General features: G+C 40.9%; 4 protein-coding genes across 4 annotated transcripts; 2 read left to right on the top strand and 2 right to left on the bottom strand.

Moving 5' to 3' along the window:
- The first annotated feature begins 3,743 nt into the window (after positions 1 to 3,743).
- ppm1na (protein phosphatase, Mg2+/Mn2+ dependent, 1Na (putative)) lies at positions 3,744 to 7,976 on the top strand. Its single transcript, XM_070829242.1, has 6 exons — positions 3,744 to 4,149; positions 4,459 to 5,030; positions 7,102 to 7,219; positions 7,312 to 7,426; positions 7,517 to 7,580; positions 7,870 to 7,976. The coding sequence occupies exons 1-6, from the start codon at positions 3,744 to 3,746 to the stop codon at positions 7,900 to 7,902; spliced, it is 1,308 nt and encodes a 435-aa protein (XP_070685343.1). The 3' UTR covers positions 7,903 to 7,976.
- Positions 7,977 to 10,816: 2,840 nt separating this feature from the next.
- On the top strand, positions 10,817 to 14,790 carry LOC139200512 (amino acid transporter heavy chain SLC3A2). Its single transcript, XM_070829826.1, has 10 exons — positions 10,817 to 10,907; positions 11,024 to 11,408; positions 12,655 to 12,819; positions 12,904 to 12,998; positions 13,092 to 13,169; positions 13,254 to 13,309; positions 13,394 to 13,574; positions 14,009 to 14,116; positions 14,195 to 14,257; positions 14,404 to 14,790. The coding sequence occupies exons 1-10, from the start codon at positions 10,863 to 10,865 to the stop codon at positions 14,788 to 14,790; spliced, it is 1,563 nt and encodes a 520-aa protein (XP_070685927.1). The 5' UTR covers positions 10,817 to 10,862.
- A 3,967-nt stretch (positions 14,791 to 18,757) lies between these two features.
- On the bottom strand, positions 18,758 to 39,401 carry ptgir (prostaglandin I2 receptor). The gene is made up of 2 exons (XM_070829667.1): positions 38,368 to 39,401; positions 18,758 to 19,146 (listed from the first exon to the last, which is right to left on the bottom strand). Exons 1-2 carry the CDS (start codon positions 39,211 to 39,213, stop codon positions 18,859 to 18,861), a joined length of 1,134 nt encoding a protein of 377 aa, XP_070685768.1. The 5' UTR covers positions 39,214 to 39,401; the 3' UTR covers positions 18,758 to 18,858.
- Positions 39,402 to 49,759: 10,358 nt separating this feature from the next.
- calm3a (calmodulin 3a (phosphorylase kinase, delta)) lies at positions 49,760 to 56,512 on the bottom strand. Its single transcript, XM_070828811.1, has 6 exons — positions 56,341 to 56,512; positions 52,786 to 52,816; positions 52,362 to 52,505; positions 51,957 to 52,063; positions 51,478 to 51,613; positions 49,760 to 51,237 (listed from the first exon to the last, which is right to left on the bottom strand). Exons 1-6 carry the CDS (start codon positions 56,341 to 56,343, stop codon positions 51,209 to 51,211), a joined length of 450 nt encoding a protein of 149 aa, XP_070684912.1. The 5' UTR covers positions 56,344 to 56,512; the 3' UTR covers positions 49,760 to 51,208.
- Between the last annotated feature and the right edge of the window lie 3,650 nt (positions 56,513 to 60,162).

Genomic DNA, 60,162 nt, shown 5'->3' with positions numbered 1-60,162 from the left:
AGTAATGTATGCTACGGCATAGGGAGGCGAGCACGAGTGCGTCCCTGTGTCAGTGCGAGCCTGCTGTCGTCTCCCATCCATTCATGGCTAATCTGTCTCTCTTCCCTTTGTCATGTGATTTCATCTCAGGATCCTATAGGGGCAGGCTGTAAGAGAAGGAGTAAGAAGTCATTAATAATAAATAACATGAGCATATACACAGCACACACCCAGAAGGATGCATTTGAGGATGTGCAGGACAGGCTGAAGCAGGGATGTATTGGGACGATTGGGACACATTCAGCCCTGGACGTTTGTCCACAGCAGCCCACACAACGGCCCACGATCAGCTATTTTTTCTGAAAGATTCCACTCTTCATATCAACACACAAAATCCAACCTACACCTCCCTTTTGTTGCAACACAACAGATTCTACACACATTTACGCAAAATGATGACAATCCTTGGTTTAATAAATTAAATTCACTATTGGTTGACTGATTTTTGAAAAGCATAGCCTACTGAATATTTAATGAAAATAGAGGACTGGCAGAGTGGCAGAGCTATTGAGATATTATTTGACTATATTTAACTGTACCTTGCTTTTACCCAGTTTTATTATTGTTTCATTAATTAATTTTTTACATTGCCCTCCATTAGGTGCAATTCCTTTATGGTGTATGAAAGAGTGCTTTGTGAATAAAATGTATGCTTGTTTATTATAATTTAAAAATTAGTATTATCATTAGGAGCAGTACCATACCCATACATTTGTGCCGTCTACAAAGCTACAGGATGTGATTGTTGGGGTGTATTGCCTACATATGTCTCTAGAGGGAGCTCACACATTTTTAAAGCCTCCTGAACAGCACTGAACACCTGCCAACCAAGAACTGTAATATGATGGAGAAAGAATCCAGCTATGATATCAAAGTTCAGCTTATTACACATCTGTATGAATAACGTTATTCTTACTGCATCAGCTGCTTGTCACTGCTTTTAATCTCTTACTCAGGGTCATTATTTAGTCTAAATGTGTGTATAATCTACAGGCTCGGATTTCTTGGGAGGCTCTTGATACAAAGGGGTGAATTTTCCAGAAAACAATAGGCGACTGTGGGTCGGTATGTGGCCTGGTCTGGAAAAAAAGTCCACGGCTGAATTTTTGTCCCGGTACATCCCTGTCATGTGCATGCTCAGTCTTAACTAGAGAAATTAAGGTAAACAAACACACTTCACCTGAAATGCTGCCAGCAGTGAGATCGGCTGATAACAAGGTTTAGTCCAACTTAGAGCTGGATAAGAATAGAGTATTGCACATATAGTTCTTAACAGTATTAAAAATCAAGCGTTATTACATGTAAACCAGGCCATGAGCTCTAAATACGCAGGAGTTAATTGGATTAAGACTCATAGCTATCATGGAGGACAACACGCTCAGGGCTTGAGTAGGTGTGAGAAAATACAACAACATTATAGAGACTGCCATTTAAGTCAGGGAGATGCACTGCAATTTTTTATTCTTTCTTTCTTTCACCTATCCTGTATCAGCTTGTCTAACTTCAATTTTAATTCATTCTTTTAAAACCGTATTTCTGTGTGTTTTCAATATTGCTTTGGTGTTTCTTGATTTTGAGACAAAAACAAATGATTAGGTCACGCTGGAAAGAAGCGACTAAATCTAAAATAAGTTGGTGTTATTTGACCCTGAAGAAAGAGTTCAGGGTGGCAGAAAACCTGAGAGAAAGATGGAAACGAAACTGGACTATGATGAGCTCTCTTCAAAGTCCATATCACATGAGATGAAACAGTGATGAAATCTGGTTGTTTGAGTGGCAAAAAGAGATGCTCAGCAAATTGAAACGCATGAAATAAAATCTCACCGACGCTTTAAAAACAGTAGGAATACTATCCATCAAAATGTGAAGTTATAAATGACGGTAGGAAGCCATTTTTAATGTTCAATAGTGACATTTGCTGATTTGTTGCGTTATGATGAGCAAACTATTGTAAATATGAATTAATTTTATACTTTTTACAAAACAGTTAGAGCAAAGCTCTAAGAGAAGCCCAAGATAGAGAAATGAAAGCCTGATGAGGCCTCTCAGAACAGAAATTTGTTGTGTGGTTAACTATTTCTCAGTTTGTTAGGCACCTTCTGTATATGACACACCTATAGGAGGCAAGGTGATTCTCCTGATCTAGAGCATAAAACTTCTATTGCTTTATTACTTGTCACTTTATTGTAAAATCAGTGCTTTGGTCCATGTCAGGATTCAATAGGAGTGATGGCGTCATCTTTCAAATAACCTGCTCTGGAGCAGGTTAGCCGTGCAGCACGGGTTACCAAGGTGATACCAAGCTTTATGTTAGAAGAAAACCTTCAGCCCAAAGACACATAAACATATAAACTAAGATATACAGTATCTGCTGCCTAACCCACTTTGTGATACAGGGCCCAGGTGTCATGAAAAGGTAATTTCATTCTTTTTAGAGCCATTTAAGGACTACTTTTCCATGTTAGCCATATTATGCTCATTTATAAGTAATAACACACACATTATTTTTCCTCATACAGACATGGCTGCTGCAGCAGTTTTCAGCCTCTGTCTGAGTGCTCCGTTTTTGAACAGAGTGGTCTCACCTTCAACATCTTAGTTTTGCCAGGAGCTGCAGTTAGGGAGGAAAAAGCGAGGTGGATTCAGGGGGTTTTCAGCATGTCGGCCTGCTGAGAGACTGGAGGAGGTCACATGATCAACTGATTCCCTCATGACATCATAAGGGCAGCCAAAACTAAACAGAGTGTTTTCACAGACACTTCCTGAAAGATGGAGCAGAAGAAAAAGGGAGAGGATGGTCAATTCTCATAGTGCTGCGGTTTGTAGGCACACATATTTATATTGGAAAAAACATTAAAAGTGCATTTTCATATTATGGGACCTTTAAAAGGTGTGCTTTAAAGTTTATTCCTGACCTTGGGAACACCGGTCAAACTGGGCAAACTCCTTTTGCTCATGATATGATGTGACATGATTGAAAAGCTCCAGAACAGCTATCAAACTGACCTTGACACACAGTTGTTTTGTCAACTTGTCAAGAGGCAACGTTGAAACTCAATTCTTAATCAATATTGTAACACAATATACCCCCATTAAGACAAATTGGCAAAATGCTGAATGATAAATCACACAAAATTAATTATTTTGCTGAAAAATGTCTTGTTATCAGATGTAAAAACCACAGACAGATATGCAAGACTGATTAAGGGATTCCTCCGTGTACTCATAATCCATGTGCGTCTGTAGATACAGGTCATCTAGGTTGCGCCTCGAGGTGATTATCCAGCAGTGTTACACAGACAGAGGGAGGGACAAGGAAAGCCGCTGGTAGGTGGGGCAGTGCAGAGGGATAAATCAACAGAAATAGAATCGCAGGGCTGATACCGGACGGGTAAAGGGACGGAGGGAGACGCAGAAACAGAGACAGAACGAGGAAAACACTTTACGGTCTTATTGTCGCATGAAAAGGACAGAAGACGGATACAAAAATGGCCCTGATCATTTTTAGCCGAAAACCAACTCAGCTTTTCATTTAACAGGATAATTCTTATTCAAAGTAACTTTTTGTTTACCTGCTGGGGGTGCCCCACTCAACTGTTGCACTGGACCTGCTGCGGAAAACAAAGGGCCGGAGGAGGGGCACCAAGAGGAGACGGGCTGCTGCCAAGTCGAGCAGGAGGCTTGAGAACAGGCTCCGTGGGGCGATGAGGACGGCCAGACGTGCCAGCAATGTGGAGGTACCATCCTTCCTCCGCCAGCTGGTCAAGGAGACGGAGAAGATGGTCACCTTCTTCTTCAAAGGGGGGGCCAGGGAAACAGGGCCTGGGGGGGAGGACAATACAGACGAGGACGACTCTCTGTCAAGCCCATACCTGGACCGTCCCATTTTGGAGAAGCATGTGTCAGAGGGGGGTGCTCAGTCAGGGATAAACTACGCTTTGGCGAGCATGCAGGGCTGGAGGTCTCAGATGGAGGATGCCCACACCTGCATGCCTCAGCTGGAAGGAGAGCTGTCGGAGTGGGCATACTTTGCTGTTTTTGATGGACATGCAGGCACCACAGTGGCACAGTACTGCTCCAGAAACCTGCTGAGTCACATCCTGGCAACAGGTAGAGAACAAGTAGTAACTAATATGTCTCTAATTAGTCAATATGGTTGAAAAACTAAATGAAAAATACAGTACCTTGGAAATCAAATTGCCACAGTGTTTACACAGTACTGAAAGCTGATAGAATCACATACGATATAATGTGTGCCACATGTCAATGTTTTTTTTGCAGTATTGAGCAAAGTAATGAAGAAGAATCAGAGCAGAGCAGAGCAGAAACGGAGCAAATTCTGGGGGTCAAAATATACAGAGCTATACAGCAAGGTGTGAATCTATCTGAAAATAAAATGTTTCCTCCTCATTCCCACAGGTGGGGTTAAAGCAAACGAGGACCCCGAGCAGGTGAAGGAGGGGATCCGTGAGGGCTTCCTGGACATTGATCGCCACATGCACAAACTGGCTCGCCAGGACATCTGGGACCACAGTGGCTCCACTGCAGCATGTGTCATGATGTCACCACGCTACATTTACTTTATCAACTGCGGAGACTCCCGCACCCTGCTCTGCCACAACGGCCAGGTGGTCTTCTACACAGAGGACCACAAGCCCTCCAACCCGAGAGAAAAGGAGCGCATCCAGAACGCCGGAGGCTCTGTGACCCTGCAGAGAATCAACGGCTCGCTGGCCGTGTCCAGAGCGCTGGGGGACTTTGACTTCAAGGAGGTGGACTGGAGGCCACAGACAGAGCAGCTAGTGTCCCCGGAGCCAGAAGTGTATGAGCTGGAGAGGACGCCCGAAGACGAGTTCCTCATTCTAGCCTGTGACGGCGTGTGGGACGCCATTGGTAATGAAGAACTGTGTGAATTTGTGCGCAGCCGTATGCAGGTGTGTGACGACCTGAGAGAGATTTGCACCCAAGTCATTGACCTCTGTCTGTACAAGGTGAGAAGTCAGCATCATTAATTTTGTCTTTTTCATTTGTTGTTATTTCTATTTTGTCTTTTAGTTTTGTTTTCAACTCAGTTAAGTGTCAGTTTCAAAAGTGGGTTTGCTTGTTTCAGGTTAGTTTTTAGTGTTTGAAAATGTTTAGTATTAGTTTAGGTTATATTTTTATACAGGCAATCTTTATGAAGTCCAGAATTGGTATTACAATAGCAACACAACACTTTGTGAAGGCAGTTGAGTCCCAGTCATGTAGATGTCCCAGTCTAAAAAAACATTGGCACCAATGCCTCCTCATGCTAGTGTAGACAAGGCATTTCCTGTATATTTCTATCTTATTCTACTTTTTTTTGGTAAAGCACACAGTATCATTTCAGTTATCTTTCATTTTTTTCTAAAGTCTAGTTTATATTTTCATATTAATTAACTAAATGTCAATGCTCCCAATGAGCGACCAAACAGACCTTGTAGTGACATCAAATACTGTTGTCAAGGTCAAGAATTCCCTCGCAGACTCTTTCAGCCAACATGGACAAGAAGTCGCTGAGGTGCAAACATCTACAAACTGGGCAAACTCCAGCAGCAGAGGAAGATCCTACTATACAATGAAAAGCTCCAGAACAGCTACTGTTGGACTTTGTGGCGGGATTGTTGAAGCATAAACATGTCCTTTTATCAAATCCTCATCCAGACTTCTAAAATATTAATAAGAAAGAGTTTTGCCCTAATAAAATGGATCAAAATTAAATTAAAACCAGGAATTATATGATCAGTTTTTGGAAATTTGGTCAGAGCCACAAAACCACTGAGGTGCCCAAACCAAGACACTGGTGCTGACTACAGTTTAGGTCTCAAACTTCCATATGAATGAATTAATCTGCTCTAGGAACTTAAATACAGCAGGCGCAAACAGAGCTGGATTTATGAACAGGAAGCTTTATGTTAGGAGGGCGTTGTGTGCAGGTGTATACTGTGAGCAGGGTCTCTGTGAGGAGGAATTACGCTGATGTTATGTAAGAAGATTTCTCCTGCAGGTCTCCTTAATGCTTGTTAGTAACTGCCCATCTGAACACTGACGAGCCCTTAGCCCGCCCTATAAATAGCTGTATTAAGGCACCCTGGGACACGGGATAGGAGGGAAGAAATACTACACATGGCTCGGATTATGACTGACTGTGAGTTTGTCGACGGGAGCTCTGTGCTACGCACCGGCTCAGAGGCTTTATCCTGGCTGGGATGGGCAGCTGCTTATTTCACCTAAAAAGGCTTACTGTGCCTGTTGAACGACAGCATGTTCCAGCACACACTGAGCTCACTCATTGTAAAATGCTGCTTACAGTACATGCTAAGTCAGTAAAATTTACATCTCTGATGTCATAAGCAACAGGGTGACGGTGGTAAACCTGCAATGACACATTTCTCGAAAGCCCCAAGCTTAAGTAGTGTGTTCGTAAATCAGGAATATTGAAATCTTCTGTAAGTGCTTTACTGTGACATCTTAGGGGATCTTGTCCAAACCAAAATATATCTCCATCCAACCTGACACAGACCTCAGACCCCTGCTGTTTGTTTCAACAGGTCTATTTCAAGTGATTTCAAGTGGTGTAAGAAGCATTGAGATCCTTGAATTAAGCAACAGTACCAGTATTATAGATAGATAAAATTTACTTGAAGTATTAAAAGTATGAGTATTCATTAAGGCCTGTGAGTTATATTGTCGTGTATAATACATCATTAGGTATTACTGACTTACCAAATACTGAAAGCAGCATTTCAATGCAATACTTGGTTGAGGTAATCTAAACTACATATACTTTTATTAGACTGTGTAACACTGCATAATGTGTCATTTATAGCCTCATTATATATATATTTTTTTAAATCTAGTATGTAATCAGTAAAAATAGCTGTCAAATAAATGTATTTCCCACTAAAATGTAGTCAAATTATGAAATAGCGTTAAACAGAAATATGTGATTACAGTAAAAGAACCTCAAACACTGTAAACTCACTCATTTGCCTGCAGTCTTGGTGTTTTTCTGACAACTCTGTGCTCTGTCCCCCCCTGCAGGGCAGTTTGGATAACATCAGCATCATCATTATCTGCTTCCCCGGTGCCCCCCAGGTGTCACAGGAGGCACTGCAGCGGGAAACAGAGCTGGAGCAACAGATCGACATGAAAGTGGAAGGTGATTCCTCTGCTGCTTCCTCTAAAACACCCACAACAATGCGCTCTACACTTTAGACGACTGTTTGTTCCCTATTCCATATTTCTCCACAGAAATCATCCAGATGATGAGGTCCAGGGATGAGGACCCTGACCTTGTGTATGTGATCAAATTCCTGGCTGCAGAGGATATACCGGGACTTCCACCAGGGGGAGGCATCACCAGCAAGTGAGACTTGGCTATTAACTAAATCTCAAAAAACAAGAGCATTTCTACACAGGATCCATTTCACATTTACCACTGGTTCTCTCTTTGCAGGCGAGACTGTATCATATCTGCATATCAGAAACACATCATGAACCACAGATCTCAGGAGCCAATGGTAAGACACATGAGTCACATGACGTTAGATTTGGAGGTCACTACATAACGACATTAACGCCAATGAAAAGATCATTTATCTCAATAAAATGCCTAATTTTCAAACGAGGCATTTAAAGACAAAGTTAGCAAAACCTCAATTAGTTATTCAAGAATGTTGCCTTAAATAAACTAAACCAAAAGTCACAACCTTTGATTTTAAAGATGACTTGCTGAGGAAGCACCTGCTTGTTATGGCTACAATGTTAGATATTCCATGTTAGCAACATTATTGTCTTGTGATGTTTCAGGACATCGAAGGATCGGAGGAGGACTCAAACTAAAGCTGGAAACAGAATCATCACCGGCTTCACCGCTTCCATGAAAACCGGCTTAAACGAGGAACTTTACATTTTAAGCTAATGACGATTCTTTATGTAATTTATTCTCTTTAAGCACTTGTTTATAGGTCAATTAAAGTGAAATTCAAAACACCCACTGTGTTGTTTTTGGAAAGATTGACATCATATTTTCTAAAATTATTTGTTACTGAGTATTGAATAACATTTAACCATACAGTGCCTGGGGAGACACTGATAAATACATTATGCTGGAAGCGTCTGTGTATGGCAGCTCATTTCACACTACTGTGTCACTAATACTGATACTGTATACAAACTGCACATCACACATCACGTCATGTAGAAAAAACCAAAATAGAGTCGCACTCATCAAAAAACACAGACTGGATTCACGTATGTGCTCCGCACGTGGGCTGCACGCATATGATGGACTGCAACATCTCTCAGTAAATAATTAGTTTGCACAGTGCTGTCATGTAGCAAAGGTGACATAGCAAGAACATAAACGTATGCGACAGGAGAAGAAAGCCAGAGGGAGAGATGCAAAAGGGTAAAGAACGCAGGAGGGAGCCTGAGAGAGAGAGAGAGAGGGGTGGGGGGTGGAGGGCCATACTAGGGAAAGAGGATGAGATGTTCCCAGGAATTAGCACACAAACCTCATTAAACGTAGACCCCTGTGATACTTTAGAGTGGATATGCGATGTCCTGTGTCATTGTGTGATTTTAGGGTTGTTTCCTCACAGGAAACAGATACGCACACCCAGACTACGCTCACTGACTGTATAGTTAGCTCCATCACAAATTATATTTGTTGAGATTTATAGTAGTTTGGGGCTCCAACTATTTGATAATGTGTTGATTCTCGATATGTACAACAATGTTTAGTTATTAGACCACATAAACGAAAAAACTAATTCTCAAATCTTAAGAATGAGAATTCTAAATTCTCATTTAGGAACTTTTTAATAATAATTGAGTGTCTGAGGAAGAATGATTATCAGTCACAATAGCTGTCACTTCATTTTCTATCAGTCATTTCAACTATTACTTAAAAACTGCAGTGGGGTTTGGCCTGAAATGTAAAGAGATTAAAGTTTAAATCTCTCATTGTGTGGCAACGGAGCACACAGACTATAGAGGAAACAAATACTAATTCTCTTAAATCATGGCGTTATTCCTCACTTAGCCCATCTGCAGAATCAATACCAAAAATAAAAACAACAATAGATTAAGTCAGAGTCAAAACTACCACACGAGGGACTCTCTCTGGCAGTCATGGGTTCTCCAGAATGTGTTGTGAGGGTGTGGTGAGGCTCGGCACCTCTGTATTAATTGACTGAGCAGAGCTTTTATTGGACAGAGCGTCCTTCTCACCTCCTCACTCCTGACCAGCCAGATCACACAAATATTCAACCGAGAACGGCACCGCTCAGCTGGGAACACTTGTGGACAAAGATAAAGCGGAAGAAGAGGTGGAAAAGAAGAGAAAGGCCTGAGGGGAAGACAAGGACAGACAGACAGACAGACAGACAGACAGAGTGAGTAATGGCTGTGACTGTGTTTGGCTGGTTTTCAGAAAAGCAACATGGGGAAAAGTGGTTAGTATTGCCTTACAGCAGGATGGTGTCGGGTTTGAACCTGAACTAACCCACGTGAACATGTCGATGTCTGGAGTTTTTCCTGGGAGCTCTGGTTTCCTCCCACAGTCCAAAGACACACTGGTGAACTAAGCAGCTGTTTACAGCCTATCGGCCACCAGAGGGCCCCTAAACCAGCAGCAGCTGACAGACAAAGAATGCATCTGCTAAATGTCAGTATTTTATATAAAGACTACATTTATTCATTAAAACAAGAGGCCCCACGACTCTTACAAATCTCTTTTAAAACACACTTTAGCAGAATTGCTTCCTCTTGCATAACTTTTCCTCCATTTCTACTATTTCTACCTGTTTTTACTGTGTTTTAGTAATTCATACCTCACTTGTCACCATTACTTATTTATTTATAGTTATTTCTCTTGTTTTTTCATTTTTTCAAGCTATTATTGCTATCATTGCTATTAGTATTACAGTATTATCATTTGACCAGGACAACACCTTGCTGGCATTAAAAGCCTCCTTTTTACGGGAACGTCCTGGTCACGACAGCTGCTGCAGCCTGTATTACACAAAGGTTAGAAACACAGACACAAAATAGTTCAAGTATGAAGAGAGTAGGTGAGGATTAACCAAGCAGATGTGATCCACCTGCAGTCAATGTGCTAATACAAGATATATGAAAGTAGATACCCAATAAGAATATAAACATCCAGAACGATGACGGCTATCTAACACCACTAATTATCCATAAGCTTTTGCAGTGAGATTGGAGATAAGGTTTTGAGCCACCAGTGACATATTATGAAATTCTGTATTTGTTTATTTACAGTATATAAGAAAAATTAAACCCCATTCTGTTTTAGTCAATTTGTTGTCTTTACATAATTTCCTTTATTTGTATGTGTGTGTATCTGCTCTGGGACACAAAAATGCTCTCTTTCAAAGTGCCTGTGTGTGAAATGTTTTGTAATCCTTTGTAAACTAAGCAACTGAGGGAAGAAAGCAGCAGTCCTCTGATTCAAACTAATGCAAGATAACACTCAGATAAAACACTTGCACAAAATCGAGTAGATGGAAACGTCTGTTTCCCTGTGTGAGAGTAAATCTAATTTGGAAACTAACAGCCCACTGTGAGGCCATCAAGTAATTCTCTGTGGTCAATTTGTGGGGGTGAAGAGGCCAACCGGATTGGCCAATCAGATCAATTAAATCAGCTGTGCAAAGCAGGTAGAATTAGTGTGGAAATGGGTGCGTGGGGTCATGGCGGAGCTGAGCGCTGAGAGTGTGGACACTTCTGTGTAGGAACATTAAATCCTGCAGCACCAGTGGTCCCTTGCGGTCCACATGGAACAAACGGATAGAGAGGCCGATGTGGAGGCAGTGAACACGGTATGGAGACGGAGCAAACTTAAACTTAAGAACAGCAACAACTGTCCAACTCCCACATCTAGAGTGTCTACGTGCTTTTAAAGCCCTTAATCTAACCACATGTCGCCTCCCTGCAGCCGGGCAGGATGCCTCTGAACGCCGGAGACACCGGGTACGGCAGCGTGTCAGGCCCCGGGCTGGCGGCCACTGTGGGCAACTCGGAGACGGCCCCGCTGCTCATCCCAGAGCCCGAGCCGGAGCCGGTCCGCCAGTGGCAGCCCATGTCCAAGCAGGAGCTGGAGCTCACCGCGGGGGGTCCGGGCTGGAGGAAGGTGCGCTGTTACCTGGTGGTGCTGTTCTGGCTGGCCTGGGTGGCCATGCTTGCCACCTCCGTCGCCATCATTGTGATGAGCCCGCGGCCGGTTGTGACGCCGCTCAAGTGGTGGCAGAAGTCGGTGTTTTACCGCCTGCAGCCCGACCTGCTCATGGAGGAGCAGAGCAAGAGGTCAGGGGGCATCGATGGTGAGCAAACACTGGAATCATTAAAAACAAAATAGATTAGATTTTAGGAGAAGTACTTTTGCTCCACCTCCCCTAAAACACAACGTGCACTGTCCCAGGTAAAGTTTTTTTTTTTTTTTTTTTTTTTTTTTAATTTATTTTTCTTAGATGAAGAGCACGTTCACTCAGACTCTCCACCTCCTGGTGGTATTTTGGAGGCATGACAATGTCTCCAGGTGACCAGTATAAATTTATAGTAGTGTAAGTGTTCATCTTCATTAGATTTTTTTTTTTTATTGCAAATGAAGAGTTTATGGTGCTGCTAGTAACATAAAATTGATGCCATAAGAAATGTTTCTGGTGACATTTATGAGCCCTGATGTCTTGTATGGAGCTGGCCCCCTGTCTTCATTTCTTCCTATGGTCTGTGAAATGTACTCGGTGGATAGTCCCAGATTTGCTTTACAGCAATTCGATTAGCGCACTAATTCAAGAATCTATAAATAGAAAAATTAAATTAAGGTTTTAACTTAAAAGAAAAGCTTCTGACACCAATGCCCTCCCTCAACACAGGCCTTCAAGATCATGTGATGCATCAGAACCCATTTTAAACCCTTTATGTTATTTTACTGTAGCTTTATTGGTGCATTTTCCTGAACAAGCTTACCAAATATGCATAAACTGGTTGACATACAGTGAGCTTGGAGATGTGTTGGAGCCCAGGGAAGTTGCCAGCTGCCTGATTAGTCATGCAGACTTGCTCAGAGGTTGTTCGTTGGTGGGGGGTTCATTTTCTTCCTGCCAGAACCAGGTGGCTGATATTAATCAGTTATGTTCAGTCATTCAGTCTGTCTGCAGTAAAAATTGACCTTTTGACAAACCTAAATCAGGCTTTTTAATCACTTTGAACTCCTGTATTATTTTATGCCTCATCACACTTCCTGCATGCAGGCCACAGATTAATGTTGTGGGCTACCACATGATTGCAACAGAAATGACTAGAGAGAACTGGACTTGCCTTAAAATATCAAACTTATGTTGATCCTATGCAGGAAATTTGAGCAACAAAGAACAAAGGTGACCTTAAAAACTAGAATACTACATATTACGAGCATCTGTTGCATACAACATGAAGATTGAACCTAAAAGTACTAAATACTGTATACACAAACAGTGTATTTCAGAAGTGCATTTCAAAAAATTGGGTGATGAAGTTGGCTGATGTTAAATGTTACTAACTTAATCTAATGTTTTGATCTCTCAAAAGCTCTGTGTGAGCAGCTTCCCTATTTCAGGTCTCTGGGTATAGGAGCCCTAATCCTGCAGGGTCTGTTTGCTAAGGACGCGTCTCCGTTAAACATCACTGTGACAGGTGAAAGGAGTGGGTCTGTGCCTCAGATCCAGCATCTGCTCGCAGAGAGCAACAAAGCAGGTGAGTAAAGGACTTGTCAGTTTTTTTGTTGTTTTTTTTCCCTGCATTATTTGATGCTTAACAAGCTTTTTATTGGTCTTGCAGGTCTCAAAGTGGTGTTGGACATCTGTGAACTGGATCTGCTGGGACCTCAGAATGTAGCAGGACACACGGACAAGTCATCAAACTTCTCAGCGACAGTACGTATAAAACCCACTCTCTGGTCGTGCTACTAAACACGCTAAGTTCTTGGTGATGCTGAATATCTTAAAGCATGACTTCTTTCTCCACAGCATGCACTCCGGTTCTGGTTGGAGCAGGGTGCGGCAGGCTTTATGATCTGCGACACAGACGCAGCATACTCAGAAAAGGTAAAATGATGCTCGGAAATGTTTTTGGGGATCCTATCGAGCAGTTTCCTCAAACTCTCTGCTAATAAAATGTTTTCTCTTCAGATTCTGCTGGAGTGGAGAGGTGTCTTAGAGCAATTCAGCAGTCAGGAGGAGGAAAGGTATCCTTATACACACAGATGTGTGTTCATTATAAAATGAACCCCTGAGGGTCATTAAAGTGCCCCGTCTGTGTGTGTCTCCAGGATAGTGGTGGTGAAACAGACGAGAGATGTTCTGCATCCCCCAAACAATGTTACGCTGGTGGATGTGGTCATGAGGTCAATTCTGCCATCTGCACATCACCTCCTGTCTGCCACGGAAGTCGCCAATGCTATAGAGACACACCTGCAAGCAAGAGAAGAGGATATGTGGCCCAGTTGGACAGTAAGGCACATGCATATACCAAATACAGTGGACAAATGACATTTTAAAACCCCATGGACAGCCTAATTATATTTATACATTGTACATTTTTAAATATTTCACATTAAAGCTTCATTTGGGGAGCATAAAAAGCATTAAATGGAACCAAGACTTTTTTACATCATTCCTGAGTTTTGCACCCTATTTCCTCATGGGAAGCCTGCTCAAGTTGAGTATATTGAATGTACAGCCATTTACAGTATAAAATCCAAGATCAATATACTGACAATACTACATGCCAAAAGTTATGAGTTTACAATGTCACATTGGGGAGAACTGAGCAGCAAATATCAGGGTTTTTTTTTCTTTTTTTGACTCATGCCAGCTTTAACTGAAAGCTTTAGCCCTTTGGGTGAAGGGGGCTGTTATTTTACAGCTGCAATGTGTTTCTGCAGGTCGGAGGTAAAGCTTCTCAAGACTTGAAGAAATTACTCCTGGTACTGATAATGACACTACCCGGATCTCCTACTGTCCAGTATGACGAAGCGGTCAACCAAACACAGGTGAAGTCCTGCTTCGTCTACACTGGTTCTACATTTTAAAAGTTGATGTTGCCTAATAAAATCTTTTTTACATTACAGAACGTGTCTCTGAAAGTTGGCTCATCGCATGTAGAGACAAAGGACTCATCAGGCAGTCATACAGTGAGTGATAAAGCCAGTCTTGCCTCCAGAAAGAGCTTAGCGAGTCCTTCCATACAAGTCATAAAGCTGAGGTTAAAGAAACAAAGCATTAGTCGGGTATGTTATATTTATCGGTCTGACTCTTCTCTCCATCATCCTTCCCTCAGGACAAGGAGAAGACGAAGCGTTCAGCTGTAGCTCTCTTCACCTCCCTCAGTCACTCCAGAGCCAGAGAAGAAGCTCTTCTGTACGGCAGCTTCACTTTCCTCCCCTTCAATTCCTCCACCAACTCCTCCTCAAACTCCACTCTCTCATCTCCCCCGATCCTGGCCTTCTTGCGTTCGTGGGGTTGTGTCCACTTCCTCATTCTGCTCAACGTTGGACCTGAGCACCATGCCCTGGATCCTGCCTGGGCACCGAGCCTTCCTGTTGCTGGCGTGTTTGTGACCAGCACAGGCATGGACCGTCTGGGGACGACGACTCTGGACGCACTTGAACTGCGGCCCCACGAAGCCATCGTCATCAAACTGTTTGAAGCAGGAAGCTACTCGTAGAGCTTCTGTAACCAGCTGTGTGGAGATCGAGCTGCTGGGGTTTGAGTTTTCCTCTCCCAGAATGATGAATGTCTGACAATTGTGGGTTTGTTTTTGTTTTTTTTTGTTTTTTTTATGTTCTGACTGGTGTACGCTCAGGTCACCAAAAATAAAATAATGATTCTGTGTTGCATCATTTGTCAGCACAGTGTCCACTTTAACCTTCTGGAGTCTATTCATCAGTAAATACACTGAGCACGTTCCATTTACAGTAACACAACATAAGTTGTACATCATGAAGAGACAATTGAAAGTGCGTTTATAGAAACATGAATTAATCATTTCAATGACTTACAGGGCAACGAGCTTTCATTGAAGAATGCACTGTATATGGTTTTATTTCTTAGCTTTCTGCAGTGTGATGTATAAATCAGGAATCTAACAACTTATATATAATATTGCTTTATCACTAAAGCTTTCACAGGCACCTTGGGGGTTTTCTTGTATATTTAATTGCTGTTACATTTATCTTTGATAAAATGATAAGTTGGACTTTTAGCTACATTTTTTTGCTGTGGGGGAAAGACATCTTAAAAGGTGCTTAACAGACCGAAATGAATGTATAGCAAGCATTCTTCATGATGTAAAAGCAAAAGATTTTTTATATCTAAAATTATTTGAAATGTTATGGGTAATTTCCAAGAAGTAATTCTTGTGGTGGGTGGTAAAACATGTGGCCCGTGTTACAAACAAAGTGAAGCAGTGCTGCAATTAGTCATTTTTCCGATCTGCTGATAAAACGAACCACATGGTGACCCACATCCTAATTACTCATGTATGTAAATTCTGAGAAACCTCACAAGTGACTTCTTATTGAGCAATTCAAGTCTGGCGAGCAAATGAAGATTTGCAATTGCATTGATTTACTGCATGTTAACTTAATCCATTAAACTATCACTGATGAGTAAAGTTTGAGGTGAAACTGTGACTTCGACATGCACATCCAGTTTTGGAAGCGTGCACTAGTTAACCACAGAGTGGTGCTGCAGTACCAGTCACTGCTCTGCTGCTCTTCCAATGAGAACTTTTATGTGACTTTGAGTTCAACATTTAACTAAATCACAAATCTCTAAAGATGGTAAACCAATATTAATACATAAAAATGAGACTGTTTACATAATAAGCTGTTATCATTCTGCTCTTGAGTCGGTATTGTTTATGTTACATGTCATTTTTATTTGCACGAGCCCTCTTCATTTTCCCACATGAACCTGCACTTTCAAACATAAATATTTATCTGTCAGTATTAACACTTTCTCTTGAATCATTTGTGACTGTGAGAGAACACATCACATTTTAGAAGTTTACTCTCTTTCAACTTTACCATAAATAAAAATAGAGTTGAACAGGAATCGCAAAGTTGCTACTGTATATCCAGAACTTCTATTGCACTTTTTCCATGTTTATTTTAATCTGAAACTTGATATATCTTATACAATGGACCACTGCATGTCAAATAAATGACCCCCTGTAGTCAAGGCTGATGCTAGAGTGCTAACAAGAGAAAAACAAATGGTTATCAGAACTTGAACACAGTCATCCTTTTTTATTTTGTCTCTGTTTCACCAACTGTAAATGTGCTCAGGTCTCATGACAGTCAAAAGCTATACATGGTCTAAGATAGAAAGCAGACTTCATTTTTAATGTGTAGAACAAAAAAATCTGCATTAAAAATGTGCAAAACATCCCTGAGTTTCTCTTAAGGAAGAGACATAAGATGCGAGACAGTTTTTTTTTGTTTCATTAACACTTTACTTCACATGAACAAAATATGTACCATATACTGAAGACATTCCTTTAAAAATGTATTCTTTCATTCATTTCAATGGATGTACATCTCAAACACGTACCCCTCGAAGACCAAATGTGTTAGTGGAAATGTGTCTGAATAACCTTGGGTCATGCATGACTGAGCATTGAAAGACTATAAAGCGACAAAGTGAATGTGCAACACAGCCAAAAAAAACAAAAAATCGGGGGGGCTCAAATCACCATGTCCTTTAACCCCTGCATAAACCACCCCAACACAACTGCGAGGATACACATTAGTATATCACAGTGTAAAAGGCATAAATACACTACACTTGAATGCAGTTACAGCATTACATTTACAACAACAGACTAATTCTCACAGTGCATTTTTTCAAAAGGTGAGAGGCTCTTAAATGAACATTCACAGATAATCATCATTGGCAGCTTAGAAATCAGTGAGAATGAGACACTGCAGCTTTGACAGAACATCTAACGTTCATGCAATACAATGACATTACAGTGTGGACAGGAAACTTTGAATTTACCACATAAGCCACAGACTTGAGTTTCTAATCTATGTTTGTGTTTCATACGTTTTACTAGCAGTCTGTGCTGCAGGTGGAACAGTGCTTTCTGTCAGGGAACACATCTGGATTATTAGGTCCATTTCATCAAAGACCACTATGAGTCAGACAAGTACCTTCTGATAGGAGCAAGACCATATTCATAGGCAAAGTGTAACACAGCTGGCACCTCCACATGCACCAGATGTAATTCACATACAAATCTCTTAGCCAAGCTAGCGTCTTGCTCTTGAAGTGACAATGCCTGTCCACCACTTTGGTCCTCATGTGTTTGAACAGACACCTGCAGATGAATGCAGAATCTGTAGGTGGGGACAAAACTTTGGTAGCGGAAGTGCTGTAGTTTCTGTTTGTGGTCTGAGTGATATTAACCAATCACGTTTGAGCAACAGTCTGTGTGTAGAACAAAAGAAGGGGAATTCCTTGGTCAAAATATAATCTCAGAACCCATCTACTATCATCTAACGATGATTTAGCTTGTTATTAGCCTTTTAAAAATTTATCTGCATTCATATGCAGATTTCTGTATATAGAGATTAGCTAAAATGCTGTCTGGTCGTTTTTATGTGTTATGTGTTCCCCAGTTATCTGCTGGCTACACTGGAAGCACTGAAAAACTGGTCCTTGCCCTCAGAGGCTGAATTGATGATAGCCAATGGGCTCCGAAATTGCTTTGGTCCAGATTGAAATATCTTGACAACTATTGAATGGATGGCCATCAACTCTTGTACAAACGTTCATGGTCCCAAGAGGATGAAGCCTACTGGCTCTTGGTGATCCCCTGACTTTTCAAATGCCACCATCATGTTCTTGGTTTCGAGTAAAATGTCTTGGGAACTATTGGACGGATTTCCGTATTTGGCACAGTTATCCATGGAGTCCAGAGAATGAATTGTAATAACTTTGGGGACCTCTTAACTTTTCATTTAACACTACCACAGGGTAAACATTGTACCTGCTGAACATCAGCATTAGCATTGTCATTTTGAGCAGGTTAGCATGCTGACATTATCATTTAGCTCAAAGTAATGCCGTGGCAAAGTAAAAGCCATAAAAAAAGCACTAGCATGGCAGTAGACTTGTTAGGACTGCTAATGGTTTATATTTAGGTTTATACTGCGCCTTGAACAACTTCCCTGTCACAGATGATGGATAACTTGTAATTCTGGACCGTGGAAATGCATTAACATCTAATTGACCCCAGCGATGGAAGGGAATCCTCCTCATGTTGAGCATGGCCTGTATCTCACGTCATACATAATGTCTTAAGTAAAATGCTGCGAGAGAAAGGACAGTATACATTCATGCATATTGTTTACCCATATACAGTAGCTGTACCCAAGTGCATATATTCTGTTTTTACATTATAATATTCATAGGCATGATATGGTTTGATCTGTTCCTTAGTGCTAACTTACAGTGCTGTTTGTTTTGTGGCACAACCTTGAAACATTTTCCATCACTTAATAGTAGTTTTTAAGACCTAGTGCAACAATAGTTTCCAAAGTTATTCAAAAGTTAGTCCACATAGAGGAGATTTCCATTGTGACAGATGCTTCTTTGTCAGAGTTTTTGTGCCGTCAAATGGTTGGTGCAGGAATCCTTAATGTAAATGCTTCACTGCACAAATTCGATCCAGCGTTTTATCAGACATGACAGTCACACTGCACAGTGCAGGGTTTTTTCTGTTGGGTCACAGAGGTAAATTGGGGTACATGTTGGTCTGTGGAACTGTCACGTCTGGGTGGTTTCGCTGTATGTGATTGTCAAGGGGCAAAGACAGAGCACAGTGTGCCGTCGTCTTCACGGCTCCTTTACTGAAGCTGCAGCTCAGCAGAGAGCAAAGGTGGCGAAACACAGATTTGCGGCAAATGATGAACACCCAGGGGTCCACGATGGGGTTGAGGGCGTAGAAGCGGAAGGCTGTCAGGTTCTCTGAGTCGCTGCAAAATGGGTGAATGGCGTTGATAAAGCCTGCAATCTGAAGGAAGACAGAGTTGAAGTTAGACACAGTCTTTACTATGAGTTTTTTCTTCACCAGCCCAGTCCTGCTGCAGCAGCATTTTGCAGCATTTCAACCTTTTCTTCTCCAGAGCAGGTTTGAGAAACACAAATGACTCCTTTTCTGCAGCTTTGTCAGAACATCTTTGCTCTCTCCTCTGCCCGCACAACTCTGGAGTTCCTGAAACATTTTCTCTGCTGGATGGTGTCTTATTGAACTTGATTCAAGCCTCAGTAACAGCAGAACATGATGAAGTTGTTGGTACTTTGGTGTTAAAACCAGATGAGAACATGTGACCATGTGTTTAGTCTCACTGTCAGTTAAGACTATGATTCATCTTATAATGCTGGGCTTTACTGGCATTACAAGATATCAGCTATACAAATAACACACGCTCTGTCTGAGCAAGCCTTTAATTTTCAGTAATAGTGTCATGAATACAGATGCAGACAATACCACAAGACAAAACTGCAATTTGTATTGACCTTGAAGGTATGATGAGCTGCGGACAGGCAGCCTAGACAGCAGCTGGCTACTTGTTCATTTTGGACTGAGAGAGAAGCAGCAGCTGGTCCAGGAAGCTTCTTTGTCACCTCGCTCCTCTTCTCTGTCAACAATTCTCCATTTCCTCCATGAAATATCCAACAAACAGTGGCCTAATTAATGACTTGTGCTGATTGAGTGCTTTTGCGCATTGGTGTAAATGTTTCCCTGTTGCTAGGGCCCAGGCTGAAAACTAATAAGCTTGGAACAGAGTGAGTGAGGGCGCGAGGGAGCAAGTCCAGAGCCAGGCCAAACCAGACTACCAGAGGGACCAGACACAGGGCTGACTATATCCTCTCTATGCTCATTAACTGGCTAAACTCACACGGATGTGGTCACTCACATATTGATCTACAGATACACCCACACAAAACAGAGAGAGGGAGAGGAAGAGGATGTCTGCAAGCAAATCCAAAAAAACGCAGATTATCTTGTGATGCGTCTAAGATGTTGAGGTTAATGGTATAATAACTTCAAAACCCTGGAAGAGTGTCATCACTTTGTGTCATGTGTCAGAGGGGGTTGCAGTCCAGAGTGGAACAAAACAACGCCCAAATGTTCTTGACTTTTTAGGAAGTAATCATGCTATTTGAGGTTCTGTAAAATTTCTTGAATTGCTCAACAGATATTGTCAGAACTACTATTCACTAAATCACTAATTTCACAGGCTTAGTACATGAAGTATTTATGTGTAAATGTTCAAGTTATGTCATTAATATGTCCACAATTAGGTTGCACCATCTACTCATAAATCCATGACTAAGTTTGTTTGTTCAGCTCTCCATGACTTTTTAGTAAATATGAACTAGTTTTAATGTAAGGATTTACCAAATTCAGTTGGAACTTATCAAATGTCTTAGTCTTAGTAAAGCCTTAAGTAATAAGTTAAAAATAATCCAGTAAAAAACAACAAGGAAGTCACCTGTTTTAATACAGTGATGCATGAATCTCTGCTTAAGTTATAACTACGCTAATTTTGAATTTAAAAAGGGTTGATACACTTGGCTAGAGGTGTATTTTTTAGTTGTTGCCTAGGGAAACACAATACAAGAGGCAGAGGATCGAATAAATATTTTAAAAGCCTCCAAAACAATAGTTAAGGATGACCTCTTTCAACCATTTTCTCTTATGACAAGATTCACCATTAACACCATTAACAGTCCTGGCTTATGAACAAGAAACAGGCCTTATTCTGGCAACAAGTTGTTATTTGCATTAATACTTACAGTACAAATTAATCTTAAGCCTACTGATGTAAAACAAAAACAATGACAAACGTCTCTTGTGCTCAACACTCAGTTATTGTACACTTTATTCATCACACAGTGTTGCCAGAAACGTTTCAAACAAACGCACATCCTCATGCGCTCTGACCTTCTCTACATCCTTGTTGTCTCGCTACACATTACCACCATCACACTTGCTGCTGTTGCGGCATGCCACCCTGCCTCTTATGGTCCTCTCAGCAGACCTCCAGCCCCTCAGGGAGGGACACTAATCACAAGCTGTCTGCAGGCTGTGGGGCCAAAACTGATGAGATGTCAGGCTCTCCTTAAACAGGAGCACATTAATGTATCAGTCTGTGGATGGAGAGCAGGCCAGAAACGGTAAACAGCAGGCCAGCATCAGGGTAATTGTTTAGGAGAACAGAGAATCATGCTGATGCAAGGAACATACCGTGAGCATGATCATAGAAATATAAATCCAGCAAAAGCACATACGTCCACACGTTTACTGTATAAACAAATTCGTAGGCATCTGCGCATACACTGCATGCTGTAAACCCATACACATTTCATCTATGACCACAGTCATCTGCAACCTGGACTCACATCTACGTCAAAGAAAACTGGAATGCTTATCCTCCTCACACATCTAAAATACTTCACGAGTAGTAAATAAATCACAAAACGTCTTCGAGAATCAAACGGTAATCATTTAGGGCTGCAATCAAAAATTATTTTTAAATTTGGTTTAATTTGCAGATAATCTTTTTGATTAATCAATCAAAAATTTAAGGAAATAGTTAAAGATACACACAATGTGGAATTCAACGTGGTAAGATAAACAGTTTGCTACCAAATAAGACAACCAAGAAAAACAACATAACTTCATCACTGAGAAGCTGCTGCTGCGAAATACTTTGGTATTTTTGACTGAAAGGATTAATTGACTATTAAAATAGTTGCAGATTATTTTGGTATAGATCTGCTGATCGATTAATCAACTCCTTATTTCAGGTCTAAATTAGTCTGCTTAGTACTTCTAGATGTCCTCATGATGATGATGAGACTCTTCACGTACTTGGACCCAGTTGGTATTAATGGGTACATCCTGGCAGAGACACATAAAATGCTATTTGGGGCTGATGATTGCTGTGTCTTTCAGGAAACAGACCCCGTAATGGATGTCTACACTCTATGACCCATTATTTTCCATCTTGTTGGTCCTGGAGGACCCTACAGGATCCAACTCTTTCTTCCTGATCCTATTTCACAGCGGGATCATTACACAGGCATAAGAAGAGGCAGTGCACAGATCACAGGCCTTTCAGAGAGAAGTGTTTACTGCACTGAGCAAAGAGGGAGAGAGAAAGGAAATGCTGCAGTGCTGTACAAGTCTTTAATGGAGTAGTTAGTATTTAGAGTAGTACGTTTAACTGTTGTCCTTCCATGAGTAAGATGAGAGGATCAATATCAATCTCACATGTGTTTGTTAAACTGATTGTTTTGTCCACTTGGGCACACTGGAAACAAGCTGTAAACACAAAACTGACATATTGTCATCTGTTAAGTTAATATGGAAAACTAGTTGCTTATTTAAATATCCAGCAGACATAGACACCATGAACATTTATTGGAAGTTCTGTTTGTGTCCATTGGATGGACGTCAGTCGCTCTTATTTCAGGTCTCTGCCAACTCTGGAGGCAAATGTCAGGCTCTTAACTAAAAGAGCTAAATGTTCCACTATGTTCTCAAGCTAGTCGCTAACTTTATGTATCTAACTTTATCTGTCTGACTCTGTGGTTTAGTGCTGGACAGGTAGTGTGAGGTAGATGAGAGCAGTGAGAAAGTTTTTTGAACTTTTTCTAATCACCAAGCGGGAGAAAGAATCTTTCATTCACCATGCAAGGCATGCATGAAGAGGAAGCATAGGGGGGCATACAAGCAACTGCTTCAAGATTAAAGTACTAATCACTGTATGTAGCTTTTTAAAAAACTTTATAGATCCCCAGGAGTCAATTCAAGCAAACAGGGGAACAACCTCCGGGTCACAGCTGTGTCGCTCAAAAATCAACAGCCAATAGGAACGCGCCCTTGAAAGAGCCCGCCCACACGTGTCAAAACTCAAACAAAGAATCTGGCAGCGCAAACGAAGAAGCCAGAAGCGTAACCAAAAGAGAGAGAGGGCGAGAGCAAAACTACATCCTTGAACAAAATAAAAGACAGAGTTATTTGTTTTCAAGAGACATTTTTTATTTTGAAGGTTATAATTTTTTGCTTGAGTTAATTTTTTTCTCTCTCAAATCCATTTAGTTTGATTGACTTTTAATAAGTTTTGCTTGAAACTTTTGAAACAAATCTGATTCCATAATAAGTTTGCCTAGCAATGAGTTCACGGGAAGAGCGCGTGCAGGTAGACAGGTACAAAGGTAGACAGGCAGATCACCTCTTTAACTTCAGGCTGAATGAAATGATTGGACGGGGCTATATCAGGCCTGTGACAGCCACGGACATCAAACTGGTTCTTGTGTCAAACCATGATTCATGATTCCTTATTAATATTTTGGAAATGCTTCTAAAATAAGTTACTTACCCTGCAATAATGCATGAATTTACATTGCTTTTTTTTTTATGTACCCCAAAAACCAAATCTACAAAGGTTGCGTACATTCACAGCACCTAGCTGGTGGAAATAGTTCAAGCATGTGACTGTTAAACCACAAAATGTGTATATATCAGTGTTCTCATCTCATTCTTGGAAAAAAAAGGGAATGAGCAGATTTTCCAGAATATTAGACTATTTCTTTAAAAAGAGCATCAGATTTTCTTCATTTCCTCTGTGTTCTCATGTCTCAGTCGGTGCACTGTACCTCTGCACTATCTTCAAAGTCAAACTTTTTATCTTTCATTTCTTGTAACTCAGCCAGCACAGTGAAACTTCAATATAAAAACAAAAACATAACACATCCTTTACATCTGTGTAGCATTTTGTTCCTGCTTGACACTATGATAAGAAGCTGTCCAATAAAGTGCATTGATTGAGGATTCACAAGAACATTGGAGTTAATTGGATTTCCGCCCACTGCTTTCACTTCACATAAATGACTACAGTATTCAATATAAGCCGTTTTTCATGTCTGACCTTTTCTCCCCCAAGTTCCTTCAACCAGTGCAGCATGAGGCTCCAAGTCAAACAATCAAATATATATGTTTGTCCCCAGGCTGCCAGACCACACTGACCTACGCACTAAATTTAGTTCTCTGAGGACCTGATGATGAGCTGGTGGTGAGTCATACAGTGCAAACATTAATGTAAAGGTTAGCGTGTTTACACACTGAAGGGAATTTCCTTGCTCCACAGTCTGCAGTTAGGAAGTTAGTGAGGAGGTGGTTTGTGTTGTTTCAGATACAGAAAGACGGTACACAGAAGAAGAATGAGTGGGTGTGTGGCAAGAGGGTTTACATACAATTGATGCATGTAATCAGTTTGTTCATCTCTCCTTAGTTTAGCTTTGTTCAGTGACTTTTCCAAGGCAAATAACACATCTCTAGCTTCCTCAACATATGCAAATGTACCAGTATTAAGCTTACAATGTAGGATTTTCAGTTTCAGGAGCAAGAAAACATTGAACGTTAATATGTGGCAGCAACGTGGCAGCTGAGTCATGCTGTTTGTCTTCAGACAAGTTTCATCAGGGGAATTACGCTGTCTGTTTGTCCATTACCTCTTTGCAGTGAGTTACCTGGAGCCATTCGAAATTCTAACAGCAGCGCGTAAAATGGACCGGATCCAACTGGAGAAGTGACAACAGTGCTAAACAACAACACATTTTAGATACACATGAATGTTGCATGTACATCTCTTTCTCAGTTTGTGAAATTGCCTTAAGCAGCATTTATGTCTACAGAAGCTATATTCATCGCCCTTTTTTCTCTCATGAGTAATTCTAACTGAAGAATGTGTGGAAAACTAAACTTGTCACCGTGAGCTCTCAATGCCAAAGAGGAAGTGGAAGCAACTGTGAAAGGCTGAAAACCCAATTTACAAACTGGGCAAAGTGAAATATGAAGTGGGCTGATATGTGTCAACATATGAGAATGGGTTGACATTAACCATGTTGCACAACCTTGTATCTGTTGCAACAGACGGAGACTCGACAGGAGTTCATCACAGTTTCCTCTTCAACTGAAATTAAACTGTAAGAGCCCTTCGCCTATTGTGCAGCTACTTGATGTTGCTGATGTCTGGTGGTGAACTGCTGATGATGCTGTGTGCACATTTTGAGATTAGTGGCAGATTATCTTTTGAAGAGAGGAGAGTTATGTTCTTTGTCAAGTTCTGAGAAAAACAAACATATTAAATTTGTTTGATTATTGTTGACTTGTACTTTTGTGTAATTTCACTATTGGAGCCAATTCAGATCAGTTTTCTTAATTCTAACTTGTTTGCGACACATCTCCTGTCACAGAGAGCCACCTGGACGGCAGCCACGTCATACTTTTCCAATTCCCGGCCGTGTACAGCAACTTTGCCAACAGTCGAGCACAACTGAGTGTTATGAATTGAGTCTTTTATTTTCACTGGCATTGAATAACATCCACTTGAAAATAATTTTGCTGTTTTAAAAACCGGGCTTTTATAGGTGTCTCCCATCATTCATCAACAACTTAATCACTGAGAATTTGACATATGATAAGATTAGTAGCTGGGAAAGCAATATAAGGGTTCAGACAACCAGACGGGCAAAACATTTCCTAGTTAAATATATTCCTCCAAATGACTGGAAGTGAAAACGATGGTGAATGGACCCAAAGTGTTAATTACAACTGTCCACTGCATCGAAAAACGGTCCATAATTGTGAAACTTGAACCATCATGTAGCTCTGCAAAATCTAATACACATTTATTTCAAACATTTTGTTTTCAGATCCAGAAAAAATGTTTGTATAAACTTTGTAGATTAACTGGGGATTCAGCCATATTAGATTACTTGTCTAAACCTCTGACTGCCTGTACACTGAGACATCACATTCTCCCAGTTTCTCTGATGAGTTGAGGGTTCTTCTGTTGGCCAGCATACCATACAGTAATGATGACCACAACTTTGTAAAATATGAGCCAAGGTTGTTGAATGCTTTTCCTGTAATTCGGCTTTCAGCCGTGATTCAGGGTACAGAAATCCCAATTCTTTGTTTTGAGTACTTCAACATGCTTAAAAAGTGCAATTTCTGGGGTTAAAAATAAAAATAAATGTTATATAATTGTCTCAAAAGTCATCTATTATTGTTAGAGGTTAAGGCTGGCACTTTTACTGTGGCTTTAGCCACTGTTTATGTGCTGCTATTCAGTGTTATTGCTCTGGGTATTGGCTCGCTTCCTTTATGACAATGCTAATAAAGTCTGTTGACATTACACCTGTCACTTTCATATTGCAAGATGTGCATCACCCTGTGCTACCTCTGTGTGTGATTTTTGTCACTTTTAGCAAACGATAAAGTCTTTAAACGTGATTGGCTGAGGACATTTTGATTTAGATAGATAGCTGTTTACATACAACAATGACATGAGAAGATAAGACAAATGTGGCATCGGGTGCTTCGTCAGCAAATCTCACTGCCAAACAGGGCATCAGTGTGCAGAAAGTTACAGATGCCAGCTTTTATCTGATAATACCAGCGTTTAGTTTTGTGATACTTCTCATAGTCTGAAATTGTGACTTTCTTCAGATCGAAACTTAATCTTATAATATAACCAGATAAAAAAGAAGTCCCTGACTGAATTAAGCACCTGTGTTGGCTGCTTTCTATTTTTCATGTTTCTGAACATTTTCTTAAGCATTTAAGTAAAAACTACAAAGCAAACTGTTCCAGGACACAGCAATCACTACATTAGACACCGAACAGATTTACCTGTCCTGAGACACACCTCCGGCCTGCAGTTTTAGGACTTCCCCAGACTGACTCTGACAACAAACACTGGCTGACTTTGGTGTGTGCTTTTGTAATGCCACTTAAACGTTACTCTATGGGTTAAATTTTCAACAAACAAAAATCCTTTCATTTTGTGTCCCTGTGGGGGTTTGCATGATTCAGACTGTGTTCAACAAATCAATTTCCTCTTTACGCTGCTAATGTGAATAAAGGTCCACAACAATGGATTTCCATCGTGACAAGTGTGACTTCTGACTTTCTGATATGCACGTACATATGCGGCTGTGCCTCCATGTTTATTTTGATCTTAACTTATCCTGGGAAAACTGGCTTGCTCCTTTTTTCTAAACAATCTCTGTGGCGAGACATCCAGCATTCCTCACTATCAGCATCCAAACCGTGGGTTTTTCTACTGGACTGCTGGGACCATAAATCTGCTGGGTGGGCATCAGCTGGGGATGAGCATTAAAGGGGCATCTGAGGCAAACTCTCAAACAGTAGATAATAACAAGGATGGCATGGATTGTGGCATTGATCAGTGGACAGAGGCTTCCTACATAGAAAGGTTTGTAAGACTGTAAAGCCATCTGAGGCCAATTTGTGACTTTGTGACTATGAATAAAAATATAGTTTTAGTTTTTTGTGGATTTTTTATAATATTTAGCTCATCCAAAGTCAGATTATAAGACAATATAACATTAGCAGGCTCTGAAATATAACAAGATATCTGCTAACATATATAAAACAAAAGAAAAAACACAAGTGGTAACACTATACATAGTTTTGTACACTTTTGAATAACATACATTCATATATAGCTTACAGGCATGAGTGGTATTGATCCTCTCCTCTCACACACGTCAAACTGCCAACAGTAGCCAACTCAGCGTCAGTCCGTTCCAATTTTAATCGTACTAAACGAAAACAGAAAACAATTTGAACTCTTTTCTGTGTTTTACTTCAACCAAAGGCATACTGTCCAGTTTCAACATTGAGGGCTATAAATTATGTATAAGTTTTCTTCATTTTCGAGAACTATTGTTCATCCTCATGAATATAGGTTTTCACATTATCAAAAAATGCAGCGCCAAGCCCGGGGTGCACACATCTTTTCATCAGTATCAGTGGGTTTGTTTATCCCAAACGAACATCTTTTCTACTCAGCTGGCTTTCTTCCATATCAAGCACGTGATTCCATAATTGAGCTGCACTGTCAAACATTGAAAATTGACTTAAAGTAACTGATCTATGATATTAATTTAAATAAATATGAAGGATTTTCAGGACAGTGAGGGAGTTTCTGGAAGCAGAGAGTGGGTAGAACTTATTCCCATCACATGTTTTCACGTTCTGTGCTCCAGTAAATATCAGCTTGGGTTCATTGGGCTCTAAAACCCCGAACCACAGAAACTGCACTGGCTGCCTGGTTCCAATTATCTCGTTTAATTTGTTTAGTCCCTGTTGTCTGCATACTCAGATGCTCTTTGAAAGCAGGACGCACCAGAAAATAAGTTTGGAAAGATCACAAAGAGGAATCCATGACGGCTGTTCCCAAAATTACAAAAATAATGAATCTCAAATTGATTTGGAGTGTTTTCTGTTGTTTTTACACACAGGAATAATCAGTTATTGAGATAGAAAGCTGAGTGATTCATGCTGTTTTGTCACACGAACATTCGCTGGGATCAGTTTTAGATTATTTACTAATTATGATAGAAAAGGGAACACCCTGCCAGGCCTCAGCCCTGGTCATCTCATATGTTTTTTAAGGCAAATGCTATGAATCATAACCATAAGTCTAATGCCAGATGAGGTCAACCTCATGGAACACCAAAGGGAATATTTATGACTGGACTGAAAAAACTTCATAACATTTATATTTCCTTTACTCAGTGATTCCCGTTACACTAAAAGATTGAATTATGACGTGTGAAATCACGTGGGTGAATTCTTATTTTGCTACTTCTTAAGTCTTGTGGTGACAGACCTGAGATTAACTGTCATGTCTCAGTGTGTACTATATAATATCAGGTTTTTATTGAACTATGTATCAGCTGTTCACCACATTCTGCTTCACTTCTGGTTTGTTTGATATGAGGGTGTTATGAGGTATTTCACTGCTGTGTCTCGGCCAAGTTTTATTAGGTCATTTATCTATGTTGGCAAAATTGAGTATGATACATGATTCCTATTGTTGTCTGTCTACCTACGCTTCCCAGAAAATTGAATTATTAAGTTAACACCAGGGATGGGTTTGGAGAGCCATTATTTTGGATTATCTCCTCACGGTTTTTTTTAGCAAAGAGCAAAGAAAACATAGCAGGCCTCTCCTTTTTCATTCCAGACTACAGGTAAGATCAACTGTACCTTATTATGGTTAATTATGTAAAATAGTTCACATCACAGACGTCTTTTTTTTTCCATTGTGAGTGAAAAGTCAGCATTGTTATACTTTAATGAATATATATGCATAAACAAAAAGTTATACGATTGCAATTAGTTTTCAAAACATGCCCTTTTCTCTTGCTGGAGTCTATAACTACTCAAAGTATCTACAACACCACTGTGGACTGTGTGTTTTTGTAGTTTAACAGGGACCAAAGAAATTATGTAGCTACACATCCATAATCAATATTTCTATAATAACAATGCATGAAATGACAGTGATGTGGAAGGTGCTCAAAGTGATGAACCTACAGAGAATTATCACTGGAGTCTGGAGATCCTCTCTGAGCTTCAAAGAGAGTTTCAGCTCATTGTTCAGCTGTCTAGGCCACAACTTCACTGCTTTTGTTCACTCTCATCGCTCTCATAGCATCACTTTTGCACTATTTTCAGAGAAAGCTCTGTTATGTTTCAGCCTTCCCAGCTGACAAAAGATTATTAGACATATTTCAGTTTTAGTCATTTTAGTTGTGTGTTGAAAGGCAAGGCTGATCAGGTTTGATGAATCAATTTAAAAGAATTCAGATTTGATGGTGGATTTGAATTTGAATGCTAAAAAATGCTTTTAAACTCCATCCCTTGTTTTGAAAAGCATGAAAGGAGCTCAAAATATATCATAAAGAAATTATACTAGGCCTATAACTGTTTTAAAAATGTACTTATGATAAAAATGTTTCATTAATACAATGGTAAAAAGAGAAGGGTGTGGAGCACGTTTCACGCGATGCTGTGGGAACAATGAAGGTGCTAATGGATAGATGAATAACTGAGCACACACGCCAAGAAACCAATCAGACAAATATGAAGAAAATTAAATAATGTGAGCATACAGTGAATGGCTGTGTGAGAAAGATTTGCTGATATTTTCTGTATGTCTTGGCAACAACTGTGAATACTTTCAACTGACATCTCTGATAAAACCTATTTAGACACACACACACACGCAGAGCTCTGCCCTCCAATGCATCAAAGGGAACTCTTCTTGCTGTTTTTGAGTCTTTCAAAGACAACCAGCACAAAAATCAGCAGGACAACACACGTACCAGAGGGGAAAGAATGAGGATCCAAAAATCCACTCACTCAGTCTTGATTCTTGGACCTATAGGGCTGCCACTAATGATTAGACTTCTGATGGATTAATCAATTCATTGATAACTTATTTAATCTAATCTTGAAATTATGTAAAAAAAAAAAAAAAACAGAGAAAAAACAGTAAATCCTCCTCTGAAATGAGATAAACCATTGGCATTGATTGTTGTTGAATATCTGTCAATCAAATAATTGATTAATTTGGACCAAACGTTCATGTTCCAGAAAGTGGTTCGCAAAGAGAAGAAGGTAATGGGAGATCCTCAGTGCTTATGTGCCCTTTATTTTATGTTGTACCCAGTAAGTCAGGTGATTTTGCCATGATGCCAATGCTCAGAGTGACGGTACATGCCAAGAGTGAAACTGCCTGAGGTTCACATACAGCTGAAGACAATGTACCGCACATCAACCTACCTACATGTCTTTCCAAAGACACGTACTCCTCAACCACAGCTGCAAAAGACCCAGTTTACTGTTCAGTCATAACATGAGTAACTAAACAAACAAGTCTGGAGGCAGGTATTGATTGGAGAAGAAGGATTTACTCTGGGCTGACGGCTCTTCATCTCATGATGGCACAAGCTAGGCCCACAGCTAATACCATTTGCCAAAATCAATAAGACTTTATCATTTGGTCAATGTAATAAACTGATGATGTGCGCAAATATTTCATGCTCTTATAGCAACTAAGTAACTTAATTAGCCGTTACTCTGCGATTAATGACATGTGTCCAAAGACACTGGCTAAAATGTAGGGTAAGAATGACGCTGTGTTTAATCAAAGGTGTGCACATCTTGTACAGATGCATGTTCAGTAAATATGTGGCCCTGTCCTGAGAGCCCCTAATGTTTCTACACCTTTTTCTACAGTACACAGCAAAGTCTCATCAGGGTTAATTAACTGTAACTGCGTCCCACCTGATACTGCAACACAGTGAAAGAGAATTCAAATTGCAAGACAAATTTTGACTCACCTTCACACACACATGCCATCTCCTGTGACCCCTATTGAATACTGAAACCAATTAAACCCACTGTTAAAAGCCCATTAATGACACAACCATCACTGGTGAAAAAATTTGAATCTACTGATATAAACTAAAAATATCTCTTTCAGGGCAAAACTTAGTTAAGCAGAATTTCTGCCCACTTCTGAAACCTCACAAAAACGCAACATAATCTGTTGCAAACTGCACGTTTGTTGCCAACACTGCTGTGCTTTAGATCAGATATGCTGTCAAAGAGTGAATGCATGTTGAAGAAATATTTGAGCAGATTTTGGCATGGTAGGGGTGGGGGGTATTAGGTTTTCAATTGTTTCTAATGTATTTGTCAGTGAAACAAACCACTTACAAAATCGACAATGTAAATTATTCATAAACACACAATGGATCTCTCATAAGTGAAAGAATATTAGATTATGAATAATAGCTATCAAGCTACTATCAATTATTTTCAGCTCTTAAGGATCTGTAATGTAAAGGGTTACTGAAATTTCAGCAGAGTAAAACAAATGTATCTGATTATATTTTCTCTCTGTGTATCCCCCAGTTTTACCACCAAATGAATGTTTTCAATGTGTAGCTGCAGAGAAAACATGTGGCAAGCAGTCTGACAGGAAGTAGACAGAGATGGTTTAAGGGACAGAGAATAAGAATGCATTATGTCTGAGTACATGAAAACCCAAACAGGGCATTGTTCATTGTCACTGTGTTCAACTTAACATGGATCTGATTTCAATTACACCAAGACTTCGCCACAGGGTTAACAGTGAACCTGTGACACATTATGACTAATCCTGAAAAGGGCTACATTCAGTTCAGAGTTACAAAATAAAAGGCGATGGAGGGGTCAAGGAGGTGAGTGATTATGATCGATACTTTTATATTAACCATAAATCACATGGCTAATTGCGTGTGAAACAGGTCATTTGTAGTGTAGCTTCCTCCGGCTCTAAGAAGCATTGTTTTGGTTTTCCAGCCTTCAGCTTTACTGTTTTTAGTTCAATCTCACCATTCCCATTTTGTTTGCAGCAGCAGGCTGCTGTTTACAACACAAAAGCTCCAAAAAATCCTCCTTATGCTACCTGCCCAGCTCCTCTCAGCTGAAAGTCAAACATAGCAACTAGCTGGTCAACATACCGGAGCATTTAGCAGCTAAAGCGTCAAATATTTCCCTAAAGAGTCAAAAGAGATCTGAAGTAGAGATAAAAGAGAAACAATATTAAACTTACGTTCATCAGGTGGCCAAACACAACTTCTGCTGGATATGTAAAAAAAAAAAAAAAAGCAACCGTTGGCTAACAAGTTCAATCTATCTTTCTTTTCTTTTTTTTTCTGTCCTCGTGGCAAAAAAATCAGTTAATACAAGTTTAAGTAAAATAAAATTAATTTGACATCTATTGAGCTACAAAATACATGCAAACTATGCTGCTAGGATCAGTTAAGCACATAACTGTGCCATTGACTCATAAATATTTTTTCATTTGGATAACTAAAAGCACATTATGGAAAAATAACCTCTGCTGCTCTGTTTTCTATCTCTGACCTGCTCTCCACATCTGTCTCTAATTCTTTCTTGTCATTCAGTGCCTCAGCCATTAAAAACCTTTGTGTGTGCTGGACTCTGCCTCCTAACTGAAGCCTAAGGCCATGCTCTTCATCACCCACACACTGCAACGACACCTTCATTCAATATTAACACCTCATTAACTTGATGATCGTCATTGCCATCATGACAATTGCTCTGCGGACTGCCGAGCATCATCTGTCATTATAGAATCGAAGCTCACAATGAGGTTTATCTCCCAGTAGCACCCGCAGCACTTCGAGCACAACAGTTTAGGAGATGAAGCCAGCTCTTATCTTGACTCTGTCACAGCATGTGTGTCTTTACATGTCGAATAACTCCCACGCTTCCATCGCAAAGACCATCATGTGCACGTTTTACTGCAAAGGTAGGCTCATCCGATAGCACTTCTGGGACGCATTACAGAGAATTCAGCTTTGAGTCATCTTTGATTCGTCTGGATTTGGGGACTTCCCCTATTCTATCGATTAACTAAATCTGAATCCAGATGGATGATGGGAGTGTCTGTGAATCACTATCATCCTGTAATTCTGCATATTTTCAATGGCATTCGAGTCTGGGCTTTGACTGAGCCTGTCGAGGGACTTGAGAGCTCCTGGCTGTTATGGAACTATTCTAATGTTGGTTTAGTTGTGTGCTTGAGGTTAAAGTCCTGCGGGGAAAATAACCTGCCATGTTTGTCTTAATGTTTTAGTCGTTTCAATGCCCCATATCACCTTGAATTAGTCCTCATATGGCTCCTTTAACTGGTTCATCAATCACTCTTTTTTAAGTTTCGGAGTTCCTGAGCAGGTGAACAGTTTGCAGTTTTACAGTTTTACGTGGCTTTTTAAAACTTCACTCCATGTGCATTTGTTTCAGACTGCTTTCCCTCTGCCCAGTCTGTCAGACAGCCCAGATTTATGAGGTATGAGTCTCCTGGAGGCATGATGCCCTGTGCCTGTAAATGTGTCAGGGCTGCTGTTTATCTTCTTCCTGACAATCATCCTTCTTGCCCGGTTTGCTCAGAGAAGCTATTGGAACTGGTTTGGTATTTCCATTTTTCTTTTTCCAAATCACAGAACGTACCGTGCTCTTGTGAAACCCCAAGACTTTTTTTCTTTGCATTTCAGCCTTTATTTGGTAGCCACATTGGAGAGACAGAAGCCCTCTGAGCAAGAGGAACACCATGAAATAAAGTTCACAGTCAAAGCCATTTATGCAGTTAACTGAGTGGCAACCATGAAACAGTCAAATTTACTTTTAATTGAAATTTAACATCTAAACTTAAAATAAAACTGTAAAATCCTGGAGTGTGCAACTCTTTTTGATTGTGTTGTACCCTCATTCTTTTTAAGTGCCCTGCAGAGTTTCACCATTATTAGCTCTATACGAGGACACCCATGCATGCGCACATGCAGAGGGTTACTCAATGCATGCTGTGCCAATGTTTTCAGGCTACTCGACTGATCCACAGCTGGGCACAATTTGTGCCAAGAAATGCCAACAAGGGCAAAGGAGAAGAAGACAAACAAACAATGTAGGTTTCAAATCACTACTATACATCTGCTCCTCAAATGTTTCATGAGGACGCATTCAACACGTTTGCTGGACTTCAAGGATATCTTTGTAAACAAACTTTGTTTACTGTTAATGCGTCATTCAATTTCCAGTCTTTAATCTATCATTTTGCTCTTACTTTACTTAAATGATCACAGGATGTAGCATTTTCTGAACACGGATCTAAATCATCTCATTATGGCTGCTATTTTGATACTTGGGGTATACTTTAGTTTGTGGGTTTTTGTTGCACCTCATGCACACTGGTTAATATTAGTCTGCTGACTAAGTCTCACTAATGGAAACCTTCTTCAGTGATTCAAATCTGTCTCAAAGTGCTGCTCCGGATTTCCGTTGCTACAGTCACCAAAACAAAACATTTCCTTAAGTTACTAAAGGCTTCACATAACACCTTTTCTCACTTTGAATTATTGATTAATATGACAATGGGTGAACTGTAGAGCTAAAAGCTTGTGATGTGAGTGCAGCACTTTATTGATCCAGCTATTGACTATCAACATATGTGCCCCAGGCAGCTTCTGTGGTTCCCATGGGAACATCACAGAGGGGGGATGTTGCCGATCATCACAAATGGGCTATTAGTCTGTACCTGACCCTCGGAGAAAAAAAACTTGATCATTTATAAATTGAAGATGACAGGACAAAGAGGAGCGAAGAAAGACGTAATGTAGCGTAGTGTTTGGGAGGGAAACTCCCTGTCAAGGCACATAAAATAGTGACCCTAAATACTCATGTGACGACAATGTACGCAGCACATTGATCGATGGGGCAGTCCTCCACACAGGGCTGCAACTAAGGGCCAGCTTTACTGTTCACCCATCAATTACTGTGGTGCTTCTTCTAATTGTTTTAGTCAATGAAATGTCAGAAACCAGACATGTAACCTTACATAATATCCGCTAACAGTGTTTGATTATATTGGGAGTGGAGCCTTTCACAGCTAGAGATGGATTTTCATAGCTGTATTTTAAAATGTTTACCAAGCAGTCACCATATATTCCATATGGCTCTAACTTTCCAAGGATGCGTCAATAATCCTTCCTTGAACAAACCAAGGCAAACCCCATGTTTCACACTACATTAAACAAGTCAAATGTCCAATCACAGAACAGCCGCAGTGATAACATTCATCGCTTTAAGTTCTACTGGTTGATCCTTATCTTTTACAATGGTCTGCAGTTTGCACACTATGTTCTGCAGATTTAAATCAGCAGGAGGTGGTATATCCGGGCAGGGCTGTAAAGTGACAAGCCTGGGAAGCTGGTGTGATTTAGGTGACAGTGAACAGGACAAACAATCTGCTCTGAAAAATTAGGTCACACTGCACAAAAAAAAAAAAAAAAAAATGTAGAGAGTTTCCCACGCATCTGATCATCTTTAACACTTCCCTGAGCACACCGCTACACGACCACAGCGTGTGAACTTTTGCCTGCTGGAAAATGATTAACTGTGCTGGACACACCTCAGAAATGCACAGAACAAATACTTCCTCATCTGTTTCCATCCAAAAGCCACTTACCAAATACAAGATCTCGCAGTTTACATTAGTCATGCCTGTGAGGCAAAGAACTTTCTGATTCGACAATTCAATCAACAACAAATCTCTCCTGCCAAACTTTAAAAAAAGGGGGAAGCATTCATTTTCCAGCAACTTCTCTCCATCTCACCCACATCTACAAACGAGCCATCCCTCTTTATGTGGGCAAACTGCACAGAGTCCATTCTTCACAGCTTGAAAGCTTTACTCTCGAAGGTATATTACGTTACATCAAAGTGCTTTGAGTAAATTAAGACTAGCTGGGAACACATGCTGGAGCGGGAACACATGCTTTGTGTTGGCACATCATTATGTATATGCAAGAATAATGACTTGTATACTTGTGAAGGAGGGAGTTTGTACTGCGTCAGTACTATAATATAATAATAATCCTTTAATGGTCAATTTTTGTACAGCATACTTTACAAACTGAAATTAGATCTCTGTATTTAACCCATCATATGTACACACACATGCCCCACACTCATATGAACAGAGGGCAGCCATACAAGGCGCCCGGGGAGCGATCTTAGGGGGGGTTAAGGGCCTTGCTCAAGGGCCAAAGTGGCGCCGGCGACGCTGATGTGATGGCGGTGCTACACCTGTCGGCCTCTTGGTCACCACACCAAGTCTTCTTTCCTTTGGGGGTTCTCTCAGTCTATGCCGGTCTAGGGGTACAAACCAGCGACCTCCCGGTCACGAACTCGTCTCTCAAACCACTCGGCCACCACTCCCCCCAACATAGAATGCCGGCATTGCAATAAACAGAATCAGACTTTTTTTTGCCAACATCTGTGGTGCTTCAGGCAAACAAAGTGGTGTTAATCATGAAGCCAATCTGTCTGGAAACATGTTGAGTCTGCTGAGGTGTACTAACACACCTACCTGTCAACCACAAGGATGTACAAAGCACCAGAGCAAACAAGCAGAAACACACGCACGTGTCTGCTGATTGTTGGCAGAGATGACCGAATTATGAATGTTGATAAGTAAATCTAAAATTAGCAAAGTTTTATTTTGGATGAGTAAATCTAAATTGATATACACTGTGCCATTTCACTGCCTACTTTACCATTGGGGGATTTGATGAACCTCTAAGTTTTCTAATTTTCTTTTTAAACTGAAAAATAAATCACCTACAAAACTGCACAGCTAGAAAACAAATACACTTTCCAAGTTGAAAAGTTGGGGTTTCAGTTTCCTGAAGTGTTACTCAGAAATGGGTGACAAGCTGACATCATGGCTGTTCATTCCCCAGGGCCCTGTCAGCCACAACTCTGAGCAAATACCTCATCACCATTGGGCCAACTGTTACCGCAAACCATCCAGATGCAGATGATGAGTTGTTTGTGAAGAGCGGGAACATGAACAAACACTTTTTACTGCTTCTTGTAAAATACTTCATTACCCAACCACCATGGTTAAAAAGGCTAACATGAATACATAACAGAAGGGATGCCTTTAAAATATGATTTACATTAATCAACTGGTTTTTATTTCCCAAACTTGACTGTCCTCTGAACCTCTGACTGTCATACAAGGACACAGATGTGAGCCTGGTTAAGCTCAGACTCCTGCCATAGGAGCTTTGCCCTCTAGGAAAGGCGGGGCTGGACCAGTCCACCAAGGCTGTCAGGTTTGGCACACTCCTCTCACACAGGGACAGATATGGAGCTAAGAAGACAAATGTGCTCACAAACACACACACACACACACTCACGGCAGCAGCATGCCTTGTGTGGCTAAGGCCGCACTCTTAAGGCAGACACACCTTTGATTAGTTGAGGCAGCAGAGCACAAAGCACAACTGTCTGTTACACTCCAACAGGGCAGGCAAACACATACCACAGCAACAAAAACATCAACGGTCACCATGCCAGCTGAGCTTTCTATACAGTGAGGAAAGGAATTAATCTATGAGTGCAGACATCTAGGAGGTTGGGAAACTCTCACTAATGCTAAAATTATCCTACTGCGTGCTGGAAACTACCCTGTAGACATACACCCAGTCAGAGACACATGTCAATGACAACAATCACTTTTAAAAATCCCCTTTCCTGTTCCCCTTTCACCATAAACTTTCTTTTCACTGAGGAGGTTTCCCTTGTGTTTCGACACCTGGACGGGTGACACATCAGGCTGTCAGTTGTGAGAAATGTAATGAATGCATATGATTCAGAGGTGAAATCTGGAGAAACTGGGGAGGATGAACCACGAGATGTGTTGTAAATGTCACACAGAGGGAGAGAAAAAAATGGTGTTAAGGTTAAATGTGAACTCACGGTGAGCGGTAGGGAGCAGACCACGAAGATGACAGTGATGAGCGCCAGCAGCACCAGGTGGTCCATCTCCTCCTCCCCCTGTCCGAACCAGGCCAGGCTCAGCTTCCTCCTCCTCCCGGACGACCCGACCGAGCCGCGCCGCACCACCTGGCTCCGGTGCATCTGGCACAGGCTGACGATCACGGACCCGTTGCACACAAACACCGCGAAGATCAGCAGTGCCATGAGGGAGGAGTAGGTCAGAGAGAAGGCCAGCACCAAGCCGGCCCGCTCATCTCCTGTCGCATCCATGTCGATGAAGCACCAAGTCCCGGGACAGTACTGTCTGAATTTGCCGTAGCCGGTGTACGGCAGGAGGCAGAAGGCTAAAGAAAAAAGATAAATAAAGAAAAGAGTGTATTTGGCAAAGCTGCGGCGGATGTGTACCGAGTAAAAGTACGGGTGGCTGATGGCCAGACAGCGCTCCACGGCCATTGCGCACAGGATGAGAGTGGGCGCCAGGCCGAAGAAACTCATGGCAAAGCCAAAGAGTTTGCACAGGCCCTCGCCGCCCAGGCTTATCAGGGTCATGTTGCGGGCGTAGCAGATGAACACAGGTGGGCTGAGGAGGCAGGTGCCCAGCAGGTCTGTGAGGGCCAGGCCGGTGACCAGGATGCAGAAGACCGAGGACCTGGAGCGATGCTCGTTCTGGTGCACTCCGAGGATGAAGAGAGCCAGCAGGTTTCCCACCACAGCAGCCAGAAACATGATGATGCTCGTGACGGGCTTCCCTACCACATTCACGGTGAGTGCGTAATTGCAGGTGGTGTTGTGACATGATTCGTTTGAAATCATACTTTTGTCCATGTTTAACTTACTGGGAAGAAATGTGCCAGCTCAGTGCGTGAATAACAAAGAATTCCCAGACAACAGTAGGAAATCCTGAAGTCTTGACAGCAGTAATCGGCCACAGAGAAGACGGGGATGTGTGACAGGATCCATCGTCCTGCGATGACTTAAAACCCGGTTTGTAGACTTTCCCTTCTCTGCCTGTGTCTCTCTCTTGCAGACAGTTTTGAAATCTCTCTGTGGGAGAAAAACACGTTTAAAAAGCTGCTTCTTATTGAGAGCTCCAATGCTGAGAAACAGAAAACTCTTTTGTTTAGTTTTAATGAATTCTCACTCACCTTTCTTTGTCTCTGCCGAACACATGAGCGACCCACACTGTGTCAAAGTTACTTCTCCTTCTCCGTACTTCTTCTGTCTGTTCTTCTTTTTCCACTGATGCACTCCTGGTTTGTAAAAAAAAAAAAAAACAATATTTCCTGAGCCAATTGTCGGACAGTGTTTGAAACTACCGCGGAGAGTAAGACTGTCTGAGCTCCGTGTCTCCCCCGTTTACTCTCTCCCTCCGACTCTCAGCACCTCCCAGTCTCTTTCGGATCTATCTATGGTCCCACCCACTGTTCCTGTGAGAGGACAGACGACGACAGGCAATATGTACATTTAAAGGCTAAATAAGAGTTAAAAATCTGAAAGAACTTCTCTTGTTTTTTTTATGCTTATCAATCAGAATTAATTATTTGCCATTTTCAAGACGCTGTTTATGTTTGTGTCCAGAAATAGAAGCAGATGGAGCTGAATTATGAGCAGGCAGGCTACTGACAGAAAGAGTTTGGTCAGTACTGACTTGTTCCCCAAGTGAGCTCAGAAAAAAATGTAATCCAATTACTCTATTGTGTAAGCATTTAGTTTGGCAGTGTCTCCTCCTGGTTTTTTGAAAAGGTGTTTTGAATAGCCTTAATCTCGGCCAGTTTACATTTCATGCAGCCTTTAGTGCAACTCCAGTGGTTTGGCTCAACATAAATGCCATGAAAGCAAGTTTTCCCCTTTTTTTTAAAAATGTATTTATTTTTTTACTGTCATTGCCCTGCTGGTTCCTTCTTCATGTCTGGGTCCTTCACTTTCTGTTAGGCTCCATTTTTGCAGCTTTTGGGGAAATGCCTGAATGGAGTGACAGAAAAATCCTTCAACATTTGTGTGTGCTTTTTGATTCGATCCCCACAGCTAGGAATGCTCTTGAATATGCTGTCAAATATTTTAACAGCCTGAAGAGTGTCTGAGAAAAGTGGAGGCAGAGAAAACAGAATTAATATAACATGTGTGCAACAGCATATTGGGGAAATCCTTTAGCAGGTGAAGAGCAGCCCACTGATACAACAATAAAAACTGTCATTTACAAGTAAAACCTACATTTAATGACACAGGCCTACTGATTGAAATACTTTTGGTGCTTCTTTTGAGGTCTGACATGCTGTATGTTTACCTGAGGTTTAGCAATTTAAGAAGCCCCAGGATAAGTCTGTAGTTTTCATGTTAACTAAGTCTTTTCTATTTGTCAACTGGTTGACTAATTAAGAGTTCCTCATAATTTGAGAGCTTGATACATTCAAGATTCAAGGGTTTGTCAGAAGCATCTTTGTTCCCCTCGATATGAAAGTATTAGGTGTCGTTAAGTGGAAATACTCAACCAAGCTAATTGACTTTGTCACTGTCCATCACTGCAGAGGCAGGACGGCGCCGCGCTTCGCTGTGTCATTTTCCAAATTAAACTGTCTGATCTCATGGGAGTGTGACCTCATTAATTTATCGACGTGTAATGTCCAAAGCACCACTGACTGATGCCATTAAAGCTTGTTTAAGTGGATCCGATCGAGGAGGAGAAATGCTACAGCTGAAGCCTGCAGTTGCTCGTCGGTTTGTCTTGATGTTGACTGTATGTGATTCACACGTTGGTCAGTGTGACAAACCCCACCTGGAGGCCTCGTCTGTGGTCTGTGTGGGCGCTAGCAGACTGTGCCCGATCTCCCTCGCACTCCCTGTAATGTATCACAGCCTTTATCATTTCTATCGGTGTATGCAGTCTAATGTGCCACATGACTCCCCACACTCGTCTCCCAACAGCTTAAACGAACTGCTGTGATGATATGTTGGTTGATGGACAGAAGATGGCGCAAACACACACAATGAACCCATTACAATTTCCTGCCAACACAGGATGTAATAATAGTGCCATTAAAACCACCTCAACCCAAAAAACAGCTGTGAATGCAAATTGCTGAATAGTAATTACATTTTCATTGCCCAGTGTTCACTCTCAACCATTCCACTTGGTTCCTGTTACTATTTCTGTAAATGACATAATGTTAACAGCGCAGCGCCAATGTTCAGTTCAGGATGTAGTTATGGAGATCAAGTTTCTCCTCGTTTCACACTCTGTAAATGAAAGGGTTGATGCACAGTTACACAGCTGGTGGTGGGTGGCAGTTTGCTGGCACCACCAGCAATGTGATATTGTCAAACAAAAGCATACAGATATTTGCTTTTAATCCTCTTCTTGGTTTCACTTCTTTCCTCCCTGACAAACAAACAAAGCAATTAGTTCTACAAGTCACCTGAAGACATGGTTGGCAGGCGGGGTGTTTACACTGGCGCCGCTGATAAAAGAAACCAGGCTGGAACCTTTGAATAAACAGCAGACATAGACGCTAGGAATAAACGCAAACATACTTCCACACTTTCCACAAAAGAGCAAAATAGTTTGTGAGCATAGCAACTAAGACACAGAGATCACAACAATTGATACATTTACAAGTTTGCAAGTTCTTGTTATGATACATAAGCAGTTAACAGTTAGTGCAGCAACACATCCATTTACAACAGGAGCTGCTGATGTTTGACTGCACGTGTTTATTGTTGATTAAAGAGCAGATGGGTGTGGTCACTCAGGTTTATACAGACCAAACATGCATGGGTGGATCGATGGGTGGATGCTGAGTCAGTGGATGGATGGATTGATGGATGTTGAGTCAGTGGATGGATGGATGGATGGATGGATGTTGAGTCAGTGGATGGATGGATGGATGTTGAGTCAGTGGATGGATGGATGGATGGATGGATGTTGAGTCAGTGGATGGATGCATGGATGGATGTTGAGTCAGTGGATGGATGGACGGATGGATGTTGAGTCAGTGGATGGATGGACGGATGAATGTTAAGTCAGTGGATGGATGGACAGATGGATGTTGAGTCAGTGGATGGATGGATGGACAGATGGATGTTGAGTCAGTGGATGGATGGACAGATGGATGTTGAGTCAGTGGATGGATGGATGGATGGATGTTGAGTCAGTGGATGGATGGATGGATGGATGTTGAGTCAGTGGATGGATGGACGGATGAATGTTAAGTCAGTGGATGGATGGACAGATGGATGTTGAGTCAGTGGATGGATGGACAGATGGATGTTGAGTCAGTGGATGGATGGATGGATAGATGGATGTTGAGTCAGTGGATGGATGGATGGATGGATGTTGAGTCAGTGGATGGATGGACGGATGAATGTTAAGTCAGTGGATGGATGGACAGATGGATGTTGAGTCAGTGGATGGATGGACAGATGGATGTTGAGTCAGTGGATGGATGGATGGATGGATGGATGTTGAGTCAGTGGATGGATGGACAGATGGATGTTGAGTCAGTGGATGGATGGATGGATGGATGTTGAGTCAGTGGATGGATGGACGGATGAATGTTAAGTCAGTGGATGGATGGACAGATGGATGTTGAGTCAGTGGATGGATGGACAGATGGATGTTGAGTCAGTGGATGGATGGATGGATAGATGGATGTTGAGTCAGTGGATGGATGGACAGATGGATGTTGAGTCAGTGGATGGATGGATGGATGGATGTTGAGTCAGTGGATGGATGGATGTTGAGTCAGTGGATGGATGGATGTTGAGTCAGTGGATGGATGGATGGATGGACAGATGGATGTTGAGTCAGTGGATGGATGGACAGATGGATGTTGAGTCAGTGGATGGATGGATGGATGGACAGATGGATGTTGAGTCAGTAGATGGATGGACAGATGGATGTTGAGTCAGTGGATGGATGGACAGATGGATGTTGAGTCAGTGGATGGATGGACAGATGGATGTTGAGTCAGTGGGTGGATGGATGGATGGACAGATGGATGGTGAGTCAGTGGATGGATGGATGGATGGACAGATGGATGTTGAGTCAGTGGATGGTCCACTGTGGAAACAAAACAAAAAATAAATTCTGAACAATTCAAATAGAGTGCATAAGTATGGCCAGTAACATGATACACAGACTAGTGTGTATATGCATGTGTGTGTTTTGAGCGGAGCTATCTCACCATAAAATGGATATGCTTGGTCTGCTAAGCATCATTTCCTCCTCAAATTGAATCCCAAAGAAAACCCGACCTCTATTGCTTTTACATGAAGGAGGTGTCGCATGTCAACCTCTGGCTTGGTTTCCTTCAGTAAAAGCACTGTGCAGCGTTTTCTTGCTGATGTGAACATGAACAATGAATGATAAAATTTTCAGGAAAAGATACCAGTATCGGTAAAAGCTTGCGCATTTATCATAACCCATAATTCAGCAGAGGATAGTGGGATCGTCACTTGTGTCTGTCTTCACCAGAATTACGAAACACACAGAGCCCAGGGGATGTCAGCTGCTTGCGTCTGACTATTTCAACCCTAACTGAGAGCAGAATGTTACTTGTTACAGAGACCTGAATATGGTCAACAAGACTCCCACAGTCTTCTGATGTAATAACGGAGAAGGTCACATTTGACGTATATTGTGTGTGACGTGTTTGAGTGTGGTATCATATATCACACTCTTGCTTTTACAGCTCCAACTCCATGGAAAAACTCAATGCGGAGAAAGATAACAGCTAAAAGAGAACAAAAAATGTTTTTTCTGGCTTTTAAACGGTCCGATTGACGTTTTTGTTTGGTTCGTCATCACAGTGTGTTTTTATTGACAAGTATCAAGTCTTGTAAGTCATGGAAATTTTAATCACCAAATCATTCAGTGTTGCAACACGTGTTTTCAGCTGTGCATGTAAAGTCGTCTGGGAATTTTTTCCTTCTTTGTATTTCCGTCTACATTCAGGAAAACAGCGACCAAAACAGGCTTCAAGATCCATAATGGTAACCAGTGCTCAGTGAGCCAGAGCTGACACTGATGTGAACACTGAGGCCACACACACGTGTTTATGTTTACCTGTAGAGTATCAACTTAAGAAGCCCCAGAATAAATCTGTAGTTTTCATGTTAACTTAATCTTTTTACATTTATTTGTAATGTGCAGTTTGATCACTCTAACTGGTTGACCTCTCCATCTTACCTGCTTACTACAGTACTAATCAAGAGTTCCCCATAATTTGAGAGCTTGATACATTCAAGATTCAAGAAGCAACAGAACCAGGAACAAAAGTCTATAGATTTCCATCTATAGAAACTAAATACATAAAATTGAAAAAAAAGTACATAAAAAAGCTAAAGCAGGAGAAGACAAACAGAACAGAGGTAAAATGAGGTGTGCACAGCTCCACTGTGACCTGCTTATTTGTTTTTTATATGCAAACTTTTAGCACATCTACAGTTTGGCATAACAAAATATTGCACACTCTAAAAAATACAAGACTGTAAATTATTAAACTTTTTTCAGTGCACACATTGGCATAGGTATGTCTTTACAGATTGTGTTTTCCCAAGTTATTTGTCCTACAGTTCACAAGCTGATTCTTTAAGTGCTGAAGGCTGAATTCTGTTGTTTGATTGAGACAAAATAGAGACTCATTTACACTAAAATGACATGAATAGAATAACTGTTTAGTTCACCTATAACTTATTGTTTTTAATTTTGTGATATTTAAAGAAATGCATTACTAAAGACTGATCTATTTCCTCCAAAATGGTAACATATAGATTGCTGAAAACCAAGTAATACAGTTGTGGTACAGTGGAAATTTACACAGAAATAGACAGAGCGTTCCTAATCCTGGAGACAGTTCACAGGCTCCTGTAATACAGAAATAATGTGCCAGGCCTGCATTGACTCACCTTGTTTGATGTAATTCAAACCATAGTGGAATATCAAGATGTTTTTTCCGCTAAAAGAGGTGTTTTGTTTTTCAGGAGCTTTGCTTGCTGTGGTCTGTGTCTAAACAGGCCTCGGCTGGCGTGATCGTCTCAAACTACAATTCCAGCATACCCAGCCAACAACACGCTGAAATGTAAAAGCTCTCACTTCTGAGCACACGCCCAGATACAACATGCATTTTAGGGAAGTTTAAATACAAGCCTGTTAATTAAAATCACACTTAACACAGAAATAAAGCAAACCCAGACCCAGGGGTTTAAGATTCATACTTTCAAGATGTAATTTTGCAGGTGTAAGGCCACAGTATGCTTCAAACAAAAACCTTTCCCAACACTGGAGTTTGGGGGGTTGCTCATTAGTCACACTCTGCCACTTCATGTCACGTCTAGCCAGGTGGACGAAGGCGTTTTCTCTTCATCATTCCTCACACAACCACTTCCAGTTCAGTTCCTCTGAAGCATATTGTGGCCATTATTAATACGCTACTCAATGCGAATGAGCACTGAGAAGTAAAAAATGAAATACCAAAGACTATACCCAAAAAAACTCCAGACTATAAGCAGATGCCACAAAGAGACAACACTCTACCAAAGTGAAAGTGTAGTTTCCCTTTTCCAGTTGTGTCTAAAGTAAGAAGGCCTTTTTTTTTCTTTGAGCGTCCCACATCAATTTATTGTATTGATTCAAGCTCGTAGTTTTCCAGGGATGACTCAACCATAATCTCATTTTGAATACCATTATCTCTTTCTAAATGGCGGCTTCATTATTTTGGTAACCCGGGGCGATTTTCATTTTAAAGACCGATAGGAGAATATTATGTTTATTAGATTGTTTTAGTGAACCACAGTCATAATATGGCACAATCAGATCATGATAGCACAACACAGTGACTGACAAGAGACTGTTTAGTCATTATATAAACATGTACAATGATATCACAAAACATAATATTTTATGGCGAAATATTACACATTTTCCCTGTCAAGCTGTTACTTGAGTACGATGATTACTTGAACATTTGTTATCCACTACTCTGTGGTGCGTGATGTCTTTTAGTACTTTGAAAATGGCAACGGCTGCATGGGCTCACACATTTTTAGCTGGAAGTTCTTACTCTCAATGAAACCGGAAGCTAGAAATAGAAAACAAAAATGGATGTCAAATTTATAATAAGAAAAGTTCCACTGCTTTTGAGCTTTTTAAGATAAACACACAAGTTTAATTTTGGACTGTAAACTTGTTAACCTACTGTAATATGTCATGATTTCATCAGCACATAGGCTAGAATAACAAAAATAAGTGTTTGAAGAGCTCATGGTCTTTAAAAGTATTCTGTTCTCAAAATATCATTATTTCTTGAACATGATTTGTCCTTAATCAATCATGATTAGGCATCAGCGTGATTAAGTACAATTTAACACATAAAGGTGGCTTCAAAAGAAAAGCAGACAAATGCAGCTTATTTTAAAGAGGCATCCTTGAAAATCCACCAAAGATTTGGGGGATTGTCCCATAATCCATTACTTTAAACGGTCTGCTTCATCAACTAGAATGAGGAAATATCACATGACCTCATTGCAGGTATCAAATATTTGTTGTTAGTTGGAACAGAAATCGGTAAATCTGGTTTCAGTGCAGTGGTAAATGTGGGAAATGAATGCAGCCTTGTGAGTCTTTATTGAGACATTTCCAGAAAACACTAAAAGAAGGCGCGTCCTGGTGGGAACCACATATACCACATAACCCCAGCATCCTGGGATTCATTCCAGCCAGCGACGTGCTGCATGTCATACAAAAAAATGAAAAAGAAAAAGTATAGACATGTTCTCACAATGAATGTGTTGGTTTTTACAACGGACACACACATCAAATCATCAAATGTGAGTGTACTGTATCTGTAAGGCAAAGTGCTGGGCACATAAGAAACACAGTACAACCAGAAAATAGTTCAAAGTTGTGACAATGAGATAATATATCAGCTAATCAGCTCCCTCTTTCCTGTCAATCAATAGTCACTTGACAGAGTGGGAAAAACCTATTTCTGCTGCACAGAATAGCTTATTTTTCAAATGTCTTTCGTATCTTTGCATCATCAGGCCTCTCGAGGTATTCAAATAAAATAATGTGAGGAAAAAAATCACTCACGGTCATAGACGCACGTAACCTGTGACAGCATTTTAAAAGTAGAGAGAAAGGATCAAGTATAGCTGTAATGTCCATTCAGACACACTGAACTGGTGAATCAAAGCCTACCCACACCTTAAAAACCTCTTCATTTGTCTCAGTAGAAGCTGGCACTTAATCCACTGAAGCAGCAGCAGCTAGCTTGATGAGCAGAGGCAATGCCGTGCATCTTTTAACCTCAGTTTACCTCTGTTTGGGTGTCCTCACATGTGCAAATCAGCCTGACCTTCCTGTTTTCACAGTCTGAATAATCACAGCCAGAGAGCATATGGAAAACGATGGTAGTTGGTGGACAAGACGGAGGAGAACACAGTCTGCAGAGAGAAGCAAATTTGTTTACAATGTTGGTTTGGTTACATGCAAAGTGAGAGGGGGTGGCAAGAAGATGGGGAGGTGATATTGGGTCATAGTGAGTGTTTAAATAATATATACATAACTGAATGCACGGCCCCCTCCCCCAGTCATAATAAGAATGTAAAAGCATACTTAGTGTTCCTCAAACAAAGGGTGATTGGGTTACACTGCAAAGAGTACGCAATTATGGGTAGTGGGTGTGGTGCACCCAAGCAAACACAATTCATACACACAAACACACACACACACCCCTATTCATGGACACATCTGACTTCTACATTTGAAGAACTGGCTGGATCAAAACATGCAGCATTTAATCATCTTTCACTGAGAACTGGTTATTAAACCGCCCCTTCAGCTGTTTTCAGTTACTTTTAGTCTTGTTGCCTCCCTGTTTCAGCCACACTGTATGTTCTGCACCTGTCCTGAATTAGATTTGAGTTAGGAGATGTGGAAACAACACCACCTAGTGTCCAAATTGTGGTCAAGTCCTTTGAGCACCGCACAGCAGGGGAAGAAATATTCAGGTCCTTTACTCAAGTAAAAGTAACGATGCCACTCTGAGGAGATCATTGTCATTGATGCAATTTGACACACTAAGTGTTGCATTAATTGGTTGCGATAGAGCTAATTTTACCAGCTTTATATACTGTGAGGTAGTTGAATATTGCACTATGTTTTAAAAAATCATGCAGTCTTTATGTCCAATTGTAACTTGAAAATGTCAAAAACATGTAGTGCATTTCATGGTAACTTTCCCTTTGATTTTAGATTTTGAATTTACAAGTAGCACAAAAATAAAATACTCAAAGTACAGACACCTCATTTTTTCCTATTTGTTTTGTTTGTATTAAGTACAATACTTAAATAAATGTCCTTATTTGCTTTCCACATCTTTAGATAATGCTGTGGGCTCTCTCTCAAATCAGTCCGATGGCCACATAACTGCACCTCAGTGTTAAACTGGACACTCCTTGCATGTACGATAAAAATTCTCACTGCTCTCTGATGGAACTATATAATCGTGCAGAGCAGTGGGAGCGCCACCACGAGTTTCTCCAGCCTGCCATTACACAACCTGAGAGGGATAATCACACCTGCCTGTGGCTGTGATGCTGCAGTTCTTATTGTCCTGCTGAGTGTGCTCCTGTTTCCTAATTCATTTACCTGCTTAACCACGCGATTAGCATGTGGACACCACATCCAATCAAATCTACCTGCCCCAGATAAAAACCTCAACCCATTGGCTCCTGATGTTGCCTGTCAGCGAGAAGACGAGGGCTCCTTGCTTGCATTTAGAGTGTGCGGGTGAGAGGTCGTGACCCTTGCTGACCTGGATTAGCACAGGCTCCTGTAGCAATCTCATGAGCCACTAAATATAGCCTGTGCCTGGGATAGTTTCTCCAGTGAAGGGCGAGGGTGACCTGCCCTGACCCAATCTGGGACTGTCTGGGATTAGTGCTCCTTTCTGGCACTGTGAAAGGATACAGTGCACAATACTTTTTTAGTAATTGATTTTAAAGCCAATAGAAACAGCAGGATGTGTAATGGAGCTCCCTGTTAGATTAAACATGACAGTGAAATGCAGGTGAAGTAAAGCTCAGTCAATTTATTGATTTATGGAAAATATATCACATCTTTACATTTTTGAGATACCTTCAGAAGTTAACAGTCAATTTACCATTTACTTCCCCACTTCTGAATCAAAAGCTAACCAATTAAAACGCCTCAAACAGAGCAGTATTTGAGTTTCGTGCTTTGGAGGAAAGACACCTCCGCTAACCTGCTTCTAAAATTTAGCCAACTGTTCAGAAATCTAACACTAAGACCAATCTTGCATCTAAAGCCGAGTTCTTTGCTGCAACCCCATTTCATGCCCCCCCACCCCCCACCCTCCCTCCCCCATTTTCAAAGTCCCGGTCAAACAGCCCAAGTCAAACACATCACCCCCACCACAAGAAGTGTTTGTGAATATACATTGTATGTATTCTGTTCAGTAAAACAGCAAGCAGGTTGAAGTTTGAATCACTGGACTACAAATCGAAGATCAGACAACAACAAGGACGAGAAATTAGTGTAACATATGAGTTGTTATAGCAGCAGCAACAGTGACATTTGGTTTCTTTTTCTTCTTTTAGAACAAAACCTTTTTAATATTCACATGGTTCATACCAAAGTGCAAATATGTTCAACTGCATGTACTTTTATATGTTATTATATTAAGTAGATTTATTATATTCTAATGAACTACGAGTCTTGCAAGAAGGTTGAGGCGTTTTAGAGTATTATGGCACATTTCAAAACCGAAGAGAAAACATATCACAGGTAATTTACTACAATAGGCAATGCAAACTTTACGACACACTAATATATATATAGATATATTTGGTGACCAAAGTTTGTCATCAATACATTAATATTTGAGAACACATTTATAAAGCATTACATCAATATTGTATCATCAGGATATCTGTTTGCGGAACAAGTGCATCAACTGCAGTCCTCAGTGTGTTTTCACAATAATCGTCCTGAAGCAATACAACGTACTACTGTCTCCAATCAGTGCTGCAGGCAATGTAAAGCCCACGACTCAAAACAAGACGATATAACATCCTGAAGAGGGAAAACAACCAGCAGCACCTTTCAGTCTCTCATTCTTGTCTGAACTCTTCAAGGTATATGAATGCTCTTCTCCACCTGAGCACCAATGGACACCCTACATCGCAACTATTTGCTCTCGCAATAATCAATAGTGACACATATTTTACAGATATATAGCTATATAGTAATGTATATACCTCCAGTGTGTACACAGTCTGACCACTACCTCTGATGGGATCAGAGCCTCCTTGTTGTGACAAGAGACCGCCACAGAAAGGGTGCATGCAAGAAGAGTACTCAATTCAGTATTTAGAGAATCACCAATGGTGCAAGAGAGCCAATTTTCTTTGCTGAATATTGGAAAGAATTAAATAGCCAACTTCTCTATACGGACTGTGGCATGGGTTCCCATCCCTCTGCCTTTTCAGTGTTGCCCTTTCCTCTAAATTAATCAGGAGCTGGGTGACTCAGCAGAATCTTGGTCTGAAGTACGGGGGCTTCGGCCCTCTTAAAGCTTGGTCCATTAACTTCTCTAGGGATTATTCTGTTGGTGTTTGCTAAACAGATACCTTAGAAGTAGCTGGATGTACTGAAGCGCAAATTGCAAAATTCTACAGATAAGTGATTTTTTTTGGGGGGGGGGGTTGTCTATCATTTGATAAGTGTTCCTTTTTTTGGTTCTTAAAGACAGTGATCTTAGGAGGACAAGAAACGTTGAGAGAAATGTCAGTGTTCTCTTCACTTGGCAGTCATCATCTGGACAAACTCTGTAAGAGGAGCAGAAAACAATGCTTAAATGACAGAGGCAAATACTGACATTTTGGCTGCTGTTCAGGCAGTTTGGTTATGTTAAATTGAAAACGAGTCAAGAAACAAACAGTTTCAGTTGCAGGGTTATAATTAGCGTGTCACAGTTTTTATCATCTGCAAGCAAAAAAAAAAAAAAGAAGTATGGCACATTTTCATTTGCAGCAAAAGAAAGAAAGCAAACAAAAAGAACATTGTACCCTCGTAGTTAACTTGACCATCGCCATCAATGTCAGCTTCGCGGATCATTTCGTCCACCTCCTCATCAGTGAGTTTTTCTCCTAAGTTGGTCATGACGTGCCGTAGCTCTGCTGCACTGATGTAGCCATTACCGTCCTGCAGACGGCAACAGAAGAACTATTACTATTGGATTTATGTACCATTTTAAATAATAACTAAAAGTTGAAGATCACTGAAGTTAGTTTGACTCTACTGTAATGTCTTAGGACAGCAAGGTCAGTAACATTTGGTAATATCTACTGTTTTCTCAGTGCCAGAAATAAGAGTTAACCGTTCACCTCACCTGGGAAGTCATTATTAGCATGCTAAAGATTGCCATTCAGCTAGCAGAGACACCAAAGAAAAGACTTTTAATTCAAAGTGCTGATCAGGGACAATAAGAGTGATCTTCAATATCATGGCATTAGTTACAAGAAAGGGTAACTTGGTCCTAACGTACCTTGTCAAAGACTCTGAAGGCTTCTCTGATCTCCTCCTCACTGTCAGTATCTTTCATCTTTCTGGCCATCATGGTCAGGAACTCAGGAAAGTCAATCGTACCATTACCTACACAGTCACGCATACAGAAGGCAGTTAGAGTAAGTGTCAAGTACACAGCATTAACATGAAGTACATACATACAACATAGATTCTCCACCAGAGAGCACTGACAAGTTTACAGGAAGACAAAAATGTCATGATGGTGATTCAAAGCCAAGTGTTTATATGGACACCCTAAATATCTCCATACTGGTGAAACTTAACAGTATTTTTTGTCTGGTAAGAACATTTTACATGAAGATTGCAGTTATTTCAAGTTTTAGCACTTCCAATTTTCTTGCGTGTTTGTGCTTTTCCTCCTCACCGTCGGCATCCACCTCATTGATCATGTCCTGCAACTCAGCCTCGGTCGGGTTCTGTCCCAGGGAGCGCATCACAGTCCCGAGCTCCTTGGTAGTGATTGTACCATCACCATCCTTGTCGAACAGCGAGAACGCCTCCTTGAACTCTGTGTATTTACAATATAACACTGTTAGTATGCCATAGGCATTCGCTCTGATACAGACACTTAACTTACAGCCTTTCAAGTTGTCTGGAAAGAAAACGTTCTAACCATTAACAAGGTTTGTCCATGACTAATTCAGTACTATGATGTAACAAAACATGTGGGATACTGGACTGATGACGTCTTAACTAGTTAGCAGGATAGGATAGATCTTAGGTTTGGTGGTGAATTAAGGAGCTGCTAAACATAAAACAAAGCAAACATGGTCAAATTCTGCACTCACCAGCAATCTGCTCCTCAGTCAGCTGATCAGCCTTTAACAAAAAACAAGACATTGATAAAACATTCATATCATAGTAAATATGAAAAAACAGCCTTTTTGGCAGCCCTGTTAAAGCTAATTATTTCTTTTATTACAGATTATATTTAGGACAGCAAAGATGCATGTCTTTAGGTTTAAAAAAAGGAGTAAAATGTCAAACTGAGTTAGTTTGTTGGAATGAGTTTATTTGACACGATGGCAGACGTAAATTAATACACATCTATAAATGCTAAAGATGGTGCAATAAGTCCTGGACTTCTCTTCATTGTGGTTGTTCAAATGGAAACATTTAAATAGATTAAAGGTGGTGCAAGTCCAGATGGACAGAGAACATTATACAGTCAACAAATCAATAAATATCACACTGTAAATGACCAAACTGCAGCAAATAAGTGTAATAAAATACAACAGTGTTCAGAAACACAAACCGTCTGCCCTCAGCAACCCTATTCAAGATTTGTGGCTTTTTTTCAGTACAGGCTCCATAAACCTGTGTAGATCGTTGCTCTCAGGACACACCAACTCTAAAAAAACATCCTATTAAAAAATGTCTGACTTAATTACTTGCTTCAGATAATACGGATGATGTTACAGGAATCATTTTTAAATGTCTGTGAATGAATTCATTTTTTTCCACCGCTGCAAACTCAAACAGCCGCTAAGGAAGGAAACTACAAACTTTACACAGCCACCTTTTCCTGTGTGTGGAAAAGTGTTTGATACTTGAAGATTAATTTTGGATGGATGTGACTTTCAAATCTTCAGAGCAATGATTACACACATGAAAGCTTTGTTTAGGCCTAATGGGGAGCACCTGCAGCAGACCCCACTGTGTAAACAACCTCCGCAGCGCTATGCCAATGCAAACGCACCCTAAACAAACTAATTCAAAACAGACTGTGATATTATCTGCCGGCTGGAGCCAGACATGAAAAAACAGCTGAAATATTGTTTAACCTGACTTTCCTTTATTACATGGGCATTTAATAATGGACAAATCAATTGCTGGGCCTTATACTCTTTTTAAGCTGGTTTTCAATACAGGACTTGTATTTTATTTGATCGAACATTACTTACTTGTTGCACACAACACGCAATGTTATACGTGCCTGATTTTCTTAGACTTAGGCTTTTAATACTTGTAGCAAAACATAAAAAGTTTGCATTCATACACCCAATTCATTTTTCAGCTTCATTCAGAGACGTCATTGTGCCATCCTCATGAGGTCTTACCAGGCCTGTCTAAGTCAGTCAACATGCCCACTTCAGGCTGAGAAAGTGTGATGAGGGACGGGTATAAATACTCCACAGCCCGAAATACACACGCCTGCTATAATTAGTGAGACACGAACAGGGTCGCCAATGTAGCACACTGAATATCACCGCAACTAACCACCTCTTTGTGTCTTTTTAACTGAGCAGATGTGAGGCCCGGTTTGTTATCAGAGACCAACCCCTGTGCCAACTGTTGCTTGAAGGTGCTTGCTGCTTTGTGTCTGTGTGCAGTCCTTCATGCTGTCAGGAAATTATTCTCAGATGACTTGGAAACATGTAGCAGGATAGGGCATTGCAAGAACTTCATTGCTGCAGACAATAAAATCAACAAGCCTACAATAATGTGGTATTGATGTTAACTGATTGATGAAGATAAGCTGATGATGCTGTATTGTCACCTCGTAAGGACTCACTTTATTTGAGTGCAACCACAAGTTGCAATTAAAACCACTTAAGCTCATGTAGCTACAGAACTAATACACGAGATAAACAAAACAATCTTGTTTCTATTCAGTCCATGTGCTGTTGCACCACAGATGACGGATGGATGGGTTTCTAACAACCACTTCCCTCTTCAAAACTAAGGAGATAAAAGCTAACATTTCTATAGCCCGAGGTGGTGGTAACGCCATGTGTTCTTCGAGTCAATTTCAATGAGTCACTGTGTTGGTTGGGGGGGGGGGGGGAGAAGGGAGCAAGACAGACTGCGGAGTATCTGTTCTGTCCACTGCTAACCAATTTGGTGGTGCTGAAGCAAGCAGTGTGTGGATCAGAGCACAGCACAGTTGAGTGTTAAAGGATTTGTAAGGCTGCTGTGAAAAGCGCTCAGCAAAACAGTATTGCTGCCTTTCAACTTATCAGTAAACAGGTCATTTCACGCATTCTCATGCCGAGTGCAGAAAACTAAAGGGGCTGCAGGTTTTTTTAGTCATGCAGTCATGCACATGCATTCTGTTTGGCCAGCGTGTGACTGAACAGGATACTGTAGCATGATCCAAGTTTTCTTACTTGGCAGAGGACAGTATCAATCACAGACATTGTGTCTGTTCTTGCACAATACAGAGAACAGCAGCAGTGGAGGATAAAGGCTGAGGCACAAAAACAGGGGTTTCATTTGCAGTGCCATAATAGGGCTTTTTAAAAAAAAATTTTTAATATACTTATTTCCGATTTTGGAGGGTGCACTGCGGGTCCTGACAGCCTACTGCACCAAGCATGCTTTGGTTCAATGCGGGGGGAAGGGAGGCGCGGAAGGAGGGGTGGCAAAGAGGATCATTCAGCAGGAGCAGAATGCGGTTCAACGTTATGGCGCAATACGTAACAGAAGAGATGCTGTCATGGTGCTTTTGAGAGAGCACATAATCCTAAATGTTGCAACATGGCCATCATAATCCGCATGCAATATGGCAAACAATTGTTGCTAACAAGGAGCAGCGTACTACTATCTGTATTCTTATGTAATCGCAATTGGTTGCATGGTTATTTCGCTTGTTGCGCATCTCACGCTTATACTCAGAACACCCTGCTGCAGCAGCTTATTGTGGGGGTGTCAAAGGGGGCAGTTAGCAAGACAGTTAGCAAGACTTTTGACATCCGTCTTGCAAGATTAACGAGATGGGCTTCAAGATCACGTTAACACAGGACGGTCTATTTTTACACAGCACCCCCTTCACCTCCACCGCCGCCGCCACCACCACCACCACCACGCCCACTCTCGACTCAAACCAAACGATAAAAAAAAATAACCTGCAAACCTTGATCCGAGCATGGAGGTTAAACCACAGCATTTACAAGCACTTGAGCAAATCAGCTATATGACTGATGTGATATTAGAGCAGGAAACAGACCGTCTGTTTCCTCTCACATCACGACGCTTATGCTGCGCAGCTGACGGACACTGATAAAGAAAATGGGTTTCTCTCATCATCTGCTGAGCACATAGAAAAACCAAATAAAACCATCGACTAACCACGGTGCGATTATGACTTAAGTAATGATATCTGCACGTCCACAGCAGGATTTTCTGCAGATTTGTAGCTATTAAAAATGAACACCAGCCAGCGATAAATGGCTAGTATGGAGTTTTAATGCAGGGTTATTTGGTGACTCTATGATATGCTTGAATGCAATAACGATTACTTTGGTGTCTGTCGTCTCGACACCACGGCAAAGCGATAGCTAGCTAAAGCTAGCTGGGAGTGCTACTCTTCTTAAAGCTAGCAAGCCTGTATCGTTACTCACCATTGTCCCGTAGACTTTTCAAGATCCGTGAAGAAGACAACACGCCCAAGTGTAAGGGTTGTATTCGCCTTACGTAGAGACAGGTACTCTAACGGAGCACTTGAACGAAACCACGCTTTGTTGAAGCTAATGTATCGGGAGTGTGTGGAGAGTGAAGCCCGGTGTTGCAGCAGAGTTGCCCGGAAACCTCTATCCAGCGACGCCTGCGTGCTCCGCCTTAGTTTGGGTGCTGTATCCCTCCGCCGATACACCTCCGGTCCTCCCACTTACAGCGCTGACAAAACACCGAACATTTTAAGTGTTTGAATTGCAATACACATTTACTATTCATTACTCGGTGTCAATTCGACCTATAACGAAGAGCGAAACTGCGATTCTTGTTGCTCTACATCAACGAAGCGCGCAAAGATATCACTCCGGCCCCAAAGGGGATTGTATGGAAGATTAACAATGTCTAATAGAGTTGTGAGGCGGCAGTGACCGCTGGGAAATGTTTTTCTCCTTTTTGTGATTCCTCCTTTGTTTTTTTTATATCATCAATATCCTTACTGAAACACAGGAGTCTCCCGGGTAATTTAACGATCATACAGGCCAATGTTTCATTAGGAGAATGTTGCCATGCTGGCATGTTGTGCAAAAATCAGTTTTTAATATCTTTTCAACATAAATGTGAGTCTCAGGTGTGCCTAGAGAATGCCAGACTGTGAGAAAAAGGCTATCCTCTCCTTTTTGCTCCTGCTCCATTTTTTAGTAAATGTGTGTGAAAACACGCAGTTTAGATTTTGCTGTCTTTGTGATGTCATACAGGGATCTGTTGATCACTTGACCTCCTCCAGCCCTTCAGCAAAAGCCCACTGAAAACGTCCTGGGTCTGCCTCGCCACCAGTAAAACAAAGATGTCGAAAGCAGCCAAGATGTTCCTCAACAGCAACCAGCAGCAGTCCAACTCTCAATGCTGGAAACTTAATAAACATAATTACTAAAATGCAAACTTAACTGAGACAAACTAAAGTGACCATACAGAACTAAATGTGTGCACTACAAAATGAAACCAATGTACTGAAAACAATACAAAATACAACAGAGAATGAAGTATTAAACAAAAGCTGTGTGTCATCATTTACCTGTTAGCTGATGCATGTGCCATGTGACTGTAATGTGCACAAGGTCAAAGGTCAAACTAAGAGGAGAAGGTAAAGTATTAAGAGTAAACTAGAAAGACAACTAAGTGGAGTGCAGGAGGGTTAATGACATTCAACTCATTCACATTCACTATTTACTGTTAATGATTCCTTACAATCATTATTAATGTTTCACCAAGTGATTATAGGAAAAGAAGGATATATTAGATTAGATATCGTTTATTGATCCCTCAGTGGGGAAAGTTTGCTGTTACAGCAGCTCAAGTGGACAGACAAAAGCACACGGTTAAAGAAATAGAAAATTAAATAGCAATAATATAATATATACAGAGGAAAAACCTATATACACAATAATTACAAAAAAAAACCAACAGGGTGAGGTGGAATGAGATGTGAATTATTGCACAAGTGCATAGGTGGTGGTTGTGATTGTGGTTGTATGCACCTTTAATGGTTTTTTTGGTAATCTCCACAATTAATCTGTTTTGACATTTGAAAGCCATACAGTTTCCCATTTGTCACATTTTTGTACAAAAATGTTGGAGTTTAAAGCTCCTAAACTCTGTTTTTGATGTTTTGATGATTGGTCTTTTAGAGGGAAGTCTGGCAACACTTACTGTTTTCAAGGGCACCGTAAACAGGGGTATAGCTTTACACTGCGACTGTGTGTCCTCTAGATGTGCATCAGTGAGGCACATAGACACAAAACATGTCTATTCTTAACTGAATTCATATCAGAAAACGCTGATTCACACAAATAAGTTGAACCAAACAGTTGGCTGCCTTTATAGCTGCTGTACTTACATACTATGTACTACACCAAGTAGTTTGGTGAGCTCTGGTGGGCTTTGAGGGGAATGTCACTGTGCAAAGTGATCTCTTTCTCACCAGCATCCATGCTGAATGCTGCACGAAATTCCTCAGCAACGCATGTCGCGTCAACCTACTTGAAGGGATATGAATTGGATGACACACGTGGCTTAAACTTCTAAAAATCAAAGAACCCAGGAATGAAGAAAGTTATGAGAAAGTTGTTCATCTTTTTTATAATCGTCATCATCATCATTATTTTTATTATCTGCATTGAATCTGTATCGGCAACCAGCTATGCCAGAGCATTGTCTTTTAATATTGTACTTTTAGTGTTCATATGAAGATCAGATGATCTCTTGAACAAGCAGCAAGCTTCATAGATACTCAGGACTTGATGGTTTGATTTTATTTGTTTTCACATTTATAAAGGTAAAAATTTCAGTATACTATACAACACTTAAGTGACTTGTATTTTCATGTGAGTTGCAAAGCACTCCAGCAGAGGGAGACAGTGTTTTAGTATTGCCTTCCTACAGTGACACAATATTCAGTGTTGCATTAGAAATGAGAAGGGGGATGTGGATGGGGCAAGAACAAATGGATGAATGCAGGACACAAACCCAGCAATTTAAGCGTTGATCATATGTTTTGATATGATTACCGCTTCCTATCTATTCCACCCACTCATGACTGACCACAAACAACAGCACCTCCAGTCTATTGCATGTATCTGTAAACCATCATCAGTTGCGATATCTCAGTCATCATTATCAAATGTCAGAAAGACCAGTGATTAATGTAAAGAGCTCAAACTAAAACAAACTGTATAAAGCAATTCAGGATATAATTGAACTATCATTAACAGGGAAATGGTGGTGACTCACTAACAATTTGTTTAATTGATAAATACACAGACAGACACACACAGTGAAATTGGAAAGCAGCCTACACAACGGATGCTAGAAAAATTGGGTTTATGCATGGTCTTTGATGTGTGCAGAATTTTTGTAAGCACTGTTTACAGATAGATATCTGGAGTTAACACATCTGTCTGTAGTTAATGCCAAACAATGCTCACACGGGATACTGAAATAGAAACATTTTAATGGCAATCCCACCCTCGGCTCCAGGCTGTGGAGCACACTCCCATACAGGATAATCTGCTCACGTCACACCACATGTTTTGAGCCTGAGACAGTTTGAATTAGCTGTTCATATTTCTTATGGGAAAGTCAAACAAGCCACTACAGAGAGATGTCATGTTGTTTTGTATCTCTTTGAAGCTGTGTTCAGACCTGGCATAAACATGCGTCTCAGTTGATCCGATTACAAGTGGACTTAGTAGATCAGTTGTGATTGTTTCAAATTCTCCACTCTGTATACAAATAATATGTATACAAAAATCTATGAGAAAGTGCAAACATTTTACTTTAAAATGTCTGAACATTTAAAAATCTATTTGATAGCAATGTGTCTCCTATTCAAACAGTGGCTCCCTTTTAAAAATGTGTCTGTGCTTGGTGCGACACTATCGCAGCATCATGCTTTGTTTAACATTATCTTGTCTTTAATATTACATCTACAATCATATCGATAATGTTAAATACTATGATGGAGCACAGAGCAAAGTTTTGGTGAGCAGGCATATGGGGACCGGAGATGGCATATCCATGGAAAAAGACAGTAAGGATTTAAAAATTCACTTGTGCTGATTAACATGGCCGATTAACTAGCCGCTTGTAGATTTTGGTGCTAGTTTTTTACACCGGATGCCCTTCCTGACGCAACCCTCGCCCATTTTTGGTAGCCGGGACTGGGAGGGAGTTGAACCCGGGTTCCCCAGGCCAATGGCATGCGCAATTATCCA

The sequence above is a fragment of the Pempheris klunzingeri genome, chromosome 4 (assembly GCF_042242105.1).
Source record: "Pempheris klunzingeri isolate RE-2024b chromosome 4, fPemKlu1.hap1, whole genome shotgun sequence".
NCBI classification, from domain to species: Eukaryota; Metazoa; Chordata; class Actinopteri; order Acropomatiformes; family Pempheridae; genus Pempheris; species Pempheris klunzingeri.
The sequence above is the reverse complement of the archived record's forward strand: the minus strand, read 5'-3'. Positions and strand labels throughout refer to the sequence as shown.

Bases quoted from the DNA above. Each gene is read 5' to 3' on its own strand.
- ppm1na (XM_070829242.1), top strand. From the start codon at position 3,744: ATGAGGACGGCCAGACGTGCCAGCAATGTGGAGGTACCATCCTTCCTC. The intron at 5,031-7,101 runs GTGAGAAGTCAG...CCCCCCCTGCAG, and splicing joins TTGACCTCTGTCTGTACAAG to GGCAGTTTGGATAACATCAG. The intron at 7,427-7,516 runs GTGAGACTTGGC...CTCTCTTTGCAG, and splicing joins GGGGGAGGCATCACCAGCAA to GCGAGACTGTATCATATCTG.
- LOC139200512 (XM_070829826.1), top strand. From the start codon at position 10,863: ATGGAACAAACGGATAGAGAGGCCGATGTGGAGGCAGTGAACACG. The intron at 13,310-13,393 runs GTATCCTTATAC...GTGTGTCTCCAG, and splicing joins AGCAGTCAGGAGGAGGAAAG to GATAGTGGTGGTGAAACAGA. The intron at 14,117-14,194 runs GTGAAGTCCTGC...TTTACATTACAG, and splicing joins AAGCGGTCAACCAAACACAG to AACGTGTCTCTGAAAGTTGG.
- ptgir (XM_070829667.1), bottom strand. From the start codon at position 39,213: ATGGACAAAAGTATGATTTCAAACGAATCATGTCACAACACCACCTGC. The intron at 19,147-38,367 runs GTGAGTTCACAT...GTCTTCCTTCAG, and splicing joins TCTGCTCCCTACCGCTCACC to ATTGCAGGCTTTATCAACGC.
- calm3a (XM_070828811.1), bottom strand. The intron at 52,506-52,785 runs GTGAGTGCAGAA...GTAAATACACAG, and splicing joins GACTGAGGAGCAGATTGCTG to AGTTCAAGGAGGCGTTCTCG. The intron at 52,064-52,361 runs GTGAGGAGGAAA...GTGACTGTGTAG, and splicing joins CAATGAGGTGGATGCCGACG to GTAATGGTACGATTGACTTT.